Raw genomic sequence first — 72,089 nt, 5'->3', positions numbered from 1 at the left:
TGCCATCCCCTAGCGGAGGTCGGCCACCATCAAGGCGATCTTATCTTTGTCGTCTGCTACCCGGAGCAATTCGGTGGAGCTGCACTCGTACCAATCACGGAGATTATTAAGCCACGAAATGCGGCGCCGTCCTCTGCTACGCTTCCCATTGATCTTTCCTTGAATGACAAGTTGGGGAATGCTGTATTTTTATCCTCTCATAATGTGGCCGAGGTATTGTAGTTTCCTGGTTTTGATACTACGTAGAACTTCTCAGTCCTTCCCCATTAGATTGAGCACTTCAACATTTCGTCGCTATAGGATTTTATTCCCGAATATCCATTTTTGTCGAAATCGACATCTTAATGCAGTTCAATTTCTTTTATCGAACTCTACCGAAATCATTTATAAAAACAATATATTTTTATCTAGGAACAGAGGTAATTTTTTAAAAAACCCGAATACGCCATGTTAAGCTACAATTACTCCTTGGTGTTTCTCCCGAACGTCCAACTATTCGTACCTGAATATCCAAGCTAATTTCGGTCGAAATGGATCTCCGGCTGAGTTTTTATTTCCCGAATATGACTTGAGCCAATCAAACCGCGCTGACGCCGTGCATCTCGCTTCCACATTCACGATGTCTAGCTCTAAAACAATCACGCCCACTATCATATTTTTCGGCCGCCCGGAGTCCTCTTACAAATTTCGTCCTATTAATATTGTTTTTAAAGTTACTATTGTTTTAATAGTGAATTCATCAAATTTGATGAGATCAATCATAGCTGATACGTCACCAGTTCACCCTGAACTTACAGTAGAGTTATGGAAGTGAGTATTTTAACCTAAATAACTGCATTTTGTTCTGTTAAATGGACACAAATCCCAATGCTTATATGAATTCTACAGTGTGACCCGGCAACTACTATGACGTAAATAATAAGTATTATTTCAATTTATTATTAATTATTATATATTATTATTTGTCTATACGGTGGCCGCGCGGCAGAAGCGTTGGACTATAAAGCCGTGGGTCCCAGGTTCGAATCCTGGGTCTGGCAAGTACACACATTGTTTTTCAATTTGTGTGTGTCAGGGTAAGGACCTAATAGGTTGAGCAAGTGGCTGACATCCATTTCTCGTAAAAAACAAAATCTGTCAATACAAACCTCCACTCTGTGGAGGCCCATATGATCCTATCAGGATCGGACATGGTCGAAAAAAAAAATTGTCTTTATTTTACTTTTAATGTAGGTATTTCTACGAAAATAAAGGCGATGCTATTATTTATTTTAGAATACGCTGATAGTTAATTTAATTAAATATGTATGTTAGTAAATATTTATTTGGTGAATATTATATACCTACTTAGGATATAGATACCTACCTAATATTTGCAGCCAATGGTAATTAATCTATACATGCTATTATGTTGTGTTCTTATTCCTCACAATAGTAAATATATAATATTTATTTGGTGGTTTGTAATAAATTTAATTGTTAATTATAGAAATATATAGATATATATAGAAAAAATATTTTTGAAAAAAGTATCAATATAAAATAATTATTAGCAAGTACGAGTAAGTTACATAAAGTATTGGAGAAATCCGTGACGTCAGTAATTGAAGTAGTAGGTACTTACTTTTATTTAATAAACAAAAACCGATCGTCAATAGTAGATTGATTTGGAAGAACGCTAATGAGCAGGTATTAAAAGGCTAATAGTTAAAATTTGTCGTCATTAGTATGTCAGCTTGTAGCGTAGTGGATAATGCGCGGATTGAGGCGTAAGCCCAGGAGATGCAGGTTCGATTCCTGCCGGGTGTCTTACCTTTTTCAAAAAGATTTTTTCTATTGGTTGTAATATAATATTTTCTCAGGAGTGATTTTAAAAATTATGTATGTTCAATAATTAGAATGGTACATTCTTAAATCTTGTGAATTATTCGTTGAATAAAAAAAAAGATTATTAAAAACTATTTTATTGCTTATTACAAAAAAAAACCGAAAAAAGCGAATGCCGAATGTTATTATTACCTACAAACTTGGGTAATTACGATCATTAGGTATTTAGATAGTAAAAGTAATCATTAACAATTATCGTGTAAATAAATATAACATTTGAGGTGCGTACTTTTTGACCACTCAGTAATCCGTGGGCTGTGCAGCAATACGCTACGGTCTTAAATCCCGAACGTCCTTGTTTTGTCCCGAATATCCATTGTTCTGAGAGAGCGCTTTAAAATTTCCCGAATATCCACTACGAGTACTTGTAAATAAAACGCAGTTTCTGTGCATTTAATGATTTATACCAGTATATTATTCTTGGAATCTATTCTTAGGTAATGTTGCAATCATACAATGTAAAAAGAATGATTGATACATCTACTGATATTTAAATATACGACAATGAAATTTGTTTTTCGTCTCCTGAAAAATTGACATTTGGTCTATTCGGGGAACAAATCCTATAGCGACGATTTGTCACCCGGTCAGTCCAAGGAATTTTGAGAATGCGTCTATACAGCCACATCTCGAAAGCTTCAAGTCTCCGTGACATCTCTTGGTTTAGCGTCCATACTTCCATACCATAGAAAAGAATTGAGAGCACATAACAACGTACCATACGCAGCCTCAGACCTAGGTTAAGATCTCGATTGCTAAGGAGGCGTCTCATTTTGAGAAAGGCGCTCCTTGCGATCTCAATTCTAGTTTTTATTTCCTGAGACTGGTTCCATTTCTCATTGACTACATATTTATAATGGGTCACACGTTCGATTGGTTCGCTGTTAATGACAAAATTTGTGTTGGTGTCTGGTGTCGCTGTTTTTGAACGCGCCAAAATAAGTATAACTTCAAAAAAACTTAAAAAAAACAATATATTCACCTGCATAGGTTGTATGAGTGCCTAGACATTTTCCAGTGCCTTTATAAGAATGTAGAGAATATTCTAAAAGTAAATAGTATCATGATACCTACTTTTGTTTTTCATAAACCATCTACTACCTACACTCTACAGGGATTTTATGAGAACCTAATACATTCGCCTAGTATGAAAATATCATTATTATTGATTTAAACTTAGTAAGAATGTGAAAACTCTAAAAGAAATTTCCATTATCATGTAGGTACTATTAAAAAATATTCAAAAACAATTTTCTTTAATTGATTATAAAGCAATATACCTACATAAGTTTATGAGTGCCTAATAGATTTTCCAGTGCAACAATAAGAATGTAGTGAATAATTGAAAAGTAGATTACATACAAACAATCTACCTTATCTATGAGCTCATATAATGAGAGCCTAATACATTTTTTTGAAATATGGAATATCTATATTATTTTAATCGTACCTAGTAATAAATAGGTGAAAATTGTAGAAGGCATTGCCATTTTTTCATGAACAATATACTTGCAGGGGTCTATGAGAGCCTGATAAATTTTTTTCAAATTATGCAATATGAACATTATTTTAAGCTTAGTAATAAATAGGTGAAAATTCTAAAAGACATTGCCATTTTTCATAAACAATCTACCTGCAGGCTTTTATTAGAGCCTAATACATTTTTTTAAATATGCAATATCGATATTATTTTAAGCTTAGTAAATACGTGAAAATTGTAGGAGGCATTGCCATTTTTTCATAAACAATCTACCTGCAGGCTTTTATTAGAGCCTAATACATTTTTTTAAATATGCCATATCGATATTATTTTAAGCTTAGTAATAAATAGGTGAAAATTTTAGAAGGCATTGCCAATTTTTCATGAACAATCTACCTGCAGGGGTCTATGAGAGCCGGATACATTTTTTTCAAAATATGCAATATGAACATTATTTTAAGCTTAGTAATAAATAGGTGAAAATTCTAGAAGACATTGCCATTTTTCATAAACAATCTACCTGCAGGGTTTTATAAGAGCCTAATTCATTTTTTTTTTAATATGCTATATCGATATTATTTTAAGCTAGTAATAAATAGGTGAAAGTTGTAGAATGCATTGCCATTTTTTCATAAACAATTTACCTGCAGGGTTTTATGAGACCCTAATACATTTTTTTAAATATGCAATATCGATATTATTTTAAGCTTAGTAAATAGGTGAAAACTGTAGGAGGCATTGCCATTTTTTCATAAACAATCTACCTGCAGGGTTTTATTAGAGCCTAATAATTTTTTTTTAAATATGCCATATCGATATTATTTTAAGCTTAGTAATAAATAGGTGAAAATTTTAGAAGGCATTGCCAATTTTTCATGAACAATCTACCTGCAGGGGTCTATGAGAGCCGGATACATTTTTTTCAAAATATGCAATATGAACATTATTTTAAGCTTAGTAATAAATAGGTGAAAATTCTATAAGACATTGCCATTTTTCATAAACAATCTACCTGCAGGGGTCTATGAGAGCCTAATACATTTTTTTAAAATATGCAATGTATCAATATTATTTTAAGCTTAGTATTAAAAACGTGAAAATTTAAAAAGGGATTGCCATTAGGTACCATGATAATTTTTAAATAATAATAAAACACTATTTTCATTAATTGATTATAATATAATATACCAATATACACCTACCTGCAATGGTTTTATGAGTGACTTATACATTTTCTATTGTATATATTATTATTATAAGAATGACGTGAATATTCTAAAAGTGGATTGACTGCATCATGATACTTTTGTATTTCACAAACCACCTACCTTCTTCGACGTCCTACTTCAATTACAGTTTGTCAATTTATGGCTACGGCCGTATGTTGTAGCGTAACCACTGGGGAATGCCAAAAGAAATGGCGTATTTCAAAAAAACACTACCTTATTCTTAGGTTAATAATTATTATAAAGCAATCATTATTCGTAGGATGTTTATCACACTTGAATGGTCAAAGACATAGCTTATAATAAGAATCTTTAGAATTATCTTCAAATGTGTTAATCTTGCCCATTTTTTGAATAATAAAATGCCTAATTCTTGTCAAATTTGGTATCACAGAGATTATCAATATAATTTTTATCGTAAATATTTCATCAATATAATTTATAATAATGTCGATATAAATTATACTGATGGTTTTATAAATGCGTTTAAAAATTAATAAATGTAAAAAATCTTAACATCACTGCACAGCTATGTACTGAAATATGACTATATTCTAAAACATTAGAGCTAGAGGTTTAAAAGAATACTATTTTATGAAATAAAAATACTTTATGCAGTCATCAAATGTTTAAATTAAATATAAAGGATAATAAGGCTTCATAAATATATAAATAGATTATCTACAACGTTTAAGGTATGTCCAGGATCATGCTTTGAAAATAGAATAAAAGCTCCATTTTGACCCACGCTGAGCACGTCCGCTCTTAAATGAGCGTTTTCCAAAATCTCTTAGGATAATAATATATAAAGACTAGCTGAGCCAGCTGGCGGTCGCCGGAGTGTCTCGCTAGGTCTTGCAGACGGCTTGGCGGTGTTGTAATATAAATTTAAACATTATTTTGTTTCATTGGCTATGAAAAATAAATGCTTGCAGCCATATAATAATATTTAAAAAATAAAAATTTGAAGTAAAAATTAATCTTAAACAATATAGTTTCCCGGTGCGGGACATTCATATCGAGACAAATTTAATGTTGATAAATAATAAAGCAATGTATTGATACAGGTTGATGACGATAATGACGATATAAATGGGTAGGTATATAAAATCACAAATTTAAAAAAATATAGCAGTTTATATGACCAAGAAGAGTAGAATTAGGTTGGGATAACCTTCATCCAGCAGTGGATTAATCTTGGTTGATGATGATAATGACGATATTATGAATGGGTAAATATAATATCAGCAATTTTGATAAATATAGCAATTCATATGACCGACAGAAATTCAAACAACTTAGAGAGGCCTTCATCCACCGGTGGATTGATTCAGACTCATAATGATAATGGAAATATAAATAAATATAATATAATATCACCGATTTTGATAAAAACAGCAATTCAAATGACAGAAAGGAGTAGAATCAGGCATGGGAGGCCTTTATCCAACAGTAGATGGGTTCAGGTCAATGATGATAAGGACGATAGAAATAGGTATAATAAAGTAGTAGAATCAGGTTGCGGAACCCTTCATCCAGCAGTGGATTGATCCTGGTTGATGATGATGACGATATGAATATGTAGATAAATGTAATATCAGTCCAGCGCTCGGAATGGACAGGAACGCACCGGAGCGCCGTTGTGGTTCGTGGAATTCCAAAATATACCGTTCCGGCTCGTGGATTCATTTAAAATTGCGTTGCGGTTCGTTAGATTGAGATAATTATATATGAATGTATCTTTTAAAGTTTTTCTCAAAATTAAAATTAGTGAAGTTATGTTATGCCGGGCGTGCAAGGGTTAAAAATAAAAATTATGACATTCCTAAATTTCTTTCAACCTTCTTATTTTGTGTCGATATGTCCATGCCTAAATGCATTGTCTAAATAACAAGAAACAACCAGCTGCAAGCGTAAATTACTTTATTACCCAAAAAAATGTGCCTTGCTGACACTATTTGAAAACTCTTAAAAAATAAAGTATACATTGTTTAATAATTTCTAAAGGATGAAACATTTCAAATTTCAATACAATCTTGCCTTTGACTATTACGCATTGTTAATTTACTTGCCTACTAATTTATTATATTATTTTATTCGGAGTGACAAAAAATATTACTTCGCCATTTATTTTCGGGTGAATAAATTGTGTTTTCGGTGGATAAATTAATACAAAAAAGTTTGATAATTTGACTCGTGCAATTACGCTATAATATTCCTATTAGTTGCCTTTTAAAATATTTTGTATTATTTAAGATATAAATACGTTTCTAAACAAAATTGTTTATATTATTAGTTTGGTGTTTTTTTTGCTACATTCTAGTAAGTTTTGTGTTTTAATTTTAACTGTGTGTTTAACTTGATTTTTTAATAAAAAATTGTTCTCCTAAAAGTTGGTCAAAAATGTCATCAGGCGAAACGTGTTAACCGAAACTATTGAAAAATATTTTGTCGCAGGTAACGTAACGCTGGCCACATACCTACACAATTTGATCATTTAAAAAATGATATTGAGTGGTTATTTATAAAAATAATGAAGGTATAATAAAGTAGTAGGTAATTCGTGTAAATCTGCTAAAACCACATTACATTAGGAATTCACTCCAATAACCATTGACGTGGCAACAGATGGTATTCATCTCAACAATTGGCTTTTGTTAAAAAAAGTTTATGATGTGTCGTAAACCCCTATTTTTACTTTTAAAAATGTACGACTATCATAATATCTGTATTGTATGTAGGTACCTATTATCATTTCCATGGCAATAATAATGTGAGTAGGGAAGGACAAACAACATAGATTAAATCGTTTAGAATAAGTAGGTACTAACAAATTAGGTACCTATGTGTCCAGTGCGGACATCTAATTATTTTAGGTGGTGTTAAGTCATAGATTATTAAATAAATACGGTGGTAGATGTATATTACAATAATGGTAACCAAAGCATCACCATTGTAACATAACATGCATACAATACAATATTAGTCCTTATAATGTTGAATATAGTAGGTACTAATTAATGACCTAGCAACCTGAGTTTCACCTTCCGTCATGTTTTATCTTATATAAATGAAAATGACACACCATTGGTAATTTAATTACAAATAATGCTATGTTTACGTTGTTTGGATGACTTGAAACTTTTATTAGATGTAGGTACGACCTTATGCCCCCTTATAGTGGAGAAGGTTCAAAATAAATCTTTGAGAATCCTTTAAAGCTGTGTGGATAGTGGATACTATCCATGGTTTTATCCGATTGATTTCTCAAGACGTATCCTTACATACTGTATTCTGAAAGTTAAAAGAGAACTAGGTATTTAGGCTACGTACTTTTTCCAACTTATATCTACCCAGTACAAATGAGAACTATGCCATTATTGGTACTTAGTATTGATTTTGTTATATATTATTTTATAACTTTCTTGATAATCAAAGTTGTTTGTTCTGCCAAGGTGCAATAATTGCTAATGATAATTGGGCAGGAAATAACTATGTTCAACCAAATCGCTTCGGATAATCGTATATTCCACCTGCGTGAGAACGAGTTTATGTGAACGTTGTTTTATAAATTCTTGGTATAGGTAGGCACTTACTGTTTTTTCTAATACTATTTCTTTATTTTTTAAACACTAAATACTATTTCTTGATGTTTGATATTCTGTGCTCGTACTTAAATGGAATTTGTAAAATTTTCTATAAGTACGTAAATAAATTTTTAATTTGAATCTATAAGGTACTTATGTGGATATGTTGTTTGTTATGACTAATTATTTACAAACTTATCTATCCCAAATGAGACAGTAATATAAGTTATAATCAGTGACGAGTGGTGGTAGAGGTATCATGCACTGGTTATAGTGGTAGATAAAGTAAAAATAAAGAATAATACAATTTTTGACGGTATACTTTGTTAAAACAAGATTATTTCGCCTGCGGCGCTGACAATCCTTACCAACCTGCCCAATATAGATCCACGTAAGAAGTTTAAAGTTTATTGTTGCATTTTTATATCAAAAGTACGTACGTACGTAAAGAAAGGATTAGCATAAGTACTTAGTTTCGAAAGATTATACAGCGTTCCTGTTCGTGAAATTTTCCATTTCGAGCACTTAATATCAGCGATTTTGATAAATACAGAAATTCATATGACAGAAAGGAGTAGAATCAAGCTAGGGAGGTCTTTATTAAGCAGTGGATTGATCCTGGTTGATGATGATGATGATATGAATATGTAGATAAATATAATATCACCGATTTTGATAAATACAGCAATTCATATGACAGGAAGGAGTAGAATCAGGCTAGGGAGGTCTTTATTAAGCAGTGGATTGGTTCAGCTCGATGATGATGACGATATGAATATGTAGATAATGTAATATTTCCGATTTTGATAAATACAGAAATTCATATGACAAAAAGGAGTAGAATCAGGCTAGGAAGGTCTTTATTACGCAGTGGATTGATCCTGGTTGATGATGATGAAGATATGAATATGTAGATAAATATAATATCACCGATTTTGATAAATACAGCAATTCATATGACAGAAAGGAGTATAACCGGGCTAGGGAGGCCATTATCCAGCAGTGGATTGGTTCAGGTCGATGATGATAAGATTGATATAAATAGGTATAATATCACAAATTCGTTAAACCGATAGTAGTAGAATCAGGTTGCGGAACCCTTCATCCAGCAGTGGATTGATCCTGGTTTATGATGATGATGATTAGGATTATGATGACGATATGAATATGTAGATAAATAACATTAGCATTTTTAATAAATATAGAAATTCAATACTGTCAAGAATACAATCAACGTAGAAAGGCCTTCATCCAGCAGTGGATTTATTGAGGCTCGTGATAATAATGGCATTATATATAGATAATAATATAATATCACTGATTTTGATAAATATAACAATTCATGTGTAAGTAAGGAGTAGAATAAGGCTGAGGAGGCCTTCATCCAGCAGTGGATAGGTCAAGATTGATGACGATAGGGACGATAAAAATAGGTAGATATTATACAATATCACACATTTTGATAACTATAACAATTCGTCTTAATTTCTTTCATTGTTTGCAATGGCAACTTTGTTAGTTTAATATGACTATATTGTGATCTGTGGAAATTAGTAGCCAAGGTAAACTAATAGAAGTAGTAATTCAATAAAAAAAAGAGTGCGTGAACAGCCACAATGAAGTATTTAAAAAAAATCAATTTGGAATATCACGTTATCTATGATACTATAGCAGTGGCGGACGCGTCTGTCAAAATATAATTGACGTAGTGAATTGTACCAAGATTATTGTTTTCTCACCGGAAAAAAAGTGCGCCAATGCGTACATTACGATATTTGAATTTTGGAATATCACGTTATCTATGATACTATAGCAGTGGCGGACGCGTCTGTCAAAATATAATTTACGTAGTGAATTGTACCAAGATTATTGTTTTCTCACCGGAAAAAAAGTGCGCCAATGCGTACATTACGATATTTGAATTTTGGAATATCACGTTATCTATGATACTATAGCAGTGGCGGACGCGTCTGTCAAAATATAATTTACGTAGTGAATTGTACCAAGATTATTGTTTTCTCGCCGGAAAAAAATGCGCCAATGCCTACATTACGATATTTGAATAAAAATAATCGATTCCGTTTGTCAATAAAGGATTAGAAGGTCTTAAGCGACGAAGACGTCATTTTGCTGTGCGTTAAAAGAAATATGGCGAATCGTTTACGGTATATGAGAAAATATCGGATATAAAAGTCACGTTTCTGGAAAATCATCGGATATTTCTCAAATTTGGTCAATTCAATCGGTAGATGAATCGGTAGCGCACATTTCGAAGTAAAGATGTAAAAATAACAATAAAATGTCGCTTAAATGAGCTGTTGGTGCGTTTTCCAAAATCTCTAAGGATAATAATATATATGAGATAATAATATACTTATAGGAGATTATCTAATATTGTCTTATTAAGAAAATGGAAGAGAGCAATTAATCTAAGGTGCTTTCTTCAATAAAAACTTTTATTTTTTATTATTAGACACATGGGTTATCTAGAAATGCATTGTTGGGAAAAGATATATCTAGCTCGATGCATTTCTAAGAAAAAAATTTAACTTGGCTAATTGTGGCACCCATTTTTTGTATCGACATATTATGTAGGAACAATAATCAGGGATTTTCATCCAGTAAAATCATTGTTTAATAGAAAGATAATTATTTTATTATTTTTTCAAAATATTTTAAGCCGGACGCCATATGAAATGTTCTGATGAGGCTCGAGAATTTTACGAGACATCTTGCTATCTTCTAGGATTCCACGAGAAGGAACGGTATATTCGAGGATTCAACGAGACGAAACGGTATTCTCGAGGATTTCACGAACCGGAACGGCGCTCCAGGGCGTTCTGCTCCATTCCGAGCGCTGCTTATAACGGATTTAAATGGTAATTGAAGGAAACAAAAAATACATTACAGTTGCTCAGAGATAGATCCTAAATATACAAAGAAAATGTTAGTGCTTGGCCAGAGTGAACACGCGGGCAGCGGGGCGTGAAACTCAAACGTATAACCGTGTGTGAAATGCCTAAAAAAGACACTCTCTATGAACATTTCATATACGTTTATACGTTTGAGCTTCGCACGCCGCTGCTGCCCCGCCGCCCACTCGACCACTCTGTTCTAACACTGAAGGTTACCAAAGGAAATAATAAACTAGATAACTTCAAGTCTACTAATCATATACAGTCGAACGTAGTTATTAATCTCGGATATAATGAGGAAACATTCGTTGACATTATTTTAGTTTATGATTTTCTCCATACATTTATTCATTTTTATAATGAGCTACTTCTCGGGCATACCGAGCAAAACTGTTAATGTGTCGATCGTTTAAAAATAACATTTTCGACCCTAAGCAATAAAATCCGACCGGGCAGTTAACTAGACCGATGCCGGGATCGGATTACGTTTATGACACTAGTTAAGTGTCTAAGTACCTAATTGGTGTTTTCGCCGACAACATTGAAAAAGTGTCCACGCATATGGTTGAAATTGCATGTAAAATAATCCAAGCTTTGTGAGGTCAGTTGGTACCTACCAGCGCCGGCGGCTCAGCACTTCATTGCAATAAACAACTTCTTTTGTAGTTTATGAATGCCATGCTTGTTTTGGGGATTTTAACGATGGTTTTCAGATTTTTTATGTTCAATGCTTAAATAGAACGTGGCGCGTAATATGTTATATAACGATATAATGAGTAATGTTTATAACAAGCAAATTCAGTCGGTCCCATCTTCCTCGTAATAACCAAGTTCGACTGTATAGGTAACAGATAACGTAAAAACTGGCTATTATCTTAATTTTGTCGCTATGTTTCAAAGCTGCCAAGTTAGAGAATATAAAATTTCTGTGGCTACCATTTCAATTAAAAAAACATCTTGGATTTATCAAGTACTATTTTAATATAAAAAATTTAGGAGGTATGAATTTATCTAAAGAACACCTTTCAACCTCTTTGGATGTGTGCAGTTTAAAATTTATTTTAATATACCTAACAGCCTTGAAAGGATTAATTTTTGGTCAGAGATATATTTTCTAAAAATATTTTATTTTGTCATTTATATGGCAACGTCATGAATGTGTCACAGCTAGGGCCGACATATTGAAAGAAAAGTATCAATAGCTGATATCGCTATTATACCGAAATAAAGTATTGACACCGGTATCATATCGGACGAAAGGTATCGATAACAAAGAATCAAAGTATCGATATGTATGTCTTGAAAGTATCAGTATCAAATGATACTTTTTTGAGAGAGATATTTTTTTGAAAAAAACTGTAAAATATTCGTATTGGCATCCAATGAAAGTATCTATACCGGTATTGGTATTGAAAGGAAAGTATTGATATTGGTTAAAAAGTATTGATACTTTTTTGACGGCTCTAGTTCCAGCTGTCATTGTGACGTTTGTCATGCTTTACGATGTTGTTCAATTCATTTTATTATTAAAGAGATTATAAACTATTTTTAAATATGCATAGTAGTCAAAATTTTGGGGCTAATTTAAACAGTTTTGTACATATAATAAGAGGCCTTCCACAGGGCCATGAAAAGCCTGTGAAGCATGCTCTTTACAATGCAGTCGCTTTGCTCTTGCTATTTATATGTTGTGCCGCAGGATACGCCCTGTTTTTGATATTAGAGCCGTTTTTCAAACCTCTTCTATGGGCATTGTTGGTAGGGTCTCTCTTGCACCCTATCAAATATTCGATAGCGGCAAAAATGAACAATTGGTTTTGTAAACTGGAAACGTCGAACACACCATTCATTTTAGGCACATTTATTATTCCTATAGACATTATCAACAATGTCTCAAAACTTATCGGAGAAGCAATACACAAATATTATAAGGTAATTATTTTCTACAATTTAGCGTTTTTAATGCATTTTAATTATATTATATTCACATGGGCAGGTAATTTTCACATGACCCTCAAAGATCACTTTGGCCAGATTGAATTTGCACTTGTCATGACTATAGTGGGCAGGAAAAGAGTGACGTAAAGTTCGACCCGGGGGAGGCAAATTCGCTGAAGCTGTAATTTTTTGGACCTATAATTAATACTTTGGACGCGGAAGACGCACACGGTGCGTAATGACCAGGCGGCCGATCGATGTAATTAACGTGCATTTTAAAGGGGGCAATTAAAATCTCATTATCTATTCAGCAGCGAAAGCGTTAAGACTGTATACCAGTGGCGAAGGGTGGAGGTAGGCTGTTAAGATCCGCCATAAATAGTGCACTCCAAATTTTGTTAGCCATACGAATTTGTTTTTATTCAAATTTATTTACAGATTACAAACAACATCTATAAATTCGAGGGCTTAGTGTCAAACAACACTATCTACAAAAGTGCAACTTTACAGGAGAGCCAAAAATCGTTATTTTAGATTCTTGTAACTCAACAAGGTTAATGTTTATTTAAAACCTAATGTTAATATTTTATAATTTATTGTGTATTGTACATTTATCTTGCTTATGATGATGTTAAAATTTATAGGGATAGTTTTAAAAAAATATGAAAATAAGGGTAACTTATGTAGTTAGCGTTAAACTTTACTGACGATTTAATAAGAAATTAGACAAGATTGACATAACGTTGTTTGACTATTATGTAGCCGTAAATGTAAAATAACGTTATCTCAAAAATAGATAACGTTGTCTGACTTTAAGCACTCGAATTGTAGTCTTGGTTCAATAAAAACAAATACGTACGACTAACAAAGTTTAATGTGCACTATTTATGGTGGATCTTAACAGTCTACCTCCATCCTTCGCTACTGCTATAATACTAGTGATTGATGCAAAATGATTCATAATACGTCGCCTACTCAAATGCACAAGTGGAAATGAACTATAAATTAAATTCAAAATTCAACGAATAATTCACAAAATCTGAGAATGTAACATTCTTTTATATTGAATACACATAATTTGATCGCCTTTTTTTTTTCGCCTCAAAGATATACCTTTTTGAAAAAAATACGACGACCAACGGAACTTGAACCCGTACACTGAATTTGAGCCAATGTGCTTTACTAATTAAGCTACGGGCGTCCTACTTAATTATGACAAAGTAGTTCTTACATGAAATGTTTATCAAATTGCAATAATGTTGGGTACCGAGCGGCATAAGCGTTGGACTATCACGCTGTGGGTCTGGCAAGTACACATATTGTTTTTCAGTTTGTGTGTGAGTCAGGGTATGGACCTAATAGGTTGAGCAAGTGGCTGACATCCATTTCTCGTAAAAAAACAAAATCTGTTAATACAAACCTCTACTCTGTGGAGGCCCATATGATCCTATTAGGATCGGACATGGTCAAAAAAAAAAAAAAAATCGATTTTTGTGTTTTAAATAAAGGTATTTAGAGCACTTAATTGAGTCTCTACAAGCAGAGGTTATATTATTAGAAAACTTTTTATGAGACAGTGGCGAAGTGTTCCTGTCTGTTGGAAGGAGGTAGACTGTGGCTAACCGAAAAAAAGTGTTTAGGCTCACTTACTCAGGTAGTTTATTTATGAACATAATGATATTATATTTATTTTAACCACATGACCACATGAAAAAATATTACAAATTTGCTGGACACGGAATTGAAACCTGCAACTTACGTCTGCCACTGTGAAACGACTATTCATTAAAATGTTATTTTGACTGTTATTTTTGTTTCCGTTTAGGTGGTCGGCTGCCTAATTCTATCAGTGCTTGGAGTTATCTGGTTCTACAATTGGTTTCCTTGGGAGTCCTTTGTTTTCGTATGGAACATAGCCAAATATCTTAACATATTTGTTGCTATGCTACTGAAAGTTTGCAACACTTATATTGTAAGTAACTTATAAATTTTTTATTTGCAGCGATAGAATCTCTATGGTTATAATAATGTTTCAGTTTATACACATATATTTGTAATGACAGCGGCGTAGTAGCAGTGAAACAATCACAGACACATCCAGGCGTTGATAAAATCACATAGATCTTGTGACTTCACCAGGAACCAGATGAGAAACCAGTGCCTTTCGCCCTGCCTGAATTTGGGCAATTTTTTCATTCACCAGATAAATGCATCATAGTGCATGCATAGCCTGTGCATTGCTTACTTAAAACCGGTTTCAAAATGACCATTTTTCGCTAACCTCAACACCAACACTTGTCACAGTGTTGAAAATGTATAATCGTACATTCTACTATAATTTTACGCCAAATAAGCCAAAACTATTATAACTTTGAAGGATTCAAAATGAGAAATGTTTTGTGTACTAAAGTTTTTTCAAAATACTATATTTTTTACATCTTTGTATTAAAATCAGCATTATAAAAATATGACAACACTGCTTCCCGTAAAAAATTTAAAACTATTTGACGTACAAGTGTAGACAGTCGACGGGGTGCGTAACACACTTTCAACCTAAAGCATGCGCAAAACTACTCGGTGTTATAACTAGATTTAAAAAGTTGAAGTGAACTGGAAGATTGAATGATCAAATATCGTCGCCGTAGATGTCAAGAGAGGTAAGCCACAAATTTGGCGAAAATGAGTAAAGTACACAAAAGCATTTTAAAATCATCAAAGATACAGTGGTCAATGGATTTAAGCCACAAAACTCTTTTGACTACATTTTTTGTACATTTCAATATTCAGTGGTCAAGAGATATAACACACATAACTTCTAAGATACGAGGGTGGGTCAATAATTCCTTAGAAAAAAGCATTAAAACAGTTTTTTTTTTTTTTTTATTTCTCAACATAATCTCCTTGGAGCTCAATACACTTGGTTAGACGTTTCTCAATTTTTTTTAAACCGTCAGAAAAATAAGTTTTCGGAAGGTCCTCAAAATAAGCATTTGTCCGATCGATGACTTCTTCATTTGAAAAAAAACGTTGTCCACTTAGCCATTTTTTTAAGTTTGGGAAAAGGAAAAAGTCACTGGGGGCTAAATCTGGCGAATACGGTGGGTGGTCGACCAATTCGAACTTCAATTCTTCACTTTTAGCCATTGATCGTAAACATGTGTGAACACGGGCATTGTCCTGATGAAAGAGGATTTTTTTCCTGTTTAAATGAGGCCGTTTTTCTTCAATTTTGTTTTTTAGCTGGTCCAATAAAGATGCATAATAATCCCCTGTTTTTCCTTTTTCCAAATAGTCAACGAAAATAATTCCACGTGCATCCCAAAATACAGTAGCCATAACCTTACCAGCTGATTTTACGGTTTTCGCCTTCTTTGGACATGGTTCGCCTTTCGCAATCCACTGCTTTGACTGTTCTTTCGTCTCGGGAGTATAGTGGTGTATCCATGTTTCATCTACAGTCACAAAGCGACGAAAAAATTCATCCGGATTGCGTTGCATGAGCGACAACAGGGCTTTAGAGGCCACTACCCTATTGCGTTTATTGTCGACTGTGAGCAAACGCGGCACCCATCTTGCAGAAATTTTTTTCATGCCCAATTTGTCATGTAAAATAGAAATGACGCTACCTTTTGAGATCCCTGTAACCTCAATTATCTCACTCAACTTTAATCTTCGGTCACTTAACACCATATCGTGGATTTTATTGATCATTTCTGGTGTAGTCACCTCTACAGGACGTCCTGAGCGTGGTTCATCCTTTGTTAATGTACGACCACGTTTAAATTCATTTAACCAGTTATAAATAGTTGCAAGTGAAGGAGCAGATGTGCCGTGAACTAAATCCAACTCATTTTTTATTTCCTTTGCTGTTAACCCTTTTATATTAAAATGTTTAATAACAGCTCTAAACTCAATTTTCTCCATTTTTGTAAACAAGCAATTTTTTTTTTTAAATGTACGAGAAACACACAACAACCCGACCAATCTGATTGAAACTTCGCAGCATACTGAATCGGTAGTGCCGCTGCATGAAAACAAACCGCTTACAGTACTAGTCGCGCCACCTGTCGTCTTTTCTAAGGACTTATTGACCCACCCTCGTACTATTATTTTTAGTTATTTGTACAAAATAATACAAAGATAACACCACAAAGTATATTCTATGTTGACAGTTTCACCGTTATATCTTAAAAACAAAAAAAGTTCTATAAAAAAATGTTACTTTTCTTTGTCACATAAAATCTTTGAGTGCCTGTTTCTCAACAATATGATTTTGTGGACTGGCTCCCTTGACATCTACGGCGACGATATAGACATTGATTTACACATTGAACTAAGATGGCCACATCACTATAAAGTCACATGTTATGTATTATTTTCGCTATAGTGTTATATTATAGTCCTTTTTGATAATATCTTGCAATTTCAATTTACGGCCTAATTTTTTTTCGATATATTGCCAAATAAAAATATCTTCGACAATTGAAAAAATATTGTGCCATAGGAATATTTGGTAAATGTGCCGCAGATGGCACTGGCTTTCTTTTTAAACCAAACCCAACCTAACCTAACCTACCCCAACCTAATATAACGTCATATAATCTTAGTGTGTGATAATAAATGCATCGAAATGTATGTAAAGCATCTGCGCCAACAGAAAAGGGTATTTAATATAGTTATTGTCTACATGGAATAAACTGTTTTCGTAAAAAAAAATATAAAAGCTCATGCGGGCATCTGCGGCATAATTACCAAATATTTTTTATGGTACGAATATGCATACAAAATAAACAATTGAGATGGAAATATTTGGACCAGATGCAGAACAATGATGAGTTATAACCAATAAATGACATGTGACAAGAACTACTCAGCCGGCAGTTCATCTTGAAGAAAAAGCGTTTCTAAGTCTAAAACAGCTTTATAATATACAGTGGGAACGTATATTATAAAATATTGTATTATTTTCTTTCTAGATCTCGACTCTTGCGATTGCATATTTCATAACGGTTCACATGATGTGGAATCCGGAGAGGGAATCGTTTTTCAGGAAGATGTCGCTGATTGTGTGGTTGTGTTGCAGTGGATATATAGCCCACATCAGTGGCCCATTCCAAACATTGACGTTTATAGCTCTACAAATTTTGGCAGTTCTTGGTTTTGCCGTGGAGGTTTTCGAAATATACAACTCGATGAAAAACGCCGGTAAGAATTTCATGTATTAATTAATTAATTTGCGTAAATATGTATTTTATCCACAGAGAGAGAAAAATGGTGGTTTTTAATTTAGAAACCAATTAAATGAATGGACTAAACAAGTGTACCATAGAACCAGGGAACTAAAATAATGGGAACTGAAATACCCAATGGGTAAGGCGATATCAGGTAACCGTCTCGGGTAAGGAATAATCCGAGTTAAACTTACACACGTGTCAAGAATACGTTGTACTTCGAATACTGAAAACTGCTCTCGGTTTATGCATTTACGCTCATTTAATGTTGGTGTATTACACACACTATTGCACGTGCATAATGCGTGCTTCATTTTTGTAGGACACTCACACATTCAAAAACCCTGCTTCAACGTGCGGCGTATTGAATATAGCCTATCGGTATTTTATTTATTATCTGTTGTGTGCATAGAACCTTGGTTATCCGGACCTCGATAGTCGAGATTTTTTTTGATAAAACAGTTTATACATAATTTAGAAACACCTCAAGATCATTCTTATCAGAAAAAATCTTGAAAAGAAAATACAAATACATTAAGAGTAAAACTTGGAGAGATCCTGACACTGACTAATATAAATAATCAAGGTATGCAGACGAAGGATAGATCCTTCTAGCACTGCAGCCATGACGAAATCACTTTGGAACGGTGTTAGTGCCATTTGAAAGTAACGATACCAACACCTAAATGAGTCACCTGCACTGCTACTAGAATCTGACACCTTTCTACCTATTATTCATACTTTGATTAAACCCCAAAAGCGATTTGCCAATATTAGCAAAATTTGTAAAGCTTTAGTTGCATGACTATTAGTTAATTTCACATTAATTAAGTAGGGCGAAGATAGCAAAATTGGTAAAGCACATTAGTGATATATTTTTTAAGGTGTTTCCAAATTACGTTACATTCTCAAATTTTATGAATTATTCGTTGAATAAAAAAAATTGTAATAGCAAATATCTAATAACAATACCCCGATTGCTTAGTTATGATTGATAAAACAGATGTCTTCTTCATATGTTACCTTAGGATTTCTTGTGGACTTTGGTTTTAGGTAAAGATATATCGATATTTGAAGCTGCAAAATGGACAATAATAAACAAGCAACATTCCCAGAAGTTTAAGGACTCTCTTGTCAGCGAAGAAATCAAGGAGGAAAATGTTTCCGTTGAAGAACCCAGTAAAGCTGAGTTCACTCATAGCCAATCTGTAGATGAGTTATCTCCTCCGCTGAGTAAAATACGTGAATTAGACGGTGTTGATGTACCGACGAGGGCTCGTGCAGCATTTAAGACAAGAACTCTTTCCTCTCTTCCGTTGTCATCTCTGGAGACCAGGTCCGCAATCGAAAGCCATATCGTGGCAGCTTTACAGAGAAAGGCTATGAGCTCCGATAAAAAGTCGGGTATGAAAGCTATCAGCAGTGTTGAAGTAGGTAATGAAGAGTTCGAGAGCACCCTCTGTTTTAAATTCCTGCTTTGGGCATGCGCCGCAATGCTGTTGTGGAAACACACTTGGATCTGGCCTCTAATTCTGATTGTGTTTGCCATATTTATCATAAAGACTGTTGGGAAATTTTTTGGAGTTTGGCTGTTTCTTGAAAAGTATCTGACGGATGCTGTGAACTATATTTCCACTTGGTGGAACGTAAGGTATGAATGATACAATTTTGCTACTGTTAATATTATGATAAATTAGATAAATGTATGGAAATTCTTATCTTTTCATTCATTGTTCACATTATTAAAACCCATTAAAGCAAATAGCTGCGAATTTGTAAATGCAGTAGACTCCCGATTATCCGGGCTAATGGTGGGTACAGGCGGCACGGATAAACGAAAAACATGGATAATCTGAACTATGATTTTCTCATTTTAAAATACTACATATCGTCTATGTAAGTTCAATACCGCGGAAGAACCATTTTTCAAAATGTAAGGAGGGAAAAAAACTTTTCAATTTCGTCAATAAAAAAGATAAATTTAAATGTAGTTTATTGTGTCTTCCTGTTTTATATTAGAAAATATATTTTTACTATCATATGCGTCTGTGCAAATTAATTGCCATAGGATTATTTTGTAAATCAGTTGGACGTTACGTGGTATTGCCGCAACTCTCCGCTCGTCCGCTGTATTGGATCTAGGGATATACGTGGTCTTGCTTGATTCTTTAGTATGGATAATTCATGCGCGGTATTGATTTTAACCGAAAGCAAGTATAGTCTATTGGTCAATTTCAAAATTTGAATGTACCAATCATTGCGGCTTGTGCCATTTAACTGAGAGTGCCAAAAATACGTATTTTGAACATATTGGCTCATACGCGGTATTAAACTTACATAGACCATAATATATAATATTATACATTTATATATCATACATAAAAGTATAATATCATAAAGACTTGTATTTCGGTTAAGTATTTCACCATGATTCCAAGAGATGGCAGTGTATGTACAATATATTAAATTATTTAAAACAATCGACTGGAGGTATAACAATGAGTACAGCATGTATACACGTCCATGTCCAGCCTTGCGTGCACGGAATTGTAGAGCTTGTGGCATACATCTGGTTAATTGTTTGAAAATGACTGGATTGTTTTATGAGTTTTTTGTATTACAACACTTGAAAACAATTCCACAACATTTTTGGTGTTGTTGAATTTGTAACAATAGCAAACATAATTATTTGAAACATGGCAGTTTGTTTTGGCAAATCGTTATAATGTAGGGATGGCATGCTGTCGCTATGTTGTGATTGTTCATCTAAACATTCTTAATTTAATAATGTTGATTCACTGTACTACGCAAGTTGTTTTACGCTTATGCAAGGTGTTTTTATTCCTGACAAACTTCATTATTTACTTTCGTATTTAATGCTTTTGCGATTTTATGTGATTGTTCTAATAAAGCTTGTACACGTGCATGGATTTACTAGCACCAATAGTTTGTAAATTCAACCTTCGCTCGCCAATCTCAAGCGTAAGTGAGACGCGTTGTTGTCATTGTATGGAGCTGTTTGATAGGTTGTGATAATTGGTAAACATCTAAATGCTCTGCGCGGTATAGTTCATAATTTTCCCAGCAGGTTCGCCACTATCGTTCTACTGCGCAGTCGCAGATATCGAGTTCCAATTATCGTGTAAAAATTCAGATGCTTCTGACCTTTTTTGATCAATGCAATTTGAACGATAATACATGTTTACATGTGCATTTTCTTGTTATGGCCGCGATAATATGTACTGTCAGCAGTGAATCTATGCACGTGTAAACGGGGTATAAGCCTTACACATATGATGAGGACTGAGAACAAAACGCCTTGCATTAATCTTTCAAGATTAACAGAAGTTCTTTTTTCAATGAACCTTCATTATTTAGATGAACATTATCACACAGAATCTTAAATAACAGTATGTAAGTAAGTAACGAAAGTAAAACACCATAAAAAGCCACCATTTTCTTTCGTATTTACAAAAAAATGTTGTTTATACAGAAAATGTTAATTTAATAGTTACCAGTTCAATCTAGCATAGCTAGAAAATGTTGTAAAGAAAGGTCATATAATTAAATATAGTGCAAACTCTTTCTAAATATACTTGCATATGTATCAAGATTCATAATAATTAATAAATTGTTTCTTTTAGATATTCTGCAATAATACCTGCTCACGCAAAAGGCATATTTAAAATTATGAATAAGGTAGAAACCAGTTTTATCGAGGCAGCTAAAGCATCGATCGATTCCGTGTCCACAGTGCTCGTCATCGTAGGGCTTATATTATTTCTCACATGTGCCCCCATATTCATGGGTGTCCAGGTTTGTAATACTTTCAATGTTAAAGCTCTGCTGAGCATTTTTTTAAAATAATTGATTATCAATGATTTGATCATATTCAACAATAATACATTTTGGACTTGTAGATATACTCTGAGGGAATCACAGTTGTTCAACTCACGGGCAGCTTGATTAACAGGACAATTGTGAACAATCCCGAAATGCGGCAGCTACTACCTCCGGGTTGGGATGATACTGTTGATTCTCTGCTTGACAATGCCTACATATACGGCAGAGAAGGCCTCTCTAACGCTGTAAGTTGAAATTTAATTATTGTTACGTTACCAAGTTGAGAATTATGATTTTTCACATGAGTCTGTTGTCTGTTAAATGCTTTTGTTACTTCATTCTGTGATTACGTTAACTTTTTTGTAGAATTTAGAACTTTTTGAAAATTTTGTAGAATTAGGCACTGGTTATTTTTGCAATTGTCAAATAGTACATAATAATTTTACTTTAATACCTACTCAATTATTTAACTTTAATTTTCGTCGCTCTTTTAACGCCTGTACACGTGCATGAATTTACGGGCAGCAATAGTGAGTATTTTAAACTATCGTGACATTGTTTACGACTGTTTACACGCAAAAGTACTGACTTTCTCTCCAATTCATTCTTTAAGAGTGAGTGAGACGCGATGTTGTCATTTAATGATACTATTTCGTACTATTTGACAGGTAGTGAAAATCAGTCAACCTGAAAATTCGTTCATAGTTTATATTTTTGCCGGCAGGTTCGCCACTATCGTTCTACTGCGCAGGCGCAGATTGAAAAAATCCTATTGTCGTATGAAAATTCAGAAGCTTCCAAACTTTTTTGATTTATGCATGCAATCTTGCCAACTGCAGGATAATACATGTTTACCCATACATTTTCTTTTTATGGCCACGATAATACTTACCGTCAACAGTAAATCCATGCACGTGTAAACAGGATATTATGGTCCATGGAAGCCATACTGATGCACTGAATTTTGCTATACGTCATACTCCAGCAGTAACCTACCCTCCTTACTATAATTTTTGGCACTGAAACTCTTGATGGGTCTTGGCATTCTCCAAAATCATTCTCTATCCTTGCTGATCCAGTATCTCCACTTTCCAACTGCCCATAGTGTATTCCAGCCATCTCGGTTTTGTTTGTCCTGGCCCTCAGAGGATGCATACATAGCATATCTTGCTGTTAGGCCTCGTAGTCCAATGCGTAAGGTACTGGCTTTTCATCCAAAGGCTTTGGATTTGATTACTGGTGAGGTTGCAATACGTTAATGTGATTTTTATCGAAGCCGGGTATTTCTGTGATTATTTCACTGCTGCTACTACGCCACAGAGCCTGTTAGTGTTAAAATGGAGAAACAAAAAAAGGAAAGAAGAGCAACTCCTCTCCCATTATATGTACGTGACCGATCTAGCGCACTCTGCCCATATTATTGCCGTCGTAGATATGGTTTTAAATATTGCAACACTAAATAATATAATTGGTGAAACAGTGCAGTGTAAAAGTGTAAAAGCAGTGTAAGGAATAATATGTTTAACTTATAAAACACTTTATGGCTGTTGCAATTGGTTTGGAGGTTTATCTTACTATTATTTTTTTAGATTAAAGGTGTTTTGAAAGATACTGATTCGGAGAAGAGCGCAAAACTGGAGAAGCAATTGTTGGAGTTATGGGATCGAATTTATCAAACATGGATGTCGGACAGCAACACGATGGGGCCACAGGTCAACGCTGCGGCAATAGAACAATCGTGGAGGTCATTCATGGATGACATCACCAAAACGCCCGGTACATACTATTCTTTAATTTCCGATTCAATATCTACTATCTAGTTTTAAGTTGACAATTTGAAACAACATACTTACGTATTGTAATCTATGGTAAAAGCAAAGAAATAAAAATATATAAAATGGCTGTATAAGCACACGTGTATTCGAACATATCAATTACAGAGAAAGTTTTGCAGAACATGATATACTTTCCCGTACTGAGTGAAAGTTTCAAAATACTCACTCTGTAACAATGGAAAAGTTATATTTGATAACGGCCACCAGCAAGTCTAGTCGGTTATCACTTCAGCACGTTTCCGTTATTTTCATTGGTCCAAATTAACATGGAAGGTATTCTATAAACAAAACAGTTATGGGCGGCTATCTCTAATTCATAATACGGCGAAAATTTAGGTTAGTAAACATACCAGTCAAATTCGGATATGTTCATATGCTGCCGAACCCAAGCGGATAAGATTCGGTCTTATCGTCTAAACAGATAAAGCCGAACCAGCGCCATCTAGTCGGTAATGAGCCAAACACAAGAATTTTGTATTGACACATTAGACATATCAACATAAGCTACAATTTTATTAGTCATGTCATTGCTCTTGCAGTACAATAGTCGAATCTTGCTTCTCAACTCTCAATATGTAAAATTGATGTACTCTGTCACATTCTCAATGTTAGCACGGCCAAGAAAAGGGCTGTTAAAAGATATCACCTTTTGACAGTTCAGACGGTTAACTTTTTTGCATAATTAATCGCCAGAATACATTTTTCACAATCAACTCTTTTTGGATATTAAGTGATATGTTAGAATAGGCCTGCAGACGGACAAGATGCATTTTGAAAGTGGACGATGTTTTTCAACCGTTATACTGACTGGTTTTTGGATTTTTTTATAGAATAATGAATAAGGAATAAGATTGCATATTCAGTTCATTTTTGGTTAAAACTGGACTAGATGATTTTTGGAAATGGGCGACTCAATATATACTTAGCTAAACAGTTTATATGGCGACAAATTATTTAATTATTGATGCTAAAAATACACACAAGTACAAACTACATCATGGTCTAGAAAATGTAAAAGACAGGAACTGATGTATGTTCCAAAATGTGACGGCATTATTGTTTCACATCCTAGTAGTGCTTTATTTTATATATTTTAACTTATTCACGTGAACAGATAAATACATATTACCGCGAAATTGGATAAAACACAAATCGTTCAGAGGTAGTTCTGGTGTCTTCATCTTTGAAAATACCTCTTAGCTGGGAGGAGAGGCATGTGCGAGACGCGTCAGAAAGATATGGATTATTGTGAAATAAAAACACAGAAACTTATAATTTGTAATGTTTGTTTCGTGTAAATATATTTGAAATTTTGAATAGAATACCTGTACATGGATCGCAAGTAAATATTATTAGAATGCAAAAATTTTCGCAGAAATGTTCAACACGAGCGGCCTGGTGAATTTTGCAAAACAGAATATTGGGACCCTATTGGCACTCCTGGATTCGCTGTGGTCGCTTCTGAAAGGAAACATAACCCTGGTTCTCGGCTCGGTGTCGGCTATCACATCTGTTTTGCTCGGAGGAAGTACGGCTGTGTTAAATTTTGTCTTAGGCTTGGTACGTTTGCATTCCTTTTTATTTACATTAAGTATTATTATCATGCGGCTAAATGCTTAATCATAATACACTATAACCCCTATTTTACGTTTTTTAAGGGAATGAAAAAAAAACCTAATTGGAGGAAAATGTAAAAGGGGAGTATTGAAAAAAAGAACATTTAAATTTTATGTTTCTAAAAAAATAACGTTTTATTAAAAAACAACATTCAATTTAAATTTTTTATTTTTTATTAAAAAAATCATGTATATTAGTTTGTTGCATTTTTGTTTTTTTGTTATGTAATTCTCTTTCAAGACTATATAAACATTTAAAAGTGTCATCTTGGATATCAGCAAAGCTTGTAAAGTAGGTTTTTAAACCCTCGATGAACCTCATTAAATATCCGATAAACCGCGAACTTGTAACTTGTAAGACTGATGACAGAATAATGACAGACGGAGTATATACAAAACACAAACACAATGCCAAAAGAAAAGATGGCGACGAATCACCTTGTTTTGCGCCGAACTTGGGCCAATCACAGCGCCGCTCGCCGACGAATCACCGTGCGCTGTTCTAAAGACACGGAGTTTTCCCTCCAAACACCTTACGCCGTTCGAATGTCACGACCCAATCATTGTCAAGCGCGCGTAACTCGCATATTTTGAATATTTCCGACGTAAATCACGGGAAAGAAAAACGTAAATGCGGGTATTGAATGTACTGAAATACATTGGAACTAAAAAAATTACACGCAGGGCATTGAATGTACTGAAATACATTGGAACTAAAAAAATGACACGCAATTGCCGGGAAAACGTGAATTCCGGGCACGTAAAAACGAGGTTATACTGTATGTATGTAACTATTTGATTTTCGGCACCATAATAATCAGCTCTTCAACATAGTGCCAGAAAATTACATAGCATACTGCTGTTCACTTATTGAAGACATTACATATCTACTGAGTTGAAATCGTGTATGACTTCGTTTTCCTCCATTTCCTTGCCAGAATAGACCAGTCACCGATCTGTACCTTTCTTACAAAATTCAATGTGGAATGGGAGATGAGGTAACAGTGCCTAGTTTCATTCCGACATTTGAGAAACTGTATGGTGAACAACAAACAAGCTCACCCATCCCACCGATTGGTATTTTTTAGTCCATTGTGTAACAAAAAATATTGAGATATAAATCAGAAAATGAAATCGCAAAACTAGCCACATAACAAGTCATCGGAGCCAACAAAGCATCAAATATGCAACAGCCTATAATTCGAAGGTGCGAGGCTCAATCGGTACAATTGCACTAAGACCGGGCCTGGACGTATGGCTCAAAGTCCTCGTGGAATGCATACAAGTTGCTTGATTCCATGCAGATCTTAATCTCACCACACTCGCAAAGCGGGGACTCTTTTAAGCCCCATGTATGCATCATATAAGTAACAATACTGATTGGCACAACGGTTTATTTCAGGTTGTATTCTTCACCACATTATTCTACTTGCTTAATTCGAGTTCAGCACTATACAAACCCATTGAATTGATATCTGACCTTTCGCCCAATAATGGATCTCGGTTTGGTCTGGCATTGACTGACGCAGTGAACGGAGTTTTCAAAGCAACCCTAAAGATGGCCATATTCTACGGACTGTGGACATGGCTGATTCATAATCTATTCGGAGCGAAAATCGTTTACCTGCCTTCAGGTTTGTAATAATGCATTTTGTTACATCACTTATTACCCGCTGTGTAGTCCTCATTATAAATTAATAAGAATAAGAGTCCCATTTGCTAGAAACATGCAAAGAAAGAACCAACTTTGATAATTATACACTAGGTCAGGAACGGCAAACTCTTAGACCAAAGGAGTCAAAATTATGGTTCATATTTAATATGAGTAGCAAAACGGTTTAAAAAAAAGTGAGAGCCATACTTAACCTTTTTACTTTCCGGTAGGTGTATGTATGGTGGTTGGTACCTTGCACGCCGCGAATTTTATTGCAAAAATAAAATCAATTTACGTTCAAGCGCCCAATAATTTCATTTAATACTTTATTTATTTATTTATTTGTTTCTTTGTTAAACACCATAACAGGCCCAATTACAGAGGCAAAACTCCCAGGCTTGAGGAATTTACATATTAGATTATGTAAATATTTTTTGACCTCACCTAGGATCGAACCCGTAGCTCCCAGATGGAAGGCCAGCACCTTAGGCACTGCACCACGAGAGCCGCTGTATAGCAAATAATAACCAACTGTAGTCATTTGCACAATTTGCGGTTCTCGAGTATAATGTTAAATGCTTGCTAAAAATATTTTTCAAGTTGTAATATAGGTGGGTACTTAATTGTTTTATCATTACCAATTTTATAATTATTCTCTTTGTCACTATTAAATAGGTATTATTAATTAACAAAAATTATCAAAATTACAGTCATTTTTAATCAAATACACAACTTCGCAAAGCAAAATTGCCATTGCTTCGGCAGGTTGGATAATATTTTTCTCTGTTTCTTCCAATTATTAGCTCTGGCTGCCATCTTGGCTGCTGTTCCGTTCCTGGGGACATATTTGGCGTGCATTCCAGCTGTTCTGGACTTGTGGTTGGCACAAGGCAGTCCATTCCTGGCTATTCTCTTGGCTGTGTGTCAATTTGCACCCGCATCGTATGTAGACACCATTATCTACAAGGAAATCAAGAAGTGAGTTGAACAGACTATTTTTATACAGTGTCCATATGAATAAATCTATAATTGGTTGGTATTAAGCAGAAAGGAACCATCCCATTTTGTTTAAAAAATATGAAAAGATAGATAATTTGTTATCTTGTAACAAATTGCATTTATTCTTTTTCTTTCTATATAAGTTGTTTAAAAATATTACCATCTGTTTTTGAATATTGTGTCATATTATATACCCGAGTAAATATTAGGTACTTTTGTTCAATCTAAATTTTATCACTTTCACCCTCTCTATAGGTATACATATAATAGTTATTATATACTTTTGCAACCATGCTGACCTAGTTGGTAAAGAAGCTGTCTTTTTATAAATACGAAGCCACAGTTTGTCAAAAAGATGTTGTTTTTTAATGTGCATTTGATACAGTGCAATAACTCAATGGGTTGAGCGAATGTCGAGCAACTATTTCTCGAAAAAAAACTGCTGTTAATATAACCCGATGGCGATGGCCGAGCAGCTTACGCGTCGGCTTATAATGTCGTGGGTCCCAGGTTCGAATCCTGGATCCAGAAAATACAAATTTTGTTTTTCAATTTCAGTCAGGAGTCAAAATATGGACCTAATAGGTTGAGCAAGTGGCTAACATCCATTTCTTGTAAAAACAAAAGTCAGTTGATACAATCCTCCACTCTGTGGAAGCCTATATCATCGGTGTTTTGTAAAAAAGGCGAATCAACCATTTTGGCGAAATCGAGATTTTAATGAAAATACAATATGTGCCCCACTAGCTTTGTTGTGTAAACACGGCAAATTTGTATCTCCACAGGAAAGTACTTAAAAACGATAATCGACTAAAATTAAATTAATTAAAATTACAAAATAAAAAGCGAATGTGACATATTAGGCCTTTTAAAATATTATATAATAATGCCTATTATAATGTCAGTATTCTTTCTAAGCTTTATTATGAACTTGTTAGATATTTATAATCATCCACAGGTCATAAACAAATAAATGTCAATAGTTAAAAATCCTCCTCCTGTAAAATAGCATTTTGGTCGATTCGCCCTTTTTACAAAACACCGACGATATGATCTTGTTAGGATCGGATATGGTCTAATGAATAATATAACCCCCACTCTGTGGAGCCCCATGCACTCTGCTTAAAAGCAAAATGGTGATTTTAATGTATTATTAATAGATTAATCACCATTGTCTTTTCTGAGCAGGGCATATGGGTCTCCATAGAGTGAAGGTTATCGTAACAGTTGTTGCAGTTCCAACGACTAATAGTTGTTAACCATTCACGCAACCCATTGAGTCTTACAACAATAAGTGACTTTAGTAGCAGAGGTATTGATTGGATGTTATAAAAAAATCAGTTTATCTTCTGTTTGGTCTTTCCCATATTGATTGTAATATTTTTTCCAGCGGTGGTCATCCTTATTTTACTGGCCTCGCCATCGCCGGCGGAATATTCTGTCTCGGAGCTGAGGGCGCCATCTTTGGGCCGTTACTCCTCTGCTGTCTGCTGGTCGCTTTGAACTTATCTTCGAGTCTTTTCACCGAAACTCCAATGGAAGAGCCGTCTACGCCTATTCAAACGAGGCTAGGTTTGCAGAACCAGTAATGGTATTTCACTAACCGAGGCTAAACATTGAAAATGTTTATTTCACTTCGAAGCTTTTGGACTTACGTCACTTTCTGATTTCATTTGAAATATAATTTACAAGTTTTTCACACCAATCTTTTCAAGAAATTCAGCATTTATATGCTTGACAATTTTGACATCTAACTATCACTTGATATTCACCATGTACATAAAAATTATTTAATTTTTTTTTCTTTTTCGACCATGTCCGATCCTAATAAGATCATATGGGCCTCCACAGAGTGGTATGTATTAACAGTTTTTTTTATTGTTTTACAAGAAATGGATGTCAGCCACTTGCTCAACCTACTAGGTCCGTACTCTGACTCATACACAAATTGAAAAACAATATGCGTGCTTGTCAGACCCAGGATTCAAACCTGGGACCCATGACGCTATAGGCCGACGCTTAAGCCGCGCAGCCATCATGGGTAAATTATTTAATATGAATATTATATTAACAGTAATAACGCATTGGCTTTTTTTATTAACCCTTATGCCGTGTTCTCATGTACATACTGTTGAATGACAAAAGTCACTCAACCTACTATGTCCATACTCTGACTCATACACAAATTGAAAAAATAATATAACAATAGGAAATAATAGGATAACATCATCATCAGGGGCGCGACAACCCGGTGTGGGTTCTGGCCTCCTCCAACAGCTCCCTCCACCTGTCCCTATCCAGTGTGGCCGCTTTCCAATTTGGTACCCCCAGAATACGGCAGTCACTGGCAGCTCCATCCAACCAGCGAATCTTTGGCCTCCCTCTTCTTCTACGTCCTATTGGATTGCTGGACATCACTCTCTTTGCCGGTTCATTGTCATTCATACGGTGCACATGACCTAGCCATCGCAGTCTCCCAATCTTAATTGATTGAACTGCGCTGCAATCTTTGTAAAGCCCGTAGAGCTCAGCATTATATCTTCTCCTCCAATTGGTGCCATCCTTGATCGGTCCATATATATACGGCGGAGAATTTTTCTTTCAAAGATGTTGACGGCTCGTTCATTTCGCAGAGTTAATGTCCAGGTTTCCGATGCGTAGGTGAGCACTGGCTTTACAAGTGTCATGTAAAGAGTGCTTTTAGTTCGGCGAAATAGTATGCGGGACTTAAAATGTCTTAACAGGCCAAAGTAGCATTTATTCGCAGACATGATTCTCTTGTTGATTTCTTCTGTAATATCATTATGTCGAGTTACAAGAGATCCAAGGTATATGAAACTGTCGACCGTATCAAACTTGTATGCACCAATATCTAACTTTGGTACGATTTCTCGTGGTGTGAGATAGACAGGCATGTATTTAGTTTTTGCCTCGTTTATTTGTAAACCCATTCTTTTGGCAGAGGCTTCTAGTGCTGTGAATGCCTTTTTCAGCGCCAATTCTGATATGGCAATGATGTCGATATCATCGGCATACGCCAGCAGCTGCACAGGCTTAGTAAATATTGTGCCGCTGCCACGGGCATCAATCTTTGCATCCCGTATCGCCTTTTCTAGCGCAATATTGAAAAGAAGGCATGCCAGAGCGTCACCTTGTCTGAGGCCATTCAGTGATATAAATGGCTCGGATATTTCCATATAGGATAACAATAGGAAGATAAACAATAGGAAACAAGGATTCGAACCTGGAACCCACGACGTTATAGGCTGACGCTTAGCCGCACGGCCATCGTGGGTGTATTATGTAAGATTTCATAGATGTCTATATATCGAACTGAAAATCTAAAATAATCAACCAACGTGACATTTACATTTGTGATGTTCTTCAAAATTTCTTATGATACTAATAATATAATGGATTAACTCAATCTACAAACACAATTTTTGATAGAAATATTTTTTATGTACATCTGTGATGAATACCAAGTGATCATAGATAAATTTAATTAAACCTTCGTGCTAATTTTATATTAATTATATAGAAGCTTCAAAAGCAAAATGTTTTAGATATTAATAAAATAGAGTACAATAGCTTCATACACAATATTACCACATGAAATCTTATGAAGCTATTATTTTTAATAATCACAAAAATTGAATTTACTTTTACAATATATTTTAGTGATAGGCGATATGAAAAAATATGTCAAATTTAATTTTATAAATGAATTGTCTATTTCCAATATCTGCCATATCAATAATTAATATGAACACTAAATACACCCAATGTCAAATAAACTGTTTAAAAGTGTTTAATATGTTCTAAATTTAAAACGTAAATCACCAATCACCAAATTTGATTGTGAGCAACATTGGCGGATATTGGAAATTGTCTATTAATAATGACATTGATAAAAACTCTATGACAAAAATACAATTGGTAATACTTGACACAATCGTTTTTGTCTCTGGTTATTATTATTTTATGTAAATGTAAGTTCTCAATTTACACTGCCAAAAACGGAAGTTTTAAACATCTTTAGTCGTATTATCAAAACAGTACTTGATTTAGTTTATGGATTACGTATTCGCTATTAAATTCAAGAAACACGTCGCTCACATTTCTGATACTTATAAACAGTGTTTTTTTTCTAGAAAAATATGTTCATCAACAAATTCATGTATTTTAACCAAATATGTTGAAGAAAATCTCCTTATATAGAGATGGGAGTCTTAACATATGAATATGAAGCAAACAAAGGACTCTAGGTCTCAGAGGAACAGTATGTTGATGTTACATTGAAAAATGGCACTAACAACAAACTTGGAACTTGCTTCAGCGAAACCACAGAAGCCTTCATCTAGCAGAAGAAGGATTTCTTCAATCTATCTAATTTTAATGGTATTTTTTTAGTTTCAAAATCAAACCGTCTTTAAAAAACGGTGTACTTAGTCACAGAAAAAAAACACTGCTTATTACATTGTAGAATTATATTTTATACTTGATTATTTTTAGTTTGCATAACTAAAAAATATGACAACAATTTATTGTATTTTTAATATGTATGTAATATCTTTCCATTGAAAGACCAATTGATATTTTATTCTGAAGCATGCTATTTTTCATATAGAGATTAACATAGGTTTATTTTCTTACCATTTCCAGTCTAAAGACTTTTGCAAGACCATTTTTATACACTTTTTATGATAATAATATGTATGTTTTTTTAAACAAAATTTGTGATGTTCTTTCATAGTAATACCTCAATAATTAGTGTGTATGTCATAGTGGCCATAAAAACAAACAAAAGAAATATGACAGCAGTAGAGTCCGTATTCTTTATGCTGGCGTTCACGTCACGTCGCTTGCGGACGGAAAGCATTGTGTCAACGCGTTCGACTGTTGCATGTTTTGAATGGGAGGGAATACAGTGTTAAGATGCTGAAGTGGGGGGGGGGGGGGATAAACCACTCGTCAGTATAAAGTTACCTAGATTACTCAACAAATGAGTCATTAAACTTTTGTCCCCTAAAATTTGTGGCATAAAAATGACAAACATAAATTTGTTAAATGACATTAAGTATGTCATTATCAGGCTACAATAATTGACTTATCTAAAAATCTTCATAATATATAATCACAGTTGCTGTGTAACTTTAAAATCAAGAATGATGAGTGTGTACTATTTTTAGAATCCAGGTTCGTACCGTTTATTCCAATTGTCCATCAGTTGTCAACATTCCGAGTAGTAAAGGTCTGACCATGAAGCAATTACCAAAGTTTAGCAACGAGGTCTTGTTTGGTCAGCGTTTGGGCTTGCGGGAATATAATTCAAATCAAAAATGCGCAGGACACAAGAAAAACCATTGACAATATTTACTGGAATGAACCTGATAATGGAATTGATTACTACTACACACATCATCACTTTGGCGATGAACTAAGCTACTATACGTAATATATAAAATATATTTTATTTCGCAAATCGAAAAATAAATAAATTATACTATAGTGAAAAGATCTGTGGTGTTTGAAAAGATTATTTATAGTGGTTTTCATTGTGTAAAAATGTTTATTAAGACATAGTTTTTTTAAACTCTCTTATCTCTGAAAATTACGAGTGTGGAATAGTTTAGTTCACCACCAAGGTATCGAAATTAACGTTATATTTAATGTTTATAAATCGAATACAATTGAGGTATTACTGTATAATTTTATTACTATTATGTATTTCCAAATTTTAATTATGTACAAAATATCTTCCATCCATTCTATTCTAAGCTTCTTCTTATATGCTTAATAAAGACTCATTTTCTTCTTTATTTTTTTCCAATTACAGTAAAACGCCGTTAATTCGAAATCGATGGAATCGAAAATTGAAAAATAAATTGAATTACGAAATACAAAATGTACAACATTGTTTCCATTTCTGATACAATTTCTTTCAGATTAATAATATCAATGGTGATTATTGTAGTTCATTTATTGAATCAATGGAAATCGCTATTAATAGATTTTATGAATTTTAGCGAATATTTCGATTTACAGCGAGTTTCGAATTAACCATGTTCGTTTAACGAGGCTTACTGTTTACCATTGGTAACATTGAATTATTATTATTTATTTTAATTAAAATTAAGAGACAAATTCACTGAACCAAATTGCTTTAGCTCAAGCGTGAATACCGCTTTTAGCATAATGTCACATCATAGTTTTAAATTAACAATATGGACATGTTAAACTTGATATAACATATCTTGGTAATGTCACAACACAAAATAAATAATAATATACCTAATTGCTTATACATAAATATAAATTATCTTTGAAACCTTCCTGATACCTGATTATAAATTAAATGTTAAAATAGCATGATTTAATCTATAATATAATATATTTTTACTATATTCCGCACATATTCTATATTTTTTCTTTCTTTGTAAGCAATGATATATATCAATAATAATTCGCCAAACTAATTTTGAATAAATAGTGAACAGAAGGTCTAACCTGTTCGAATTCCGTGACTGAATCAAATACACATGCTGTTTTTTATGTGTGTTTGTATTCAGAACATGGACCAATGAGTTGAGCGAATGGCTAAAAATGTCCTTCTTCTTTATGTGCCGTCTTCTAATTAAAGGTTGGCTATGATTGTTTTAATCTCTGAAAAGTGACTCTGCTTTACTTGAACCACTACCACAATCAATCAGTCGAGCAGATCTATTCCAACGTAATTCTTAACTCCGAAATCATTAAAAATCAAGATAAATATATCCCAAGAATTTAGATGTAAAAAATAGCGTTTGATAATGTCACATCCGATGGCCGCGTTAACTGGTCTAGTTAAACATTTTTGGAGTAATCAATGTCATTATGCAACATAATATTTTCAACAAATCGCGACTTTAATACTACAAGGTTGTAAGTGTTTATTTTTGACAAAACAAACATAACAATGAAGTAGTATTCTAAGCTGTCACATTGTTACTTTTGTTTCGCCAAAAATAAACACTTAGAACCTTATAGTTCTGCACTCGCAAAATTAAAATGGTACTGCATTTGGAATCAACGTTATTATGTGGAATTATATTCATATTTTGACACTACATAATATATTATGGTATATCATAATCCATCCGATTCAACTCCTTCATATTACAATGACTAGAACAAAATGACGGCATTGCATCAGCTGATTATTTAAAATATATTTACCTGTTTCTTGGTTAAACTGTTAAATAAAATATCTTGTGCATTGTGTATGCACTATCATTTTTTAGGTTAGTCAATTGTCATAGTGACAGATAATTTAGTAATTACTGGCATTGCCCTCTCCTATTGTGAAAATATAAGTAACACAAAGAGATGTTATCTCGTACGGAGAAAAATAACGGGTGTTATGTAGTTGGAATAAGTCTGCTCTGGTGAGTCAACCTCTACTCAATGCCCTTATGCAATGGGAAGAAAAATTTTTTGGAATTAGTTAATAGTTTGATGTAGATAATTAAATTAAAAGTCTATTCAAGACTGTAAGGAAAAAATTTAGCTCTTTTTAAAATTTCTACGAAAAGTCTCACTGAGCTTTTGAATTTACAGCAAATTAAATATCTCACATAGCTTCATTATTTTTTTGCTTTATAAATGTATGGTTTGGTTGTGAAATCTTTCTGTAAAATTAATACTATTGACATGGTGGACTTGAATTTAAATTCTAATTGTTTTAAGTTTTGTACTTTTCCATTTTTTTTTTATTCTATTACTTAATCGGGAACTTAATACTACAAGGTTCTAAGTGTTTAATTTTGAGAAAACAAAAATAAACACTTAGAACCTTGTAGTTCTGCACTCGCGTAACGTTTATAAAATTTCCAATACTTTACCTATGTCATTCCGTTGCTTATTAGTAATGACATTTTAATAGGCTTGTTGAATGAAATAATAATTGGTATGTTAATATACGAACACTTGAGATTGGAATTTTAGCAATAATAATGTTATCCCAATTTTTTAATGTATTAATTTGGTTTATAAATAGTAATAAATTTTTCTCCATATTCACTGTGAATTTGTCATTTGTGAGTGTGAATAGTGCCTGAAGAAGCCGAAAGACGAAACCCGTATAAGAATGACTCAAATGAAAAAGTACAAAAGTTAAATCAATTTTTTTTTTTAATTATCTTATTCAAATTGTAAGAATTAAAAAAAATCTAAATATAGACTGGGTACCATCGATCTGAGGCTATTATGACTTAAATGTATTCTTTTATTACTTTCCGATGAGTCTGTTATTTTTATCATAAGTATGGTAGATAAATAAGTTACCAAAAACAGAATATTTTTATTGATTTTTAATACTGTGGGTTGTGGTTTAGTGAAATTATCTATCCATATTATGTTTATACCGATATAATATTACATTAGTTATATGTATTTTACATGCATAATCAAATAGATCATACATTAGTCACTATCGTTACATTTTATTTAAATATAGAAAAATATTGTGTAAATCGCTGCTCAATACAACAAGGTTCTATGTTACTCTTGTAATATTCTAAAAATGTGATGTCTATGGAGAAATCATTACATTGTTCTAAATTGTTGAAGAAAAGGATAATACAGAATTTGAGGACTGTATTATCAGATAAAATGGAGTTATCCTTCAACATATAATATTGTCGGCTTTGTGGTACAGTTTTATTTTACCAAACGACTCAATAGAAACCTAATTTTATGGTGGTGAAGAGACCTAAGTGAAATTCGTTTATATTATAATCATGGCCCCCACAAGAGGGGGGCTGACAGAGCTCTAGTCTGGGGGCCCGGGCTCAGGAGGGGCCCAGTGTGGCGAGTCGGCCAAATAAGTGAAATACGATACAATTTTAATTGTGTATCGATGCTCGACAACTCCATAATTCAAATGGATGTATTAAAATATACAAATAAACACTGAATATAGGTACACATTAATTTTATCGCGTACACCATTAGAAAAATACTACTGTAGAGTGTCACATTGCCTTTATTTTTAGCGATAGGTAGGGGGCCGGCAAAAGATCCTAGCCTGGGGGCCCGCTTCAGGATGTGGGGCCCATGATTATAATACACAAAAAAAGATAATATGTGTTTAGTAAGACTTCAAACTTTTATATATCCATATTTTATAAATGTGGAATAGGTCTATTCGCCTCCAAAGTGATGATATTACAATCATATCACCCAACTACTGGTAACCTAAAAAACATACAACTTTCTTATGTACAAATAAATGTAACATACAACTTTGTAATATTGAAGTAGTGAAATGTTATATTGATTTATAATAATTAATGTCAATTATTTTTAATTTAAGTCATGAGTACTATATTGGCCTAACTCCAAAAATTATATTTAGAGACAAAAGTATTCAAAGATGTTATATATTGCGGGAATTAAACTAAACAATTAATTTGTACCGTATTATATGTATATTCCGAGCATTGTGATATTATATCTTATCTGATATTTCTGTCGAAATTTAACTATCAATAATAATTAAACCTTGTAACTCAGTGATGCCAACCGTACTATAATTATAGTACAATACTATAATTTTAATTCTGCGAAAAATGTAAAATACTATAATTTTACGCCAAATATACCAAAATACTATAATTTTAAAGGATTCAAGATGAAAAATGTTCCTGTACTATATATTTTTCTGAAATACTATAATTTTTACGCCTTTGTACTATAATCAGCATAGAAAAAGATGGCAACACTGTTGTAACTTGAAGATGACCAGTATAAAGGAACTATGAAGAAATATGGGTTAGGTCACTATAGCATTCATTGTCTCATATTTTATATTCATAACATAATTGTTAACGAAACAGTGCATTTCCTCGATTCTCAGACCCTGAGCATCCATGTTTATTAAATATTTAGATTATATATATATTCTAGTCATGCCTTATTATATAAAATATATACATTGAATAAAAATATTTATAATGTACCTATACCGAAACCTTAAAGTGTCAAAATATGCATATGTAACCATTTGTGACTGGAAATAATAGTCACTTATGGTGAATATTTGAGGTTTTAATGTCGATGAAAAATATATTTTTTAACAATATGTATCCATTATTTGTTATATTTATATTTAATTGCAGTGCCAAACGCATTAAATTAACTGCACGATACATGATCGTGAATATTTTTAAAGAAGGCGATTTATTTTGTTTTCTAAATTAATAATCCATCCAGATCTGGTTGAATGGGAATGGGATTACTTGGTTCCATCGATTGGTTGCGGAACAACCGGACGACAGACATCTGAGCACCGCAACAGATGAATGAAATCGGTACTGTGATGGCAAACGGTTATAACTGCTGTTTTAACAATTTTACAGGAGAGCCAAAACAACGTTTTGAAATCAGTCTGATAAGTTAGTTTATAAGATATTTTTAAATATTTTATATCAAAATAAACGGAATTAGCATCACAACACAAAATTTTAATCATTTATTTTAAAAAGATTGAAGTTTTATTGTTATCTTGCATTTTAAGCAGACATACCTTTTTGCCGTATCAATTTTTTTTTTACATTTGGTCAGATGCAGATATTTTTTAACATTAATTTGTGACCAATAAAATTGCAGCTCTAATATTTTTCCATATTAAAGAATGTTTTTTTGGAATATATTATGGAAAAAAGCTTAAATAGTGAAAAAACTGCAGTTATTTATTTATTTATTTGAAAAAGACACGTTGAGTACATAACAAATTATTAATTCAGGACGTTCACAACATGACATTTAGAATAAAAATTACAAGTAATCAGTTAGGAAAATCAGAAAAAACAAAGTGGAGGAAAAAAAGAAAGCAAAAATAGTTTTATACAAAAGAAATAAAATTTAAGAAAACACCAATGATTCAAAAAGTACAAATTAAACAATAAAATAGAATTTAAAAAACAGAATATATAATGGATCGCCAAAAATATCTACATCTCTAGGGAGTGCATTGACCAACCGCTATTGGTGCCTGGTGAGCCTGACATGAGGAAACAGCTTTCACCCAAAATAGGTCATGGCTGCGACCACGCATGTAATTGACGGGTGTGTAAAAATTTAAATTTTCTAGAATATCGGGATTGAAAATGATACCACGTGAGAGCAGGGAAAAATGCTTTAAGAGCAGAAGTGACCTACGAGCTTCAAGAGAATGAAAGGCGAGCATGCCTTGAAGAAAGTTAGTCGGAAAATACTCGACAAGAAATTCGACACGAAAAGACTCCAGATGATGGAGCCATACTCAAGAATACTCCGTACTAACGACACATAGAGTGTACGTAAAACAGTTGGATTCTTGAATGACTTGGCTTGTCTCATGACGAATCCTAGAAGCTTGCTTGCACGCAATGCCGTAGAAGTGATGTGCGAGCGAAATGATAATTATAACCGTGTGCCATCATAGTACCGAAATATGTGAAGAAATTAACTTGAACCAGCAATTAAATAGGAATAACTAATACCCATCTATAATAAAACGAGGTTTATGGTTGTTGCAAAGACATACAGATAGACAGTTTATTGTTAACATGTATTTCTTCCTGCATTTCATTCATCTATGCGTCACTTAGATGCCCTTGTTTAGTTTAGTATAGTTGTCCCATCGACCAGTTGTCATGGTGTCCAGTCGTCCTATACCCTGTTAAATTAATCATTCTTCTAGTTTCCTGTTTGTTTGGTGTAACGAAAGGTCGTAAAGTGTGTCTTAGTTACTTGCTATGCAACGTATTTTCGAAAAATTAATACAAATGTAGACAGATTTTGAAATTTTATAAAAATGCTATTCATGTTAAAATTTTTACTAACACTGTGATTTATTTTAAATTAACATAGAATGTAGGATGCTATTACCAGTGGCTTATGCATATTTGCGATATATATATATATTATACATTTTAGTATATAGATTGGTTATTATTATGTAATGATGGTATGTTTTTTATGTTATAGCCTGTGAAATTATGACGTGAAATGAAGTAAATACCAATCTATCATTCATCCGTGTTATTACAAATTGTGGTAAATTGCCGTATACTGCTGTACTCATTTGTGATATTATTGATTCCAAAAAACAACTTAAAACTATGTAGCTTTATTAAGAATTTAGACTACATAGAAGTTTTTTACAATATATATTTCTATTACGACATTTGAATTCATTTACTAAACAAATGAAGCATGATTAAGTTGATATACTGCACAGTATGTCAGCTGGATTGGGGATGGTACAGTGACAGAATCTTGAATGACCTATGTCACATGTATGTTCGAGTGAAGATGCCTTTTCGCGCTGTCACTGATGAATGTTACTGAATAAACAAGTTTATATACTCCTAACAAGTATTTCGAAAAGTTCATTTTTCATCATTCCTTTGCAGTGAACTGTACACTAGGACATGCACACAATGTTTACACAATGAGAGTACTAATTGTGTTTATTTCTCAATGCCTTTCCTAATCCTGTCACACAGTCAATTGCAAACGTGGAAAGCAGGCAAGGCAAGGTCTATTTATATAATAATGATAACCATGTTTCAATCTTTGAATTGAACATATTATAATATTAATACTATCGACCGAAGGTACTTGATGGAATTTGAATTTAAATTCTAATGGATTTAAATTTTATACTATTTCATTTGAGTCGTTTTTTGCAACCCGGGTTTCGCCTTTCGGCATCTTCAGGCACAATGTGCACTCACCAATAGATAAATACACAATGACAACGAATATAATTAATTCTAACTTATATAATAAATTAATACAATAAAGTAGGTAAAAACTTTATCACCTACATATCAAGTCAAGGATCGCAATTAAAATATAACAAACAAATTATGAATAGTTGAAGTGTTTGTAAAAAAATCCCTATCATTAATAACACAATCAATAGGCGTATATATCGTCAAAGCCCAATAATAGATCATTAAATAATAATCAATAAATACTACATTCAAGAAGTGTAAAATGGTATTGAAAGGCGGAACCCGGGTCGCAAAAAATGACTCAAATGGAATAGTACAAAACTTAAATCCATTAGAATTTGAACATTTTATATTCAATAAAGGTTTATTGAATAGGGACGTATTAATTTAGATGCATCCTCAAAATTCCTTGGACTGACCGGGTGACAAATGTTGAAGTTCTCAATCGAATGGGGAAGGACCGAGAAGTTCTACGTAGTATCAAAACCAGGGAACTACAATACCTCGGCCACATTATGAGAGGACAAAAATACAGCATTCCCCAACTCGTCATTCAAGGAAAGATCAATGGGTAGCGTAGCAGAGGACGGTGCCGCATTTCGTGGCTTAAGAACCTCCGTGATTGGTACGAGTGCAGCTTCACCGAACTGTTCCGGGTAGCAGACGACAAAGATAAGATCGCCTTGAAGGTGGCCGACCTCCGCTAGGGGATGGCACAATAAGAAGAAGAAAGGTTTATAAAAAAAATGTCTCCCTGACAGAAAATGGTAACCGCAATAATTTCATTGAAATTTTCTTGCTTGTCGAAACAAAATTATAGATGTATATAATACTGTGCGGTATTTATCGGCAATTTTACACAATTTGTAAGCATTTATTTAGACATTGAAAATTATTTTTCGCATGTAAAATAATAAAACTGTCGAACCATAAACTATCAGCATTATTAAAGATGTCAAAAAAACAATGACATCTATTCCAGGTCTTACAAAATTATTTGTTTATTAACATAGTGTTTAGTATAGAATATTATTATTTCATGTTGATTTAAATTATTGTCTATTAAGAAATTTTGCATGACAAAAAAAATATTTTGTTTAGTGTCTTTAAATATTGCACCTTTAAGTTTTGTATATTATAATCGTTTTAACAATTCAATAAATAATGTTGAACCGTTAATAATTTATGGCTTCTTATTTATTTCTCCCTAATATGAAAGCATACAGAAATCAGATCGTGTTAACCATTGACGCCAACTTAAGGTCCTGCGTGAGGTAAAACATTAATTATACTTGGAAAACAATTTTCCTACACTGGAATATATAAATCAATCTAACTAAGGCATTCTAAACATGCTAGGTACCTCTTTAAAAGACTAAGGGCCGGATGCAAGAATGTCATATATTATAAAACCAACTAATTCCTAACTCTATGCATAATAATTGATAGTTTAATAAAACAATAAATAACATGGTATTATTGCTTTTGGCCGCCATTGTTAAAGTGCATTTAAACTATCAGTTTTGCTATCCAATCAGTCTCTGTTTCCGTCGAGTTTTCCGTTAAACTGACGTGTAAATGTGTTGATGGATATCAAACGCCGTAAAGTCCGCATATTGAAAAAAATGACTTTTGATATACGTTTAATAGAGTATAATCTGCACCTTATGGTATACTGCAAACCCCCAAAAGTCCACTGTTTACGTATGAAATCACGTTTCGAAAGATCAATATTTTTTCAAACCACCTAAAAAGTCCACAAGCGTATTTTATCTAACCCCATAATGTCCCTACGGACCAATCACTGACAAGCTAGCGCCCTGTCATGGCCGCCATTCTTCTACTTTCAAGCTAAAGGTGAACGACGGCACCTATCATTTTCCTTAATTTCTAAACAATTATTACATAAAATGGATGTAGAAGTGGATTTTGTGGATCCAGACAAAGCCAGAAAGAGGTCGAGCACCGAAGCTAAGAAGAAGTGCCGCCAAGACACAGAATTTTTGAGTTTACTTGATACTGAGTTCAGTTTTTAACGTTACAGTATGTTGTAACTTGTGAGACAGGGCCGTATTGGAGCAATGCGAATTTACCCATGTAGTTAATCAAGTCTATGTACTTAAAATTAAGAGTAATATTGCTTTTATTATTCAATGAACTAGGTTATTACCTAAATATATTTTATAATAATTACTAATACTTAAGATTCCGCTCAATTCAACATTAAATAAATTAAATTCTAATGGATTTAAGTATTCTACTATTTCATTTGAGTCGTTTTTTGTGATCCGGTTTTCGCCTTTCGGCATCTTTGGGGACTATGCGCACTTATCAAGTACACACTGACAATGAATACAGTTAATTCTCACTTAACAGTAAATTAATACAATAACGTAGGTAAAAACTTTATCACCTACCTATTAAGTCAAGGATCACGATAAAAATGCAACAAACAATTCATAATAATTATGAATAGTTGAAGTGTGGCAGCATGAAAAAAAAGATTTTACCACAAACCATCTAAAAATATAGGTATACATATCTCATAAAACATAATACGTGATTTTTTATTTGTGCCTCAAAAGACTTGACTTTTTTATTAATATTTTGACCATTAGGAAAATTATGACACATGTTTCAGTGGCCATTACGACGACAGCATTCGAAAACGTATTTTACTTTAAATTTTCTACCAATTTACTATTTGTGACATAAACCACTTACCTAAGTTCGATAATAAATAAACTTGTTTTGTTTTTATTGATAATGCCAATAAACATACTCCTGGATACGTCCTGTTAAAAATAATAAAAATGGCCGCCCGGATACATATCGAACTGCATTAAGTCCATGCAAAGTTTTTTCAAACCGCTTAAAGTCCAACTGAAAATTTATCAAAACTCATAAAGTCCACCTGTATTTTATCTAAACTGCTAAAGTCCAAAATAAAAACATTTTTCATTAATGTTGCACTGAAGGAATACCTTCAGGACTTCATTGTAGCCATCGTGGGTATTAGATTCAATTATCTTACAATATCTCACATGTAACAACCATTTGTATTACAAGATATGATAAAACTGCATTTTTCTCAGTTTGACATTCAGTGGACTTTACGACGTTTGATATGTGTCAACACAAATGCAAAACTAAAGCAGCTGACTGAAACCAAAACGAAGACGAGACAGGATGGATTTTCTATCCGTTTTTAGAGTTGCCAGTTAAATTGACGTGTAAATTAGTATGCTGCCATATTTTTAATACTACTTTTCTAATTTGAATTGAAATATTATAATTTCTTTAAATATAGGTTCTGCATTAGACCAACTAATATGTTTAGAAAGTAATTATAAAAATAAAATTCATTTTTAGTGGATAAAAAATACGTAAATGTACACCGCCGATTCCGAACTGACCTGGCAACTGAAACCTCGACTGAACGGACAACTGATTGTCTAAATACACTGCCGTTTCAAAATTGAATGGACCAAAACGGAAACCTCGACTGAATGGACAACAGAACTGACGTTTAAAAGGATCCTTACTATTGTGTGTGTGTGTATTTTTGATTTTGTGTACAAATTTTAATTCACATGCATTAGTAATAATAATATGAAAAATGCACAATAAAAATTAAATACTGTAAAAGTTGATGAAAACATTAAACCGGATTCCATTATTCTGGAAGGTCACTAAATACTACCCATAGAGTGTATACGGTGGAGCTATGGGATGCTAGCATGACATGGGAAGATGCAAGAAGACTGGCAAGCAATCAATTTTTAGAGGCGTTGTGTGGTGTCTTGTTCCAACTAAGGGGCGAACATGGGTGAAGGAGAAGAGAAGATAATCATTAAATAATTTAATGGTTGCTTTATTGGTAGTTTATTTGAATAAATGCACATACCACAGAAAGTGTGTTCCAAGCATTATTTTTATTAATGGCAACACGCTCTTCAATTTCATTATTCACAAATCTCATGTGTACATACTAAATACATGTTATTCATTTCAATAGCTTTTTTTGGTCGGTGCCTAGATAATCGGAACCTATTTGTTTGACAGATGTCACTTTTGTTTAAATTTCGTCACTAAAGGAGCCGTCTTGTTTGACTCATTTTGCATTACTTGTTGTGCTCCTGAAAATCAGCTACAAAACGCATAAGCCCACTTATTTACATAAATGTGACTATGTAATGGGCTCATAGATTTTACTAGCGTATCCCACTTTTGATGTCAAATTATGAGTCCTTTTTTTATGTGCTGGCAGCAGCTTTTGCGAGTTATCAATAATTGAAATGTTATTTTTTGTCAATTCTAGTGCTCCTCTCTTCTGTGGTTACTCTTAAACTAATGTCATGAAAATTCAGTCAAAGCACACTTAAGTGCATGGCAACCTCAGTCTTGGGCAGCTGCTCTGAGGCATAAACAATAAAATTAGTGATGCTTTACATCCAAATGTCGGACCTTATGGTGTACGAACGATTAAAACTGGGTGTGTTGTGGTGTGGTATGATTTGGAGGGGTCTATGTATGTGTTATTAATTGAGAGTCGAAAATAATTGTCAATGACATCTATTTATAAAAAAATCATTTTATATATTATTACAATAATTTATAGAAAAACCAAATTATAGTATTTTTGACACATATACTACACATACAATAGATGCGGGATTCGAACCAGTGACACACAACTACAGAAGTAGATATTTTGCCACTTGTTATGGCAATGTTGCCATCACACGTAAATAGTTTTATTTGGTGAAGATAAATATACAATGTATTCCACTTATTACATGGATCTAACTCATTATTTACAATCATTCTGTATGGAGAAATCACTGTCATTTATTAGTTTCTCTAGTTACAAAGCTTTTATTATTAAGATGGTACTTCAGTGAAACGGCAAATAATTTTCAACTATAGGTGCGACGAAATTCCGGACTGGCTGGCAATCGGAGAGCGAAAGTCGAGGGGGGAATTAATTCTTAAGTCATTTGCATAATCTGCGCGTCGCGTAGTCACGATCGTTTTAGACCGTGCCCCAGCTGAAGTATAGCCTTAACGGATTGAGGATTGAATGAATACAAGTGAACTGGAGATTAATTTGAAAATATCAATTTCAAAGCTAAATTTATGCAATTGTAAATTCTATATGAAACTGTTTCGAAGTGTTCAACATTCCATAAGTGAAGTCCTTTTCTCAAATGATACTTTAGGACTATTCTAAGAAAAAATATTGATATTCTTTAATGCTCATGTTCTTAATGTTTCAAAGATGAATAGTCTCTCCAAAATATTTGAATTGGTTAATGGGTTATGTTGTTATAAAAATAGTTACTACACATGAATCCATGGAATATAATCAATGTTATTATTATGTACAACAGTTGTAACTCTTTTTACAAAGCAGTTACATGTTTGAATCCCGTTTCACGCGTAAATAGGTATGTACTGCTCCTAATTCTATATATTACTCATTTATGTTACTTGTACCCCTTTAATCCGCAGTAAATTACGATTGAGTAGAGGTAGTGGGGATGGGAAAATAGTGGGGAGTGTCGAGCAACTCGGATTGCAAACATTACTGCTGTTAATATTCCTATTGAATAATTTTTATGTGGTGAATACAGAATTAAATATTTTTTTCATTATACATCACTTGTACTCGTTTAATCCTCAGCCCATCACATAATTATACCGATTTAAAGAAATTATTAAGGCAGGTAGGTTTTAATACATACATACTATTACTGTCCAGCTTTTATCTTTAAAACTTTCACAGTCACCAGTTTCTTGAGTGTTTCAATTGAAACTTTTTCTGTTGTGTACAACTTAATTGTTTTTGACGGTTCTGTAAGGATGAATCCGTTATCCGAGAACCATCCAACTGATGAATTCAGCTCCAGCCATATGAACAGAGCTACGCCATCTGTTTTCACTACAACGTCACGCACCAGATTGGTTTCTTCCAGAAATTCAAGCTGCAAAAAAAAATGTATTTCTGCTAAATTTATCTCAGTGCTTTTTTAAAATACAGTCGAACTTGGTTATTACGAGGAAGATGGGACCGACTGAATTTGCTCGTTATAAGCGTTACTCGTTATATCAGAGAATAGGTATTTTTAAATGAGCGGTCACATCACAAAAAGTCGCAATTCAAACAAAAATACACAATTATAATTTTTCCCCGAAACAAGCATGGCATTCATAAACTACAAAAAAAGTTGTTTATTGTAATGAACACTGGTAGGTACCTACTGACTTTACAAACCTTGGATTATGTACATGGAATTTCAACCATATGCGTGGATACTTTTTTCAATATTTTCAGCGAAACGACCAATTAGGTAGGTACTTAGACACTTAACTAGTATCGTAAATGTAATCCGACTCCGGCGGCATTCTATCCATCGACACATTAACAGTTTTAAAAATATTTTTGATAATATTTTAGCTCGGTATATCCGATAAGGAGCTCGTTATAAAAGTGAATAAATGTATGGAGAAAATCATAAACTAAAATGTGAACGAATGTTTCCTTGTTACATCCGAGATCTCGCTATATCCGTGATCGTAATAACCGAGCTCGACTGTATATAAAAGTACGTTGAAAAGTTTTACCTCAATATTGGGCTGTTTATATCCAAGAATATTCTTTAGATGCACCGGGAAAATATAATTATATGGGCTGATGTGCTGTGATCTCTCATCCTTCAGACTGAACCGGTAAAAGTAATTCTTTCTCTCTTCACTCGAAGGTAATACAATATTCAAGTCCAATTTGTCAGCGATCGATCCCTTAACGTTCACAATCTTCCTAACTGTGTCTACAGGAGTCAAGCTGTTCCATTTGAATGTTTCAATGATTGCTGTTGCATTCAATATAGGAGTAAACTTATCGTTTATCACGTATATTCCGATGTCATCAGTCGGATAAAGTCTTGGAGAAATTAGAACGGGGCTGAAGAAGTCTTTTGCATAGAAATGTAGCATTTTCCACCTGCCTCCGAACTCTAAAATAAAACATTATTTCAGGGTTGCATGATTAGTATGAAAATTTAATAATTAACGATACATTACTAGTGGTACATTAAAATCTCCGGGAGAGTGAATCGTGCCAATTTGTGATGGATAACAATCATGGCTTACTATTTTGATTGCTACCAATTGTGCTATTCCGGCCATTAGGGGAATAACAATTTTTATCTACATGATTTTTCTTCATTAATATAGAAGAAAACTATTATTGTAGAAACAAACCAAAATCAAATTTATTAGAAAAGTATTAGTTTATGTTAGTATTAATAGATGGCAATATAAAATAGTTATTAAATTTGTCAGAAAGTTTTTTACTAGGTGGCAGTTTACATTCCAATTTTCAAAAAAACTGATTAACATATATATTACGCAATTTATTATGCCTGATACCAGGGCCATATCTAGGGGCTGGCGAATAGAGCGATCGCCCTGGGCGCCGAGGCGCTGCAGAAGCATAGGCGAAACCAAAATAATGCCAGGAATTTTAAGAAAACTCGGTCATTGAATTGTTGTAAATGATAAATTAAAAATTTTAACAAACTTCAGTTACCTACTTAACTTATAAAAGCGAAACTTTCGAAATGGACAAATAGCAGCCGTGATTGTTTCTACCCTACCGATGTTCAAGGGCCGAAAGCATGGATGTATTATTCTATGGATAGGTAACTATTTAAGTTTTTGTGACTTATGGGAAATTTTAGCATGAACATATCAATTCTATATATTTAGTTGAAATGATTCAAATGAGTTAGGAATGAGATTAGGAATTGCTTTTTGTTGAAAAGTTTTTAATAAAAACCACTAGCCAGACCGGTCATGGTGATCTTGACTGTGTTGCGTTTCAGGGCCGTAGCAAGGTTTTAGGTCTTTTGGTTAGGAATTATTTTCAGGAATTACGTTTTTAGTGTTTTGGTGGGGTTTTGGCGGCGTAAAATCTACCCCTTTCCCTGGGTGTCAAAAGACCTTACTATGGCCCTGCCTGGTACTAATAATAATATACTTGTTCGAGAATGGAGATCAAAACAAAAAGTTTCAGTTTAGTCATGCACACTCATTTGTTTTAATACGAAACATGACTATTTGTACACTCACAGCCATAATAAGTAATAAAGGATAATAATTAAATTGTTTATGGGACTGTAACTATCTATATTCATACTACATTTACTATGACAAAGTATTCCTTAGTGAAAAAAAAACACTTACGAAAACTGTATACCGGGTTGTACTCGAAGATAGCAGAAGTTAGAGCATTTAGATAGAGAAGTTAGCAGAAGATAAATGCAGCACTCTCACTCATAGCATAATAAATGTTAGGAGTTCAGGAACTAAGAGTGTACTGACCTTCGAAGGCCTTAGTTGATGTACTAGTTTGAGCTTGATTCTTATTCTGATATAAGTACTTATTCTATTACAACATTTAGTGTGTTTTTTATCCTTTTTAATACTATGAAATAATGTATTTGTTTAATACTATGAAGCAATGTTTTAATACTATTAATACTATGAAAAAATGTGAAACCCAAAGGCATTAGTATGTAGTATAAACATAGGTAGTGTGACACCCCCGTATGGTCCCCATTTGGGGATGTCTTTGTGTATCTGGAGACGCCCGAATTGGTATCAAAGCCAACAAATAATAAAGCGCTGATTACGAAAATAAATAATGTTAAAAGTCGGCCGGCAACATTGTCTTTGACCGTTGGAGATATGCAACGTCGCCCAAGAAAAAAAACCGTTGGGAATGATTTTTTCAAGATGGCGCGGAGATCGCGACAAGCAGCAAAATCGCGAACGCGTACATTTCGCCCGCCGTAGAATTAAATTAAAAAAAAATGTAACCATATAGTATAATAAACGTAAATAAACTCGCCGCTTCCATCACAATTCCGGTGCCTTAATTATCCACCTTCATCCCAAATACAGACGATAAAAAAGAAAACAAAACACAAAGTGACAGTTGAGAAATTCTCTTACCAAAATGGAGGGAAGTGATAGTAGGTATCACATAAGCGTGAAGTTTGATATTTTTGACAAACTATATGACGTAGTTAGAGCGACATCTAGTGAGAAAAAAACCATGCAATAGGCTTCATGTAAGTGCAGTCAGAAATAATAATAGTAGCAATAATTAAATTAGTAGTAGAAGAAATCGCAATCTGCACAATTGAAAGGTTAAGTTGTTCTACTAATAGTAGCAGTGCTCTCATTGCTGGAAATGTGGTACGTTTATAGTATTAAATTTGGTAAACAAAAGCATACCGATTCCAGACCAAGATGGCGCTTGCCAAACATCATTCAACTGCCAATAGAGTGCCCCCATCGTTTGCCAATCGCTACGACTCTGCCTGTAGTTTTCGGTCTCCGTTTTCATTGCCACCGCTTGAATAATCTAAAATATATATAGGTAAGTATATGGGATATCTTTGGGTGCTAAGTTTGAATATTTGTATTACTTTTTCTAGGTCAAGAACTCCGATTAAATACAATTATATTATGTCAAAAAATTCTTTAAAACGTCAATCTGAGGCGAAAGATCTTGGGATAATTTTTGATTCTTCATTATCCTTTCACTCGCATATAACTTCCACGGCTCTACGTGCGAGTAAGCTTCTAGGATTCATCATGCGACAATCCAAACCATTCAAGAATCCTAATGTATTACGTACACTCTACGTCTCATTAGTGCGTAGCATTCTTGAATATGGGTCGATTATCTGGTGTCCTTATGAGGTTTCCTATAAGCTTATTTTAGAACGCGTCCAGAAGAAATTTCTTCGATGTCTTTATTTTAAAACATTTAACTATTTTCCTTTCGATAATTCGTCAGATGATTATTTTCCGACTGCCTTTCTACAAGGCATGCTTACTTTTCACTCTCTTGAATCTCGTCGGTCTCTTCTGCTGTTGAAACACTTTTGCCTGTTATCGCGAGGGATGGTTTCCAATCCCGGTGTCCTAATGAATTTGAATTTCCATGCGCCTGTCAATTACCTACGTGGTCGCAGTCATGATTTATTCTGGATTGGAACCGTTTCCTCGCGTCAAGCCTATCAGGCACCATTAGCGAGGGGTGCAAGACTAGTAAATGCGCTCCCTAAAGACATAGACATTTTCAATGATGTACTTTGCATTTTATTTTTGAAACTGTATTTTTCTGTATAAAATTGTATATTTTCCATTCTCAAAAATTATATTTTTCTGTATTAAATTATACTTAAGTATGTTTTGATTATATATATTTTTTTTTTTGTTATTATATATATATTTCTTTTTCTATATTCTCTTCTCTCTTGTGAGGGTAATGTTTGACTTATAATGTAAATCTCATGTTGTGTACGTCTTGAATTTAGATTTGTTATGTCCACAATGTTTTGTATTCTTAAATAAATAAATAAATAAATATAAGTTACATGTAATTTAAAAAAGAAGTTAGGGAGTAGTAGAGACATACCACCGGCGAAGAGAGTTAGGTTGTTTAGATTCAATATAAATAGTGCACACTAAGCTTTGTCAGTCATACTTATCTGTTATCATTGAATTAAGAATACAATTTGCAGTTAGTTTTTAAAATTCAATTAAACCCAGCGTGACCCAAACCAAAATAGTTTAGGAATGCTATGGGCGATCTAACAAAATAGTGCACACTTTTTCAGTGATACTTATTTGTTTTATTTGAATTAAGAATACATATTACAGATGGTATTGGTGAGTTTTATTAAATTTATTAAGCCCTGCCTAGACAAAACCATAATCGATAAAGAATGTTCTTGTATCTATAAAATATCTAAAATTATGTCAGGTTTAATGGCATAATTTTTTGACGATTGGCTTGGATTAGACAGGGTTTAATTGAATTTAAAAAATAAAAAACACTATCTACACATTGTAGTCTTAGTTCTTCGAAAACAAATACAATTGACTGAAAAAGATTAGTGTGCACTATTTATGTTGAATCTCAACAACCTACCTACACCGTTTGCCACTGATACACACGTCATATTAAGGCAATAAGATTTAAACATGCCTTATATGAAAAGATATACAGTTGAACTTGGTTATTACGATCACGGAAATAGCGAGATCTCGGATGTAATGAGAAAACATTCGTTTATAATTTTCTCCATACATTTATTCACATTTATTACGAGCTACTTCTCGGGTATACTGAGCAAAACTGTTAGTGTGTCGATCGTTTAAAAACAACATTTTCGATCCAAAGCAATAAAATCCGACCGGGCAGGATGCCGTCGGGATCGGATTACGTTTATGACACTAGTTAAGTGTCTAAGTACCTAATTGGTGTTTTCGCCGACAACATTGAAAAAGTATCCACGCATATGGTTGAAATTGCATGTAAAAAATCCAAGCTTTGTAAAGTCAGCAGGTACCTACCAGCGCCGGCGGCTCAGAACTTCATTACAATAAACAACTTCTTTAGTAGTTTATGAATACCATGCATGTTTCGGGGATTTTTACGATGGTTTTCAGATTTTTTATGTTCTATGCTTAAATAGAACGTGGCGCGAAAAATGTTATATAACGATATAACGTGGAATGCTTATAACGAGCAAATTCAGTCGGTCCCATCTTCCTTGTAATAACCGAGTTCGACTGTATTAATCATTTTATTTCCAAAATTGGAGTATATCTCATGGAGACGGTGTATAAAATGTTAATATTATTTTTATAGCAACCGAATAATTATAATTTGAATGTTTTTGCATTTGTCCTCTTTTAAGAATTATCAATATCTTTTCATGGAATTATTGTTTGAAAATGACATCTCACTATTTTGATGTAGAATTTACAATTCCATATCTAACTTTGAAGTTGATTTATTCGACTTAGTCACCAGTGCACTCATCACCTCAGCACCTCATTATAATTCAGTATTGTGAAGGCAGACGGTTGTAACTGCTGTTTTTTCACTTTTTTAGTTTGAGTTTACTTCAATAATATGTACAATCTTTGATGTGGCAAAATATTAGAGCTGTAACTTTATTGGTCTCAAAGTAACATTAAAAGATATCTGCATCTGACCGAATGTGAAAAAAAGTTGATATGGCAAAAAAATATATCTGCTTAAAATGCAAGATAAAAAAACTTCAATTTTTTTTGGAAATGATTTGAGGTTTGTGTTGGCATGCTTCTGCTTATTTTGATATAAAATACTTCAAAATATCTTATAAACTAACTCTTGTCAGACTGATTTAAAAACTTTGTTTTTGCTCTCCCGTAGAATTGTGTGAGCAGCAGTTTTAACCATTTGCCATCACAATGCCGAATTATTTACCTGACTGTAGAATATAAATTGTTCGAAGTAATCATCGTCTTCCTTATCAGGCAGATCAAACTGTTTCTTAATCTGGAATCCAATATTATTGTAATTATTCACTGGACTATGTTCCCTGTGATTCGTAAACTCGCTATCTAGCTGTAGATTGGAAGACAGGTTTGTCGCTGTTGAAAATGTATCTATTGAAGGCAAAGATTGGAATCCGTATTCGGAGCAAAACCTTGTCTTCGGATATGTATCCATAGACCACAAATCTGCGAAGTAATTGTAGTAATGCGTGTCACCGAAATGAGGATCTCCAGGATTTGATGCGACGTAGTCTTCCTTTTCAGATTGTAATCCGTTGCTGGGGCTGGACACAACGTAAGTTCTCGTGACATCGTTCCGTTCAACGACTGGTCTTATTGTTGTGACGTAGAGTTTGATGTACTCGTCTTTGTAATGAGAGAAATTTCCGCTGGTGCTATACCAATTTCCTCTCAGGGCGATCTCATTTTCATTATTACCCGCCCACAATGCCAAACTTGCATGATGCTGGAGTCTTCTCACAACTTGTTCCACTTCAGTTACAACAGAACTGTAAAAAATACATAAATAATGCGTGAATAAGATGTTGAATGGCTGTTATTCAGATCCCTCATAAATAGTGCACACTAAATTTTGCTCATCCACATTGGCCGCGCGGCTATAGCGCCGTGGGTCCCAGATTCGAATCCTGAGTCTGGCAAGTAAACAAATTTATAGTTTTTCAATTTGTGTATGAGTCAGAGTATGGACCTAATAGGTTGAGCTAGTGGCTGACAATCATTTCTCGTGAAAACAAAATCTATTAATACAAACCTCCACTCTGCGGAGGCCCATTTGATCTTATTAGGATCGGATATGGTCTAATGAATAATATAACCCCCACTCTGTGGAGCCCCATATACTCTGCTTAAAAGCGAAGATGGTGATTTTAATTTATTATTAATAGACATGAACTTTGTCAATCATACTTATTTATTTTCATTGAATTAGTAATACAAATTGCAGATGGTGCTGATTAGTTTTTAGTCCAATCAATTGTACATCGAACACAATGACTACATTAGATGTCAAACTGTTATTTAAATTTAATTACAGAAGGCTTGGTTTTAAATGTTAAAATAATTTCATTAGCATGTTCGACTTTTACTAGACTAAAGCATTCATAACATAATACGAGGGTGGGTCAATAAGTCCTTAGAAAAGCCGACAGGTGGCGCGACTAGTACTGTAAGCGGTTTGTTTTCATGCACCGGCACTACCGATTCAGTATGCTGCGAAGTTTCAATCAGATTGGTCGGGTTGTTGTGTGTTTCTCGTACATTTAAAAAAAAAATTTGCTTGTGGAAAATGGAAAAATGGAAAATGGAGAAAATTGAGTTTAGAGCTGTTATTAAACATTTTAATATAAAAGGGTTAACAGCAAACGAAATAAAAAATGAGTTGGATTTAGTTCACGGCATATCTGCTCCTTCACTTGCAACTATTTATAACTGGTTAAATGAATTTAAACGTGGTCGTACATCAACAAAGGATGAACCACGCTCAGGACGTCCTGTAGAGGTGACTACACCAGGAATGATCAATAAAATCCACGATATGGTGTTAAGTGACCGAAGATTAAAGTTGAGTGAGATAATTGAGGTTACAGGGATCTCAAAAGGTAGTGTCATTTCTATTTTACATGACAAATTGGGCATGAAAAAAATTTCTGCAATTGGGTGCCGCGTTTGCTCACAGTCGACAATAAACGCAATAGGGTGGTGGCCTCTAAAGCCCTGTTGTCGCTCATGCAACGCAATCCGGATGAATTTTTTCGTCGCTTTGTGACTGTAGATGAAACATGGATACACCACTATACTCCCGAGACGAAAGAACAGTCAAAGCAGTGGATTGCGAAAGGCGAACCATGTCCAAAGAAGGCGAAAACCGTAAAATCAGCTGGTAAGGTTATGGCTACTGTATTTTGGGATGCACGTGGAATTATTTTCGTTGACTATTTGGAAAAAGGAAAAACAATAACAGGGGATTATTATGCATCTTTATTGGACCAGCTAAAAAACAAAATTGAAGAAAAACGGCCTCATTTAAACAGGAAAAAAATCCTCTTTCATCAGGACAATGCCCGTGTTCACACATGTTTACGATCAATGGCTAAAATTGAAGAATTGAAGTTCGAATTGGTCGACCACCCACCGTATTCGCCAGATTTAGCCCCCAGTGACTTTTTCCTTTTCCCAAACTTAAAAAAATGGCTAAGTGGACAACGTTTTTTTTCAAATGAAGAAGTCATCGATCGGACAAATGCTTATTTTGAGGACCTTCCGAAAACTTATTTTTCTGACGGTTTAAAAAAAATTGAGAAACGTCTAACCAAGTGTATTGAGCTCCAAGGAGATTATGTTGAGAAATAAAAAAAAAATACAAAAATAAAAACTGTTTTAATGCTTTTTTCTAAGGAATTATTGACCCACCCTCGTACAATTAATGTAGTTTATAACTGCCTGTGAAGGGACAGACTGTATCATGACTGTACATGAATAGGCAGTCAAATCCAATGCAGTGGAACTTCGGTTATCTTGACCTCGATTACCCAGATTTTCATTTATCCGGATTTATTTTTGAACAGTTTCATATAAATTACAGAGAGGTACAATTTAATATAATTATGTCAGTATAAAAGTGAATATTTTAAAAATCCGTGTCCGGAAACTTGTACATATGCAGTTTGCCGGAATATATGGCTGTATAAACTGTCCAACCTCTTTGGGTCGTTTTATAGTACTGACATAAAATTCATGTCTAAATAAAACACGGTTCTTGTCGGTTTGCACTTTACAGGAAGCCAGCAGCAAACAAATTTAAAAAATTGCCGATATACTGGATTATTTGTTAGGTTAGGTTAGGTTAGGTTTTCATTGTTGAATTCATGAATTTTGCCAAAATCAGCTATGAAAATCGAATTAATGTTCATCTAACATTCATCTTCATTGAATCTTTTATTTTGTTAACGGTCAATTCATGGTGGAACTGCATTGTATTGTTGGTTTAATTTAATAAAACGCAATTTTTTTTTGTAGTACTTATTCCACTTTTCATCAATAAATTAGGACCGGTTTCGTCCGCCTCAGAGGGACATTTTCAACTCAAAAAAATGTCACTCTGAGGCGGACGAAACCGCTCCTAATTTATTGATTAAAAGTGAAATAAGTACTACAAAAAAAAATGCGTTTTATTAAATTAAAACAACAATTCATTGAATCTAATAAAATTGGAGATTGTATAGTATACGATCATTTCTTTCCGATAAGAAAGCTCACGGCGAACTGTGCCACGGTGAAATGTTTTACGTACAACTTACATATTGTAACCTAAATACTATTATAAAGAGTTTTTATGGAAGTAAAATAGATTTTTTACTATTCTTACGATTATCTATACTACCTTCATCCCTAATTTGTCCTGATAATCGAGGTTAAATCATAAGACTCCCTGTAATTAGAGTCCTAATTCTTTGTTAACAGTATTAACCCCTTTTCCAGCTTCATTTTCAGAGTCTTAGGCACAATTTCTCAATTTTAAGTATAAATGTATATACGGTCTAATTATTGGATCACTTACCTTAAGTATGGCGTATCGACTGGGTACATGCTACACGCAAACATGAGATCTTGCCAAATGAGAATACCCAGTTCGTCACACTTCTCGTAGAAATAGTCAGATTCGTAAACGCCACCGCCCCAGACTCGTAACATATTCATGTGAACATTCTTTGCCGATTCCAATAGGTTGTCAACTGTTTTGAAATAATTTTAACAATATCATTCAAGCTGAAGATAAAATACAAATTAAAAAAAAAGAGTACTATTATAGCCTTACCACTATATCATGGTTATGGACGTTATAACAGTGATCTGAGGAATTATGGACCCACCTGCACTTTCAGGTATAAATCTATTCCCACAACCCCCTCTGTAGTCGACACTGACGACAGCACTATACATACAATCGTAGCTTAGATATGATGATTCTAGTATAGTGCCTTGCAGTGGGAGCAGCACTCAAGCAGTTATCCAGACTGTTATATCAATATTATATTACGTGCAATAGTTTTGAATCACCTGCATTAATGACATTATTAATGGACAACGCATTCAATACAGTAGCTAGCAAGTAAATTCGCGCATAGCGATATTCGCACATGTATAGGTAGACGTCACGCAATTTCCATTATGCGATATCACACATCGGGAATTTATAGCAATATCACATTTATTGTAATGGCGTTAGAACAGTGTTCCTAGTGTCAATGTTCATTTGAGCGAACCCGTCCGAACCGAATCATTCGACAGACCCGACAAAAAGCATCGGGAATTTATAGCAATATCACCTTTATTGTAATGGCGTTAGAATAGATTATCCCATTCCGCAGACCCGACAAAAAGGTGAGTGTCATTTTTTTTCCCAGATGCTTCGTCCATATTAATGTCATTGACCTGAATAAAGAAAATTATGTCGCTATAATTTTTCAATTCCAGTGGTCAGTTCAATTTCTAAGTGATAATTAACCTTATCACTGCCAGCCAATTTTTAGTAGGCCAGCTTTTTTTAGAATTAAAATAAATCTCTTAAAAAAAATGAAATAGGAACAGAATGATAAATATTTGTTAACACCTATCAAATCAGCATGTTTCTCGAGTTTATCGTGAATATTTTCACACTAAAATGATAAAAAATGTTTGGAAATATACACAAACAGTCTATTCAGAAGTTATGACATTTACAAGAACGCACGACTTAACTCGTCCATGGCCTGACGTGACATACATGCTTTGACGAGTTAACTCAGCTCTGGCAGTGATCAGGTTATTAGCATCCCGTCATTTAGATTTTTCTGTCTATCGATTATCAATGTACGGTACGGTACGTATCAGTCGAAATATTAAAACATGTACTTTAGAAAAAGTGGCAGATGGGAAATGGGGACAATTAATATTAGGATGTTTAAAACTAGTGACCGGACACTATTTTATTAAACACTACCCCGGTGCCTTGCTGTCAGAAAAATCAGACCTTATCATAACATTATCATCAGGGCAGGTCCTACTTCCTTTCATTTCTCCATCTGTTCCTATTCAAAATTATCATTTTTTACTTTGGTTCATCAAGCATAATTAATAGCAGTCATCGATAGTTCCAATTAGCCAGTGAATTTTTGGCAAACACAACGTCGTCCGGCCCCACTACGCCATTGATGTCTAGTCCTTTCCGCGCTTCATCGATTATAAGTTATATGACAACATTGTTGTGTAAAAAAGACAAATATAAAATATACCAGTGCACCTGAGTCATTTAATTTACAGTGCGGGGTATCAATAAGATAAATAGTAATAAAATAATATTTAAACCTGTTTCTCTCTTGTATCCTAATTCTGGGAGGACATTAGCTGGAATCCAATTGGAGCCTTTCATGAATATGGGCAGGTCATTCACTTTGAAGTAAAATGTAAGTCCACTTTTGTTAGACGGCGATACTAAACGAAAAAAAATGTTGAATTAATCAGAGAAGTAATATTTTTAAATGAGATAATTGTCAATATAATATACAATTTGAGGTCATTGGTTTCAACATCAATTACCTCTACCCTTTTAAAAATATTTTTTCAGATTCTGGTCTTCTAATTTATTACTTTTACATTATGTATAAAACTATAAACATACTATATTACTGTAAGGTTCAACAGTGTTGGCACATTCGTCCATAGTTGAAGGGGCGCTGGACGAGAGAAAGCAAGACTTGATATATGTTCAATGACTTCAGGCCTTGTCAGCATTATTTCGACAGTGTAAGAATTACCAAGTCATTTAAACTATCGCACAATCGTCTCATCTACAGTCACATACAGGCGTGACATTCTTCGATGGGTTCGAAACGTTCGAAGTGCAATAATGCGGAGGGCTGCAGATTTCTCAATCGGAAATTTCATCAGCAATGACTCGGAATTTACCGAATATTCATGCATATAATTAGCGGGTCATAGTTTATGAGTTGGTCAGTCTAAATACCTATTTGTAACAATCTTTATCTCGTAAGCTTTGTGTCAGTCGCTCCGTACCACATTCTGTTCCACCGAGCTCGGACCTCGGAACAATATCATAAGTATTGTAATATAATGCTCTTTTAACATACTCTTGTACCGACTGTTTACACTGCAAATAAAACTCGCTCCTCCATCCATCGGAGCAACCACCAAATCTCAACTTATCATCTCTCTTCCTGACGACTCTCCATCTACACCTCCTGGTCATCCCCAATCACAGCAGTGTTGTTTCTCGACCACGAGACCCGCCAAACACTCATCAATAGAAACCGTAAAGATAATCATATTAGTCATGCCCAATTACTGTACATAAAAGTCGAATCGAATTTACAGATGTTCATGGTTAAATCGTACCACCATATCGAATGCAGTAAGATTGTTTTGGTAGTATGGAATCAGAGGTTGGTTGGAAAGTTAGTACAAAGGCTGAATATACCTAAGGTCTATTGAAATACAATGCAAAGAAAATACCTAGTGGATCTTGAATGAGTTCAATCGTCCTAAATCCATGCTTGATAGTTTTGATATGATATTCGCCTACGAATTGCGTGCTTTCAAACGTAACTTCCACGTCATACAAAGGTTGTTCACCATGTCCATTCGGCCACCATCTTTTAACTTGACTCTGAAATAATTATAACATTGTATTAATTCTATGCTCCAAATTAGGAGGAAGCAGAATGTGAAGGCCTGGGAAGAGGAAAATAATAGCAATGGGTCAGGAGTCGGTGAAGAGTAGTCTTAAGGGTAGTCAAATTCCGCTGTGGGATGTGGTATTGAAGAGAGGAAAAAATAAATTCATTTTATTTGGAACTATAATTATTTTAATCACAATAAATTGAGACCCTCACCGGAAAAGTAACGTTATCCTTATATCTCTCACTGTACCAACAACTATCGTACCCATTACTTATAAATATAGGTAACCCTTGTTCATTTAGACCCCGGCGACAGTGAATTCTTTATTAATAAAGTGTTTTCATTATTTAAATTGTTTTGTGCGAAGGTTATTTAGATCGACATAAACAATGCACACTAAACTTTGTCAGTCATGCTTATTTGTTTTCATTGAACTAAGAATACAATTTGCAGGTAGTGCTGGTTAGTTTTTAAAATTCATTAAACCCTGCCTAACCAAACCATAATACCAGCTACGCTATGGGCAATCCGACAAAAATAGTGCACACTTTTTCAGTTGTACTTATCTTACTTTATACTTTACATATTGCAGATGTTTTTGGTTAGTGTTTTTTAAATTCATTAAGCCCTGCCTATCCAAACCAAAAAATATTCTTCTATCTATAAAATATCTAAAATTATGTATGATTTAATGGCATATCTATTGGCTTGGATTAGGCGGTTTAATTGAATTTTAAAAACAAACAAACACTATCTATACATTGTAGTCTTAGTTCAATGAAAACAAATATGTTTGACTGACAAAGTTTAGTGTGCACTATTTATGTCAGATCTTAATAGCCTACCTCCACCCTTCCCCACTGATAAGTAGGTACGAGGGTGGGTCAATAAGTCCTTAGAAAAGCCGACAGGTGGCGCGACTAGTAGTGTAAGCAGTTTGTTTTCATGCAGCGGCACTACCGATTCAGTATGCTGCGAAGTTTCAATCAGATTGGTCGGGTTGTTGTGTGTTTCTCGTACATTTAAAAAAAAAATTTGCTTGTGGAAAATGGAAAAATGGAAAATGGAGAAAATTGAGTTTAGAGCTGTTATTAAACATTTTAATATAAAAGGGTTAACAGCAAAGGAAATAAAAAATGAGTTGGATTTAGTTCACGGCATATCTGCTCCTTCACTTGCAACTATTTATAACTGGTTAAATGAATTTAAACGTGGTCGTACATCAACAAAGGATGAACCACGCTCAGGACGTCCTGTAGAGGTGACTTACACCAGAAATGATCAATAAAATCCACGATATGGTGTTAAGTGACCGAAGATTAAAGTTGAGTGAGATAATTGAGGTTACAGGGATCTCAAAAGGTAGCGTCATTTCTATTTTACATGACAAATTGGGCATGAAAAATATTTCTGCAAGATGACGCGTTTGCTCACAGTCGACAATAAACGCAATAGGGTGGTGGCCTCTAAAGCCCTGTTGTCGCTCATGCAACGCAATCCGGATGAATTTTTTCGTCGCTTTGTGACTGTAGATGAAACATGGATACACCACTATACTCCCGAGACGAAAGAACAGTCAAAGCAGTGGATTGCGAAGACAAACCATGTCCAAAGAAGGCGAAAACCGTAAAATCAGCTGGTAAGGTTATGGCTACTGTATTTTGGGATGCACGTGAAATTATTTTCGTTGACTATTTGGAAAAAGGAAAAACAATAACAGGGGATTATTATGCATCTTTATTGGACCAGCTAAAAAACGAAATTGAAGAAAAACGGCCTCATTTAAACAGGAAAAAAATCCTCTTTCATCAGGACAATGCCCGTGTTCACACATGTTTACGATCAATGGCTAAAATTGAAGAATTGAAGTTCGAATTGGTCGACCACCCACCGTATTCGCCAGATTTAGCCCCCAGTGACTTTTTCCTTTTCCCAAACTTAAAAAAATGGCTAAGTGGACAACGTTTTTTTTCAAATGAAGAAGTCATCGATCGGACAAATGCTTATTTTGAGGACCTTCCGAAAACTTATTTTTCTGACGGTTTAAAAAAAATTGAGAAACGTTGATACCAGCTAAACCATGGCATCCTCAGAGGATCCAAGGCCATGAGGCCTGAATCATCATTGGGCTGATTCATGCAAACATGAACAGATCGACTGCGAGGCAAATTTCTAGCCCGTAAGCTTAGATGTATGAAAATTTATAGTCGCCCTTTTGCAAGTTCTACAAAATTTAATGAAATCATTCTAGCCCTTAATGTATGTAAAATCCTGCATTTTCTTTATACCTACATTAATTCTAGAAGCAAGCAAAGTAAAACCTAGCGTCATTATAAATTTTATACTTATTCAATTTTAAACATACAAGCAAGCTGTAATTTAGTGCAGTAATGATAATCCCAGCAAATGCAGTCCCTTTCAAAGCATGTACCTGGAAAAGGTCTGCTTGAATATTTCTGTGGTTAGCAAAAATTCTCAGAAATATGACACCCAATGTACCTACCAGCCAGGTACATAGGGTGTAAAGGCTGTCCTTTTGTCATTTTTCAGTGACAGAATTTGTAGGTAATATTTTTAATTCTTGCCTGAGTTAACCTACTCCAAAAAGGTTGATTTCATTCGGGTTTTGGTCTCTGCAGACGTCGGCTGTGGCGCCGCGCTCCCGGCGTCACTGCCATTTTAAATTTAATTATTTTTTTTTAAATATTTTTTGTTAAATATTTTGTACGCTGTACTTTATTGTATTTATATTCCGAACAATAAACGCCCTGTTTTCGCCTGTACTTCCGCGTTGTCAATCAACACAAACATGTCCCCGAAAGAAGCAGACGATACCACCGTGACTTGACATGACATTACATCATCAGGGGGGTCCAGCGCATTTACCTACACCCCCCCTCCCCCTTTCGGAGGTGACAACGTCTAACCAAGTGTATTGAGCTCCAAGGAGATTATGTTGAGAAAAAAAAAAATACAAAAATAAAAACTGTTTTAATGCTTTTTTCTAAGGAATTATTGACCCACCCTCGTACCTATATATATATTTTTAATATTATGTAGTAGATGTTATACACAGTTTATAAGCACACATAAATAATATATAATAGAGCACAAACAAACTTACTTCATTGATTTCTATCTCAAGATGTTTTTCCAAATTGTTTCGTTTCAAAGTATTGTATTTAACAAACTTGTAACCAGTCAGTGTTGTATTTTTGTCAGGGCTTATTAATTTGGCAATCAAATGTCCTTCAAGATTAGTCAAATCTTTTGAGGCTTCCATATACACCAGAATATCTAATTTCCAACTATGTTCACCGTTGAACGTTGATTTTATGGTTACGTCACGGATTATAGCACTGTTATATGCCTCCAAATACACATTCTTCCTAAAAACAACAATTTTATTTTAAGTTCAGTTAAGTACTACAAACCAAATTAAGCAAACCAATAATTCAATAAATGGACGATAGTGGTAAAGATTGCCTGTTGAATGAAAAGTAAATGAAAAGAATAACATAATATTTAATATTTTTAATTTAAATCTCTTTGGAAAATTACTAGATACTGTCAGGAAACTGTAAAGATCGTCTAATTTTCATCATAAGTAAAAGGAGTTTCGAAATTCAAAAAATGTAAAATGACATTGATTCTTAGTATTTATGAGGTTTGAAATTTTTTCCATTGTTTGCATAATATGATTTAGGAATTTGTTGTGGATTGATTTCCAAAATGATAAGATGCATTCTGAGTACAAGAATCTTACATAGTTTACAAAGTTTTATAAGATATAATTCAACATTATGTCCTCATCTTGTTCTCTGGCACCACAGCGCAGGGTGATCACAAGCGAACCCTTAATTCTGCCCGGTCCTCCGTTTTCCTTCTTCAGTTGATCACTCTAGCGCTCACTGAAGTCGTAGTCTTCCTATACCTACTCTACCTATTCCACCTGGACCATAGATTTTTTCAACACGCGTTAATTATTTTATTAATTAATTGCGACAAAATTTAATTTTGTTTAATAATTTCAGGTGTGTTTAAGTACCCATTACAATATAGATCCGATTCATTAGAGCAAGTTTAATTGAGCAGTGTACGGATTAAAGTAAGGCACTTTGCTGATGTTTGTTCATTCATACATGTCATGTATTGGGTTTTAATAAATCTGATGACGTCAGGCTCGTAAGAGAGCTTACGAACTCATAGACATCGACAGATATCATCATCACAAATTGGGAACAGATCATTATATTGTTGAGTATTATGTCTACTGGTACTAATTAGATAAAATATTTATTTGGAAAGAATCTGACATACCAAATACCAACGGATGGAAAAGCAGGACCCCAATCCCATGAGAAGGACGCTTGCATCTTTCTCAACTGGTTTGCATGACATTCTCCATTATAGAGACTTGGAACGCAATCTGGCGGAATGAATTGCTCCTCTGATCGAGATTCTGCAACTTCTATTGGTGAGTCGAATTTTACATTGATTACATTTTCACCTTCCTAAAATAATAAATAATATGCTATTAATACACATTGAAAGTAATATCTTGTATCAATGTAGACAATTCAAAAAGAAGGCTGTAGATCAAACATTTTATTGTAACAATAAAGTTCTGATCAAATTGAGGTGCAAGGGCCTTATGTTATAACTTGTGACATGAAGTCACCCGACAACATGACGTAATTGTGACGTAACCTCAATACACGCATCGAGGCGAGCAGCCCAAGCACACTGCTCACCATAGATATTATTATGCTGAAACACCTATTTGTGTATAACGCCAGTATTTGAGTAGCGTTAATTTCTCGAATGCTATTATCACTCCGGTAGTACGTCACAATGATGTTATATGACGTCATGTCGACCGGGCGACTTCAACTCGCAAGTTACAACATAAGGTCCCAAGTCGCTTCATTGTCACGCTGTCACGGCGACAAATTTAGTCTATGGTTTTATCATTTTGCAGAATATTTCGAACGATTACCATCTCTGTAAATTCACTAAAGAATGACATTCTAAAGAGAGAGAAGGAACCTAGCACTTCCAAACAATCATTGGATTCGGGTTGTCGAGTTGGATCGAGTAAAACTAGTTTTTTTTTTATTGCACTTTACAGCTAGGTAACATTTCTTTGTTCATACCGGATTATCGGTAGGAGGCGAGTCTGCTTATATAATTTAGCAATTGTTAATCTGTCAGTACAATAAAAAAATACAATAAAGACAATTTTATTATTACCTGCAGGTATTGCTTAACTGCGAATTTATATCTGATGAACATATTATCTGTAACGCCAATTGGATGTCCATTTATTTCAATGTAAGCGACAGTGTCCAATCCATCAAATACAATGTCAATGTTGCTCTTCTTTAACAAATCCTTTGGGACTGAAAACAATTATTGTATAATGAAGAAAATATTGTCAAATTTATAATAATCGAAAAGATTGTTTACATTTTGTATTCATTTTTAGTGTTATACCTCATTAATAAAATAAAACACAATATGTGGTACAAGTTCCACATATTTTAATATTAGACAGGACCGCTTTCGTCATGTCTAATACCCCGTTTACACGTGCATGGATTTACTGTGTAATGGATGGACTGTACATATTATCGCGGCCGTAACAAGAAAATGTATGTATAAATGAGGCGTCTAATTCCAAAAAACGATAAGTCCACTGCCAGTAAATCCATGCACGTGTCATCATCATCATCAGCCTGAATCTATCCACTGCTGGATGAAGGCCTCTTCAAGCTGCTTCCACTTCTCTCGGTCCTATGCGTTGCGTTTCCACTTACTTACGCAGAACTTTATCATTTCATCGATCCAGCGGCCTCTAGCTCTACCTTGCGGACGTTTTGTGCCTCTTGGATAACACTGGATGACTAAATTTGTCCAACTATTGTCTCTTCTTCGAGCTATGTGTCCAGCCTGTCTCCATTTGAGGCTTTTACAAAGAAACTTATGTTTAACAGTATCCAAATTAATCTTAAATTGTTACGTTCCTAATGTTAATTAAATCTTAACATCGCTTATATTCTAATGATTAATTATCTGAATTCGTTTTATTGTTAAGTTTTAAACGCGGGAATCCGCGAACTCAATTCCGCGTCCTCCCGCGACTATGTATTTTTTTCGACTCCTGAGTCGTGAGGGCCGATGCTCACTCTTTTAAATGGCGACCCTAGACTGACTTTTTATATCGAGCAGTGTTGCCATCTTTTTTTTTATACATGTTGAACATTTTGACAGTTAATCAATGAATTTTGGACGTATGTACGCCTGTTGTTGACTAGGAGGTCAGGTGACATGGTTACACCTAATAATTACGTAATTTAGACTATCGGGAGAGGCTCAATAATCATGGGTGTAACAGTACCTACCTTAAAATTGTGATTTTACTTATGCGATGCGATGACTTGTTTTCAGTTGAAAATGTCCCTCTGAGTTGGATGAAACTGATTTAGTTATTTAATAAAAGTGGAATCAGTATGATAAAATTTGTGTTTTATTCAAATTAATAATAAATCAATTACCATTGAATGTCCTCGTATACTTCCAAATATCTTTAGCCACCCAACGAGTTTTCACATCATTGTCTTCATAGAGTGTGTCACCGATAATTTTAGCATTCATCAAGTCTGTGTAGATGCCACCTGGTACTACAGCTGGCACAAAAACGGCTGAAAAATGAAAATTAAAACCATGAAGTAGAAATTCGAATGTGAAAAGAACCATTTTTCTTCTGTTATGTTAACCATGTTGGTAAAACATTCATTTCTGAAACCGTAGGTGCAGATTGAATTTCGCGCTAGTAGTTGACCTTTTTTCAATAAAATGCCCAAAATAAGAAACGTAGACACGGGATTGCTCTAAATTGTAAAGTTGAGAGAAGTGAAGCCATCTGTGGTCGGATTAAGAAACTAACACATCACCATATGTCATAGGAGCGTCATAGCAGCCATTTGAAAACAGCACATCACGCCGTAAGCATTTTATTTTTAATTTCTTAAGTAAATTGTTAAGGATATCAGTGGATGTAAGCATATGGCAATTTAATGTTTTTGACTTCATAATATCAAGTTATATCATTACGGGCAGTCATAATATTGAAGTATCGATATCATTTGTAATTTTTAAGTTATATTTACAAGGAAGCAAGTTTGTGGGGGGGTCAACTACTCAAACTTTTTTTAATACTTTTTCAGTAGTTGAACAGGGTGGTCAACTACTAGATAAATTAAATAAAATTATTTCACTTAGTTTTGAACAATTTTTACATTCATAAGTATGGAACGAAGATTATTTATTAATTAGAAGTGTCTAGGGTGGTTCTGTCCAGTAGATGACCTAGGCGTCAACTTTATTTTTTATTTTTTCAGCAACGGGTTTGTGTATTTTTTCTTCGGAAAACAAAAATTTCTAGAATTATAGCCCTGAATATATAGCAACTGAATGAAGCAGGCCAACAATAGCCGACAACTTACGAGAAATAGCGACGCGATAAAAAAATTGCAGGGCATCACGGAGGATTTACTTTGGTCATTATAACATACCGATATAATTAATAATGTTAACGTTAGTTTTGCCGCAAATTGTTTATCAGCCTACCTCACCATACTTTTTTATATAACCTGCCTGCTTCACCATACTTTTTTATATAACCTGCCAGCTTCACCATACTTTCATATAACCTGCCGCCCCTAGGGGAGCAGGGTCTTAGCCAAAAAAGGAATCGTGACAGTGTACCAGCAGGTAAATGCCAACGATAAAGAATGCATAACCGTAATAGTAACAGGGAGTGTCGGTGGGGCTGTCACACCAACGACAGTCCTCTACAAGTACAAAAGAATTCCTCAAGAAATTTCCGAAAATGTGGACTTTGTCCATGGAGCCCTTAAGCTGTAACAGTACCAGGAGAATCGTAAAGTGTGCCTTCAATGGTTACATCAGAGGAACCCAAGCGGTATTTAGAGAGAGTTCCTGAGTAAAAACATCGATGAGAAAAATCTTGAATCAAAGGAAGAAAAAAAATGGGGGAATTGAAAGCAGTCAAGAAGAAAATGCGTTTTTCTTCCGAGTATTCTAACCGAAGTGTTGACATTTCAGACTCAGCGGAGAGTGAATGGCATAAGTCTAGTGATGAAAGCTTTAAGCCTAAAACTCGATGGCTGCCCGTTATGAAAGTCATTAATGAACATTATATTATAATATTTCCCGGGGAAAATCGTCCATATTTCTAAAGTAAAAGCTACTATTTCATCGATGTAAAAGTGCGGGAGACTATGGAAATGGCCAGAGCGACCCGATGTAGTTAGCTATGAATGGAAGGCGGTAGTATCCCACATAAATGACCCGACACAAGTAAGCAAAACTCGTAATGTTTATTTAGTTCCGGAATTGGACTTTATTTGGAATATTGTCATGTTATTTGATGACATGACACACTGTGATTCATATGGCAACAAAATGCCAAAGGACAACCTGAGTGCGCGTGCGCACCACGTTAGTTCCAAGGCGTTCGTAAACTATTTCCGGCGCTAAACAAGAAAGCGGCTTCTTAACATGAAGGCGGAGCGGGAGTCGCTCTCTCAGTGTTCATCGTTCGAAAGAAGCAGACGTCTCTCTTAAGTTCCGAGCCAATGGAACCGGGGCCCATGGCTTCGATTTCCTGACGTTTTGGAGACGTTAATAATGGCCACCCAAAGGACGACCCCCCACAGGCCAGGAGATCGAAGGAACCCCATGGTCCCGACACGTTTGAAGACGCACTCCTCGATTCCGTCCTGGAAGGATTCGAGGACAGCGAAGAGGCTGAAGAGCATTTGTGTATTTGGTATTTATTGTTAATTTCTTTACGTTACGGTCCACCGAACTAGCATTTGATTTTTGTTCTAAATTGTCTAAATATTATATTGCGTTAGGCGCTCGTAATTCATTTGATTAATTATACAACTTTATACACTGTCGCCTGCAAGTAAATTTTATATATATATTAATTATACATCTGTTGAAATTTCTTTACACGCGTTTTATTTGAATTACCTTTTATCAATATTGTCTCTATGCATCTCACAGAGTGGAGCTCAAATCCGAGATATCTATTAATTCCATTTTTATGTCTTTTATTAATATAGGAACCTACACGAATGAGTGAAGTAACCGGACAGGTAACTGGGGTCTTAGAGGTATTGTCAAACCACCCACGACCCTGCATTTCCCTCGAGTCTCATGTTCTGCCGCGTTTCTATCCCATATCCACTTCCCCGTACCCAGGCGCACCTGCCTACATAAGTCCCATCCAACTCCAATCCACTCCTCTTTTCCTTATGTCACAATCTGATCAATTGTCACAATTCCCACCCTACCTACTCCTACCCGTTTCCTTTATATGACAATATCTAAGGATTTTTATGTTAAGTTTTATTTTGGTAAGTACTAAGCGTATGCATTACTATGTAGTATGTATGTACTTAGTTGCTAAAATAAATATATTTTTGTATTTTTAGTTTGAAGTAACTAATTTTGCACCTTTTGTTACCCTAACAAAGCTGATGATTGGCTGTCAAACAAAATCCTCTCGTATGTAACTTGTTACTGAACCGCCCATTGCTACCAAGTTGATTCAAGTAGCTATGGGCTAGAGTGGTCTGACAGGAAGCCCTGAGGCAACTCTGATGACAGATTTGCCATAAAGCCTTCTGATTAGACATGGTCAACTACTGAAAAATATAGTGGTCAACTACTGGAACCCCTGATTAGACATGGTCAACTACTGAAACTTTCAATTTTTTGGATGGTCAACTACTGAAACAAAAACATGGTCTTGAAAAATTGAACACAATTTTTTTGTAACAGACCCTTTCTTAATTTTTGTCTTGTCATATTAATTAAGACATTTGATCCATTATGAGTAGACTTGCTTTGCCAACATTCGGTGTAATGCTAAACGTTAATCGTTATTTTTGTTGAATTTTTTTCTTAAATGGTCAACTACCGGTACGTTTACCTTAGTTGTAGTTTTCTAAATCTGTTTAATCCAGACCAAGCACTCAATGACTTCAATGAAAGACAACCACTCTCCGTAAAAAAGTCTGTTAATAATATAATCTCACCCTGTGAAGACCCATAGTAATTTAATATTTTGTTCATGTCTACTGATGTGGTGCCTCTGAAAAGTCCTGCCACTCGCCAGTCTTATTGTATCTTCCCAGGTTATGCTAGCATCGTTTTACTCCACCGTATACAGTATACACGATGAGGAGACAACTAGTTGGCTTGAAGAACGGGTTGGGTCAAGATTCTCTTTTGGTATTTTGTAACACATGCATAAGCCAGAGCTAACGCCGCATTTTTACTTTAGATACCTATTATATCAAGAGGCTGCTTGGCCATTCTCTCATTTTTCCATTTCTGTGGAATTTCTAATTATCGACCGCTAAAGTGATAAAGTGATAAATATTATCAAACTTAGGGTAGGTTTGTATCAAAGTAAGTACTTTAGCACTTATTGTAACAATTACAATATGTTGGTTGTAATTGTTACAATAAGTGCTAATACTTTGATACAAACCTACCCGAAATTTGATAATATTTATCACTTTAGCGGTCGATAAGTATCGAATAGACCCACTGACAGCAATTTCAAAGCATATCTAGTAGGTACCTATTAATTTTAGAAATTATATTAATATTTTTTTTATGTTAATAAGAAAATGAGAAAATTATTTCATATTATGATTTATAACATAAACAATCAGAATTATTTTAAAAAGTTCATTTTTATATTATTACTAAAAGGGTTTTTTATAAATATTATCAATGGTACATTTTTAAATTATTTATAAAAGCATTCTGTATTCTGGCAATTCATACATGATACGTCAAAAATCAAATGTCAAATGAAAACGTGATAAAAATTCAAATGTATTGATCTGTTACCTACCTATTTTTACCCGTATACAAAATATTATTATATGTATTTTATCAACTTACTTCCATTTTCATTTCCCACTGTCCATATCCCGTCAACGTTGTCCGAATTCAAACTAAAAATATACGAATTATTCGGTTCTGCACAACTCTCGACGAATTTATTCGTGAATATAAGAAACGACAACAAAACGTAAATAAACATTTCGTTTCGGAATGTCATTTTGAATTGTTACAACAATTAAGTATGTCGAAAACACTACACGAATGTGCCACAATGAACAATCGATTATCTTGAATGCTAACAATGTAACAGTAATAATATCTTATCAGTGTCACAGCACATAAATAATTCCCGTTTAAAAGTCACAATCATCCACTTAGGTTATGTTATGTAAATATATTACCTACATAAATATTATGTAAGTAGATAATCGATATTCTATTATCTTAATCTGTTATAATATTATTATGACAATGCTAATTTAATATGCCTAGATTAATAGTTAATAGGTACCTAATAATAATAAGCTTATCTAAAACTATTATAGACATCCTTTGTACCTGTTTAATCAGGAATTCATGATACTGTCAAAGGTTGATTGTCCTGGCAACATCTTATTAGCTGTTATCAACAAATGAATTATGTACCTAATATTACTTATCACCAAAATTTTTAATTCACAATAATATGTTTATGTACAGTTGACTTTTATTTTTTGGCCGACACGTCATAGCGCATGTAGTGTAAGAGCTTGTCCAAATGATGCGTGTCTCGCCGCAAGTACATGTGGACGGCTCAATAAGGTCACCTGTACCTTGAGATTACATGTGGGCTGCTTAATGAGATCACATGTATCTGAAATGCGCACAAGTTAAATCACGCCATCTGGACAAGGCCCAACGGAAGAGGAGTGTGGGATGGAGGCTTAGCGATGAACGTAACAGGGCGAGTGATCTGTAGCTTCCTAGAAAGCCACTATGAGGTGTCAGCCAAAGTATAGAACACATACCTTACTTTGTATGAATTTATTCTTACTTATAGTGAAGC

The 72,089-nt window shown here is 34.1% G+C and overlaps 2 protein-coding genes across 3 annotated transcripts; one reads left to right on the top strand and one right to left on the bottom strand.

The window, feature by feature from the left end:
* Positions 1-12,560: 12,560 nt before the first annotated feature.
* Positions 12,561-30,394, top strand: LOC147071586 (transmembrane protein 245). Its single transcript, XM_085948180.1, has 11 exons — positions 12,561-13,027; positions 14,859-15,005; positions 18,010-18,238; positions 19,318-19,915; positions 21,909-22,080; positions 22,185-22,352; positions 23,697-23,883; positions 25,318-25,502; positions 26,961-27,192; positions 28,016-28,190; positions 29,602-30,394. The coding sequence occupies exons 1-11, from the start codon at positions 12,650-12,652 to the stop codon at positions 29,798-29,800; spliced, it is 2,670 nt and encodes an 889-aa protein (XP_085804306.1). The 5' UTR covers positions 12,561-12,649; the 3' UTR covers positions 29,801-30,394.
* Positions 27,568-71,391, bottom strand: beta-Man (beta-mannosidase). 2 transcript variants are annotated; one of them, XM_085948179.1, is made up of 13 exons: positions 71,102-71,391; positions 66,643-66,789; positions 65,339-65,487; positions 64,406-64,599; positions 63,210-63,474; positions 59,918-60,071; positions 58,754-58,879; positions 56,967-57,141; positions 53,319-53,898; positions 50,285-50,414; positions 47,606-47,997; positions 46,726-46,965; positions 27,568-28,172 (listed from the first exon to the last, which is right to left on the bottom strand). In XM_085948179.1, exons 1-12 carry the CDS (start codon positions 71,259-71,261, stop codon positions 46,732-46,734), a joined length of 2,706 nt encoding a protein of 901 aa, XP_085804305.1. In that variant the 5' UTR covers positions 71,262-71,391; the 3' UTR covers positions 27,568-28,172; positions 46,726-46,731. The 2 variants fall into 2 exon arrangements, with proteins under 2 accessions (XP_085804305.1, XP_085804304.1); XM_085948178.1 differs by lacking the exon at positions 27,568-28,172 and having other exon boundaries at positions 46,609-46,965.
* Between the last annotated feature and the right edge of the window lie 698 nt (positions 71,392-72,089).

Source organism: Rhyacophila brunnea, unplaced genomic scaffold (assembly GCF_057557595.1).
Source record: "Rhyacophila brunnea isolate RB1 unplaced genomic scaffold, BYU_Rbru_1.0 scaffold_20, whole genome shotgun sequence".
Taxonomy (NCBI): domain Eukaryota; kingdom Metazoa; phylum Arthropoda; class Insecta; order Trichoptera; family Rhyacophilidae; genus Rhyacophila; species Rhyacophila brunnea.
Note: the sequence above shows the minus strand (reverse complement) of the source record. Positions and strands in the feature narration are given on the sequence as shown.

Bases quoted from the DNA above. Each gene is read 5' to 3' on its own strand.
- beta-Man (XM_085948179.1), bottom strand. From the start codon at position 71,261: ATGACATTCCGAAACGAAATGTTTATTTACGTTTTGTTGTCGTTTCTT. The intron at 66,790-71,101 runs GTAAGTTGATAA...TTCATTTTTCAG, and splicing joins AGTGGGAAATGAAAATGGAA to CCGTTTTTGTGCCAGCTGTA. The intron at 46,966-47,605 runs GTAAAACTTTTC...TTTTTTTTGCAG, and splicing joins ATAAACAGCCCAATATTGAG to CTTGAATTTCTGGAAGAAAC.
- LOC147071586 (XM_085948180.1), top strand. From the start codon at position 12,650: ATGCATAGTAGTCAAAATTTTGGGGCTAATTTAAACAGTTTTGTACAT. The intron at 18,239-19,317 runs GTAAGAATTTCA...CTTTGGTTTTAG, and splicing joins CAACTCGATGAAAAACGCCG to GTAAAGATATATCGATATTT. The intron at 25,503-26,960 runs GTACGTTTGCAT...GGTTTATTTCAG, and splicing joins TAAATTTTGTCTTAGGCTTG to GTTGTATTCTTCACCACATT.